This window comes from Staurois parvus, unplaced genomic scaffold, assembly GCF_062004578.1.
Source record: "Staurois parvus isolate SC_StPar_1 unplaced genomic scaffold, SC_StPar_1.0 ptg001150l, whole genome shotgun sequence".
In the NCBI taxonomy this organism is placed as follows: domain Eukaryota; kingdom Metazoa; phylum Chordata; class Amphibia; order Anura; family Ranidae; genus Staurois; species Staurois parvus.
Genome location: NW_028318946.1, coordinates 672,503 through 738,079, shown reverse-complemented (window position 1 = coordinate 738,079; position 65,577 = coordinate 672,503). Strand labels below are relative to the sequence as shown.

Genomic DNA, 65,577 nt, shown 5'->3' with positions numbered 1-65,577 from the left:
AGACTGATGACCAGGGGCGGACTGACAACTCATGGGGCCCCCAGGCAATAGGGGATCATGGGGCCCCTGTGTCCTTGCCCAAACTGAAAAAAAGCCTATGAAAAAGGTACCAGGGGCATCTCATGGGGCCCCCTACTGACCCCGGGCCCTGGGGCAGTGCCCGAGTTTCCAATTGGTCAGTCCGCCCCTGCAGATGACATCATCTCAGTCTAGGAAAAGCCTCATGGCTGGAGCTCAGTGATAAAAGGTGGAACTCTCCTGCAGGTCCTACTGTGGCTGAATATTGGGACGTCAGAAATGTATTTTTGTAGACTTTGGTCAGCTTTTAGTTGGAAGAATGGCCCTTTGTGCTACGTAATCAGAGTCTCCGGAACTTCCTCGTGTTGCAGCATCCGTTTCCAACTGCGTTGTGCAATGTGGTCGCCCCCAAAGGAAGCTGTGCGCAGTAGTCACCTGGCGAGTCTTCAAAAACAGAAGTTTCGAATGTAAAAAAAAAATTGGTTGTTTTTTGAGACAGTACAATGTTTCATACACTCACAGAGATAAAATAATCCACTTCAGCTCCGGGATATTTTTCCTCCTTCATGACCAGGACATTTTTTTCCTATTCAGCACTGCGCTGCTTTAATTAGTAATTGCGCGGTCATGCGCAATTATCAATCACTTTTCTTACACAAATAGAGCTTTCTTTTGGTGGTATTTGATCACCCTTGGGGTTTTTATTTTTTTGCGATTTAAAGGAAAAGACCAAACATTAAAGAAAAAAGGAAAATATTGTCTACTTTCTGCTATAAAATATATCCAGTAAAAAATTTAAAAAGTCGAATTTCTTCATAAATTTTGGCCACAATTTGTTCTGCTAAGTCTTTGTTAAAAAAAAAAAAAGTATATTGATTGGTTTGCGTGAAAGTTACAGCACTGACAAACTATGGAATATATACTGGATTTGTTTTTCAATACTAATGCCGGTGATCAGCGGCTTATAGTGGGAATGTGATAGTGCGGCGGGCAATCTGACACTAACTGACGCTGAGGGGAACTGACTAACTGCCACTGACATCATCAGTGACACTAATACAGTGATCAGTGATAATATTATACACTGTATAAGCCACTGTCACTGTAGTAATGACACTGGCTGGGAAGGGTTAACATCTAGGGCAATCAAAGGGTTAAATGTGTGCCTAACTATATGTAATGTGTGCTGCTTTTACAAAGACATCTCTTTGTTTTTCATCCCTGCTTTGCAGGGATGAGAAACAGAGAGATTGTTCCCTCTGTACAGAACCCTGTATTGAATTGTCTGAGACAAACATCCCTGAGACAAACATAGATCTATACTCAGACAAAAATATTAATGAAAGAAAAAACAAACCCCCCCCAAAAAACAAAAAAAACAAAACATGTATTTAAAAAAAATGGGCAGATTCGGTGGACCATTTAGTCTTTTTTTCTGCCGTCACTTCTCTATGTAATGCAAGACAAGGCATTTTTTTTACAGACCTGCATTCACACTGCTGTGCTGTGGTCTGGCTGTTTTTGCACTTTCTACTTTTTGTTTTTAGTAATAAAGTTGAAAATGTGAAAACACAGGATACTTTCTATTGTTGGTGCTATGTCTCCATCTCGTGGTTGTGAAAGAAAAGAAAGAGTAAAACATTTAATAAATCTTAAATAAGAAAATAATAATAATAGGTAAATCAAGAAAAAGGAAGAAAGGAAGAAAGGAAGGAAGAAAGAAAAGAAAGAAAGAAGAAAGAAAGAAAGAAAGAAAGAAAGAAAGAAAGAAAGAGAAAGAAAGAAAGAAAGAAAGAAAGAAAGAAGGAAGGAAGGAGGAAGGAAGGAAGGAAGAAGGAAGAAAGAAAGAAAGAAAGAAAGAAAGAAAGAAAGAAAGAAAGAAAGAAAGAAAGAAAGAAGAAAGAAAGAAAGAAAGAAAAGGAAAGAAAGAAAGAAAGAAAGAAAGAAAAGAAAGAAAAAGAAAGAAAAGAAAGAAAGAAAGGAGAGAAAGAAAGAGAGAAAAGAAAAGAAAGAGGTAAATGAAAAAAATTAAATAAAGACAAGAGAAAAAAGAAAAGAGAGAGAGAGAGAAGGAAGGAAAGAGAGAAAGAAGGAAGGAAGGAAGGAAGGAAGGAAGAAAGAAAGAAAGAAAGAAAGAAAGAAAGAAAGAAAGAAAGAAGAAGAGGGAGAGAAAGAAAGAAAGAAAGAAAGAAAGAAAGAAAGAAAGAAAGAAAGAAAGAAAGAAGAAAGAAAGAAAGGAGAGGGAGAAAGAAAGAAAGAGAGGGAGAAAGAGAGGGAGAAAGAAAGAAAGAGAGGGAGAAAGAAAGAAAGAGAGGGAGAAAGAAAGAAAGAGAGGGAGAAAGAAAGAAAGAAAGAAAGAAAGAAAGAAAGAAAGAAAGAAAGAAGAGGGAGAAAGAAAGAAAGAAAGAAAGAAAGAAAGAAAGAAAAAAGAAAGAAAGAAAGAAAGAAAGAAAGAAAGAAAGAAAGAAAAAGAAAGAAAGAAAGAAAGAAAGAAAAGAAGAGGAGAAAGAAAGAAAGAAAGAAAGAAAGAAAGAAAGAAAGAAAAAGAAAGAAAGAAAGAAAGAAAGAAAGAAAGAAAGAAAGAAAGGAGAAAGAAAAGAAAGAAAAGAAAGAAAGGAGGAGAAAGAAAGAAAGAAAGAAAGAGAGGGAGAAAGAAAGAAAGAAAGAAAGAAAGAGAGGGAGAAAGAAAGAAAGAAAGAAAGAAAGAAGAAAGAAAGAAAGAAAGAAAGAAAAGAGAAAGGGAGAAAGAAAGAAAGAGAGGGAGAAAGAAAGAAAGAAAGAAAGAAAGAAAGAAAGGGAGAAAGAAAGAAAGACAGAAAGGCAAGACGAGGCATATTTTTACAGACCTGGCTTCACACTGCTGTGCGGTGGTCTGGCAGTTTTTGCGCTTTTTTTTTGTTCTTAGTAATAAAGGTTAAAAATGTGAAAACACAGACTACTTTCTATTGCTGGTGCTATGTCTCCATCTTGTGGTCGTAAATAAAAATACAAGAAAGAAAAAAGGAAAAGAAAGGAGAGAGAGAGAGAAAGAAAGAAAGAGAGAGAGAAAGAGAGAGAGAGAGATCACCGGCAAAGATTAAAGCAGACAAGAGTAGTCAAAATCCAGTCAGTGGTTGAGGTAGGTAGCAGGCAAGAGTAGCAAGAATCCATGCAAGTCTCAAGGCAGGTGGCAACAATAGTCCAAGTTCAGACAGGGTTTGAGGCAGTGGCAGGTGAGAGTTGGCAGATTCCAGGCAGGAGTGGAGGCAGGCGAGAGTTGGCAGAGTCCAGGCAGGGGTAGAGGCAGGCGAAAGTTGGCAGAGTCCAGGCAGGGGTAGAGGCAGGCGAGAGTTAGCAGAGTCCAGGCAGGGGTAGAGGCAGGCAAGAGTTGGCAGAGTCCAGGCAGGGGTAGAGGCAGGCGAGAGTTGGCAGAGTCCAGTCAGGGGTAGAGGCAGGCGAGAGTTGGCAGAGTCCAGGCAGGGGTAGAGGCAGGCGAGAGTTGGAAGAGTCCAGGCAGGGGTAGAGGCAGGCGAGAGTTGGCAGATTCCAGGCAGGGATAGAGACAGGCGAGAGTTGGCAGAGTCCAGGCAGGGGTAGAGGCAGGCAAGAGTTGGCAGAGTCCAGGCAGGGGTAGAGGCAGGCGAGAGTTAGCAGAGTCCAGGCAGGGGTAGAGGCAGGCGAGAGTTGGCAGAGTCCAGGCAGGGGTAGAGGCAGGCAAGAGTTGGCAGAGTCCAGGCAAGAGTGGAGGCAGGAGAGTTGGCAGAGTCCAGACAGGGGTAGAGGTAGGCGAGAGTTGGCAGAGTCCAGACAGGGGTAGAGGCAGGTGAGAGTTGGCAGATTCCAGGCAGGGATAGAGGTAGGCGAGAGTTGGCAGAGTCCAGGCAGGGGTAGAGGCAGGCGAGAGTTGGCAGAGTCCAGGCAAGAATGGAGGCAGGCGAGAGTTGGCAGAGTCCAGGCAGGGGTAGAGGCAGGCGAGAGTTAGCAGAGTCAGGCAGGGGTAGAGGCAGGCGAGAGTTGGCAGAGTCCAGGCAAGAATGGAGGCAGGCGAGAGTTGGCAGAGTCCAGGCAGGGGTAGAGGCAGGCGAGAGTTGGAAGAGTCCAGGCAGGGGTAGAGGCAGGCGAGAGTTGGCAGATTCCAGGCAGGGATAGAGACAGGCGAGAGTTGGCAGAGTCCAGGCAGGGGTAGAGGCAGGCAAGAGTTGGCAGAGTCCAGGCAGGAGTAGAGGCAGGCGAGAGTTAGCAGAGTCCAGGCAGGGGTAGAGGCAGGCGAGAGTTGGCAGAGTCCAGACAGGGGTAGAGGCAGGTGAGAGTTGGCAGATTCCAGGCAGGGATAGAGGTAGGCGAGAGTTGGCAGAGTCCAGGCAGAATGGAGGCAGGCGAGAGTTGGCAGAGTCCAGGCAGGGGTAGAGGCAGGCGAGAGTTGGCAGAGTCCAGGCAAGAATGGAGGCAGGCGAGAGTTGGCAGAGTCCAGGCAGGGGTAGAGGCAGGCGAGAGTTAGCAGAGTCCAGGCAGGGGTAGAGGCAGGCGAGAGTTAGCAGAGTCCAGGCAGGGGTAGAGGCAGGCAAGAGTTGGCAGAGTCCAGGCAGGGGTAGAGGCAGGCGAGAGTTGGCAGAGTCCAGTCAGGGGTAGAGGCAGGCGAGAGTTGGCAGAGTCCAGGCAGGGGTAGAGGCAGGCGAGAGTTGGAAGAGTCCAGGCAGGGGTAGAGGCAGGCGAGAGTTGGCAGATTCCAGGCAGGGATAGAGACAGGCGAGAGTTGGCAGAGTCCAGGCAGGGGTAGAGGCAGGCAAGAGTTGGCAGAGTCCAGGCAGGGGTAGAGGCAGGCGAGAGTTAGCAGAGTCCAGGCAGGGGTAGAGGCAGGCGAGAGTTGGCAGAGTCCAGGCAGGGGTAGAGGCAGGCAAGAGTTGGCAGAGTCCAGGCAAGAGTGGAGGCAGGAGAGTTGGCAGAGTCCAGACAGGGGTAGAGGCAGGCGAGAGTTGGAAGAGTCCAGGCAGGGGTAGAGGCAGGCGAGAGTTGGCAGATTCCAGGCAGGGATAGAGACAGGCGAGAGTTGGCAGAGTCCAGGCAGGGGTAGAGGCAGGCAAGAGTTGGCAGAGTCCAGGCAGGAGTAGAGGCAGGCGAGAGTTAGCAGAGTCCAGGCAGGGGTAGAGGCAGGCGAGAGTTGGCAGAGTCCAGGCAGGGGTAGAGGCAGGCAAGAGTTGGCAGAGTCCAGGCAAGAGTGGAGGCAGGAGAGTTGGCAGAGTCCAGACAGGGGTAGAGGTAGGCGAGAGTTGGCAGAGTCCAGACAGGGGTAGAGGCAGGTGAGAGTTGGCAGATTCCAGGCAGGGATAGAGGTAGGCGAGAGTTGGCAGAGTCCAGGCAAGAATGGAGGCAGGCGAGAGTTGGCAGAGTCCAGGCAGGGGTAGAGGCAGGCGAGAGTTGGCAGAGTCCAGGCAAGAATGGAGGCAGGCGAGAGTTGGCAGAGTCCAGGCAGGGGTAGAGGCAGGCGAGAGTTAGCAGAGTCCAGGCAGGGGTAGAGGCAGGCGAGAGTTGGCAGAGTCCAGGCAAGAATGGAGGCAGGCGAGAGTTGGCAGAGTCCAGGCAGGGTAGAGGCAGGCGAGAGTTGGAAGAGTCCAGGCAGGGGTAGAGGCAGGCGAGAGTTGGCAGATTCCAGGCAGGGATAGAGACAGGCGAGAGTTGGCAGAGTCCAGGCAGGGGTAGAGGCAGGCAAGAGTTGGCAGAGTCCAGGCAGGAGTAGAGGCAGGCGAGAGTTAGCAGAGTCCAGCAGGGGTAGAGGCAGGCGAGAGTTGGCAGAGTCCAGGCAGGGGTAGAGGCAGGCAAGAGTTGGCAGAGTCCAGGCAAGAGTGGAGGCAGGAGAGTTGGCAGAGTCCAGACAGGGGTAGAGGTAGGCGAGAGTTGGCAGAGTCCAGACAGGGGTAGAGGCAGGTGAGAGTTGGCAGATTCCAGGCAGGGATAGAGGTAGGCGAGAGTTGGCAGAGTCCAGGCAAGAATGGAGGCAGGCGAGAGTTGGCAGAGTCCAGGCAGGGGTAGAGGCAGGCGAGAGTTGGCAGAGTCCAGGCAAGAATGGAGGCAGGCGAGAGTTGGCAGAGTCCAGGCAGGGGTAGAGGCAGGCGAGAGTTAGCAGAGTCCAGGCAGGGGTAGAGGCAGGCGAGAGTTGGCAGAGTCCAGGCAAGAATGGAGGCAGGCGAGAGTTGGCAGAGTCCAGGCAGGGGTAGAGACACTTGAGAGTTGGCAGAGTCCAGGCAGGGGTAGAGGCAGGTAAGAGTTGGCAGAGTCCAGGCAGTAGTGGAGGCAGGCGAGAGTTGGCAGAGTCCAGGCAGGGGTAGAGGCAGGTAAGAGTTGGCAGAGTCCAGGCAGTAGTGGAGGCAGGCGAGAGTTGGCAGAGTCCAGGCAGGGGTAGAGGCAGGCGAGAGTTGGCAGAGTCCAGGCAGGAGTGGAGGCAGGCGAGAGTTGGCAGAGTCCAGGCAGGAGTGGAGGCAGGCGAGAGTTGGCAGAGTCCAGGCAGGAGTGGAGGCAGGCGAGAGTTGGCAGAGTCCAGGCAGGAGTGGAGGCAGGCGAGAGTTGGCAGAGTCCAGGCAAGGAGTGGAGGCAGGCGAGAGTTGGCAGAGACCAGGCAGGGTAGAGGCAAGCGAGAGCAAAATAGGAACAAAGAAAGTCTGCAACGAGGACAGGAAATACAGACAAGTGGTTCAGGCCAATGCAGGAATCAACAGTCTAAGGGGCAGGGTGGCTGGAGGGAAGCCACAGAAGTGAGAATATTTGCAACAAAGGAGGTGTAAGGTGTTGGCAGGTGAATTGGGCTCCCCCCAAGGCAGGGAGTCTTCACCAGATCACCTCACAAGGAATGTTAGTTGATGACCCTAGCGGCCCCTGGGCTACTTTGTTTCAAGATGCCACTAGGTCACGACCTTCAGGTTGGCCCCACCAAGGGGATCACAGGATCAGGGTGGCTATGATATGAAGCCTGGTCTGTGGCACTAAAGCTGGTCAAGGTACAACCTGGGGTCAGGACAGGCAGCAGGTGAGGTGGGCTCACTCAACCCAAGGAGATCACTGGTTTACGGTGGCTACGATATGAAGACTGGTCAGCAGTACTAAAGCCAGGCAGCAATAGTCATAGTCCAAGCAGGGTCTGAGGCAGGCAGCAGGCAGCAATAGTCATAGTCCAAGCAGGGTCTGAGGCAGGCAGCAGGCAGCAATAGTCATAGTCCAAGCAGGGTCTGAGGCAAGTGGCAATAGTCATAGTCCAAGCAGGGTCTGAGGCAGGCAGCAATAGTCATAGTCCAAGCAGGGTCTGAGGCAGGCGGCAGGCAGCAATAGTCATAGTCCAAGCAGGGTCTGAGGCAGGCAGCAGGCAGCAATAGTCATAGTCCAAGCAGGGTCTGAGGCAGGCAGCAGGCAGCAATAGTCATAGTCCAAGCAGGGTCTGAGGCAGGTGGCAATAGTCATAGTCCAAGCAGGGTCTGAGGCAGGCAGCAATAGTCATAGTCCAAGCAGGGTCTGAGGCAGGCGGCAGGCAGCAATAGTCATAGTCCAAGCAGGGTCTGAGGCAGGCGGCAGGCAGCAATAGTCATAGTCCAAGCAGGGTCTGAGGCAGGCGGCAGGCAGCAATAGTCATAGTTCAAGCAGGGTCTGAGGCAGGCGAAAGTTGTCAGAGCCCAGGCAGGGGTCAAGGCAGGCAACAGCAAGCAGGTAGAGCAAAAGAGTAACAAGGCATGTTTATGTTCGGCAATGATGGCAGCAGTCAAGTGGTCCTGGTCAAGGCAGGAATCTACAGTCTATGGAACAAGGTGGCTGTTGAGAAGCCACGGCACTGGCCACCATAACAGAAGGAATTTAAATACGCTCCTTGCCCTGCGTGCATGTGCCAACGCATGCCTGTCCACACACACAACTGGCCATAGCAATAAGGCCACAATCAGGCGCATGTACGCAACGCACTGCACACGAACAGGCCAGACCAGGTCCTTAGGTGGGATGGACCCTAGGGTGGGCTGTGTTCTTGCATTGCCTCGTATAAGTTGGCATGTGTGTGAAGGCTCTCCAAGTCGATTTGGATGCAGCTCGAAGCAACTCAAAACCACAAGCAAGTCAAAAACAGCTCAAAGCAACTCATGCAAGTCATGGAAACACAATGGCTGACTCCGCTCAGCTTGCTACTGAAGTGGGTGTACAAAGCCTGTGCGCAAACTACCCGCCACTCCCACCCAACACCCCTCCCACACACCCCTCCCCCGCAGCGGCACAAATTTAGATAATCCACATGCTTTATGGCCATAAAAACATCTGTGTTCACGCTGCGTCAAACCAAAACCCCACCCGGAACTTTCAGTTTAAAGAGTTCTGATATCTTCTGAAGGAGCTAATTTTAGAAATAAAAAGTACGGCGCGCAGAGACAATTGAAGATGAAAATGGCAGTCTGCCGGGGGAAATTAGAGTGTAAGCTCCTCTGGTGCGGAGCCCTATGGGACTATGGCACCAGAACTCAGTGTCCTCTGTACAACACTCCAGTATAGGTCAGAGCTATATAAATGTATACAAATTCTAATGTGTGACTTTTGGGGGATATTAGAGTGTAAGCTCTTCTGGTGCTGAGACTGATGTGACTGGCTCTGTTTTCTCTGTACGGCGCTGCGGTATATGTCAGAGCTATATAAATGAATAATAAGAATAGTGTGACTGTGGGCAGTGGCGTCCCTAGGATTGGTGTCACCCGGTGCGATAACACTTGGTGACACTCCCTCCGACGATCCCCCCAGAATGGATCGGATCTGAGGATTGAGCATAATGGATCTGACTCCGATCCATTATGCTCCCCAATCCGTAGATCCGATCCATCCTGCGGGGATTGTCGGCATGCAACCTATACGGGGTGACACCGGACCCGCTCCACGAAAAGGTAAGTTGTAAAGCAAGCCGACGATCCCCGCAGGATGGATCGGATCTGCGGATCGGGAGGCATAATGAATCGGACTCCGATCCATTATGCTCCCCAATCCGTAGATCCGATCCATCCTGCTGGGATTGTCGGCATGCAACCTATACGGGGTGACACCGGACCCGCTCCACGAAAAGGTAAGTTGTAAAGCAAGCCGACGATCCCCGCAGGATGGATCGGATCTGCGGATCGGGGGGCATAATGGATCGGAGTCCGATCCATTATGCTCAATCCGCAGATCCGATCCATCCTGCGGGGATCGTCGGCTTGCTTTACAACTTACCTTTTCGTGGAGCGGGTCCGGTGTCACCCTGTGCGGTAGGAGTCACCCGGTGCAGCACGCACCCCCCCACACCTGCCTTGGGACACCATGGACTGTGGGGAAGGGGATATTAGAGTGCTCAATCCGCAGATCCGATCCATCCTGCGGGGATTGTCGGCTTGCTTTACAACTTACTTTTTCGTGGAGCGGGTCCGGTGTCACCCTTTGCGGTAGGAGTCACCCAGTGCAGCACGCACCCCCCACACCTGCCTCGGGACACCACGGACTGTGGGGAAGGGGCGGACTGACAACTCATGGGGCCTCCAGGCAATAGGGGATCATGGGGCCCCCTGTGTCCTTGCCCAAACTCAAAAAAGCCTATGAAAAAAGGTACCAGGGGCATCTCATGGGGCCCCCTACTGACCCCGGGCCCTCGGGCAGTGCCTGAGTTTCCAAAGGGTCAGTCCGCCCCTGTTAGAGTGTCAGCTCCTCTGGTAAATACACTGATGTGACTGGCTCCCTGATCTCTGTACAGCGCTGTAGTATAGGTCAGAGCTATATAAATGTATAATAATATTTGTGTGACTGTGGGGGAGGGGACATTAGAGTGTAAGCTCTTCTAATAAAGAGACTGATGTGACTGGCTCAGTGTTCTCTGTACGGCGCTGCGGTATATGTCAGAGATATATTAATGTATAATAATAATAGTGGGTGAACATTAGAGTGCAAGCTCCTCTGGACCAGACAGCTAATTAAATAACCAGAAATTTGACAAAAACTCTGAAAAAATGTTGATTTTTATGATCTAATAAATTACACATATAAAAGCATTAATGGAATATACAGTATATACAAATCTATAGGGAAAGGACGGCTCTCTGGACCGGGGGGGGGGGGTGCATCTTGCTTGAGTCGTAAGTGCACCTGTCAGTCTTGACGTCTGGGCGGCCATATTGGAAGGACACTTGGGAAGCCCCCCCCCCCGTGTTGATCCATACTGAGAGGTGCTGATTCATCTCTCTTCTTTCCTTTTGCAGTCCAGACATCTGTGGCTTTTGTTCCGGTTTAGTTTCTAGAAAACGATTAATAAAAAAATGAACAAAGTTTTGAAACAAAGTCACCGCGTTTCATGGACACCCCCCCCCCCCCAATATATTGATATGTAATGTTTAAAGTGGACTTGTCATCTGATATATCTTTTCCCTTTAAGTGCGCACATGCTCAGTGAGGTGTCAATGTCACACTTCCAGGTAATTATTCTTCACAGAGATCACAGCACTCCCCCTGACATCTGCTCTACTCTCCAGAAGGGCGGCGCCACCTTTGTTCAGGCATCATCCAGGGTCACTATTGACTTCCCGGACTGAGATGCTAACTTAGAGAAGACACAATCAGTGGTGGTCAACGTGAAAAAAATATTAAAAGGCCTCAGGTGTGTGGCCCCCCTGATAGTTCCAGAGGGGCCACACAATAGCAGTGCATTTTTTATGCGTTGAGTTGCATTGCGTCAAGTTAGGATTCAGTGGGCTTGCAAAGCACACTGAAGAAGTTGGAATACATTAACCCCCAGCATTGGTGTCAGCGTTGGCAATAATAACTCCCAGCATTGGTGTCAGCGATGGAAATAATAATCCCCAGCATTGGTGTCAGTGATGGCAATAATAACCCCCAGCATTGGTGTCAGTGATTGATATAATAACCCCCAGCATTGGTGTCAGTGATGGAAATAATAACTCTCAGTATTGGTGTCAGTGATGGAAATAATAACCCCCAGCATTGGTGTCAGCGATGGAAATAATAACTCTCAGTATTGGTGTCAGTGATGGAAATAATAACCCCCAGCATTGGTGTCAGCGATGGAAATAATAACTCTCAGTATTGGTGTCAGTGATGGAAATAATAACCCCCAGCATTGGTGTCAGCGATGGCAATAATAACCCCCAGCATTGGTGTCAGAGATGGAAACAATAACCCCCAGCATTGGTGTCAGTGATGGAAATAATAACCCCCAGCATTGGTGTCAGCAATGGCAATAATAACCCCCAGCATTGGTGTCGGTGATGGAAATAATAACCCCCAGCATTGGTGTCAGTGATGGAAATAATAATCCCCAGCATTGGTGTCAGTGATGGAAATAATAACCCCCGGCATTGGTGTCAGTGATGGAAATAATAACCCCTGGCATTGGTGTCAGTGATGGAAATAATAACCCCCGGCATTGGTGTCAGTGATGGCAATAATAACTCTCAGTATTGGTGTCAGTGATGGCAAAAATAACCCCACGTTAGTGTCACTGGATGCAATATTAACCTCCAACATTAGTGTATGTGAATGTGATAAAAACTCACAAACATTGGTGTCAGTGAATGTGATAAAAAAAACCCTAGCATTGGTGTCAGAGGCAGTAATAGTAACTTCCAGCAGTAGTGTCAGTGATGAAAATAATAACCACCAGCATTGGTGTCAGTGGGCACAATAATAACCCTCGAACATTGGGGTCAATGGATACAATAATAACCCCCAACATTGGTGTCAGTGGACGCAATAATACCCACAACTTTGGTGCCAATACATTAGAAATAACACCCAGAATTGGTGTCAGTGATGCAATTATAAACCCCAGCACTGGTATCAGTGCATGCAATAATAGCCTCCAATATTGGTGTCAGTAGATTAAGTAATAAACCTCAGCATTGGTGTCAGTGGATGCAATATTAACCTCCAGCATTGGTGTCAGTGTCAGTAATAGTAACCCTCAGCACTAGTGTCAGTGATGACAATAATAACCCCCAGTATTAGTGTCCGTGGATGCAATAAGGACTTCCAACATTAATGTCAGTGGCAGTTAGATTAACCGCCAGCATTGGTGCCAGTGGACAAAATAATAACCCCCAACATTGGTATCAATGGACAAAATAATAACCCCCAACATTGGTATCAATGGACAAAATAATAACCCCCAACATTGGTACCAGTGGACAAAATAATAACCCCCACTTTGGTGTCAATGGACAAAATAATAACCCCCAACATTGGTGCCAGTGGACAAAATAATAACCCCCAACATTGGTGCCAGTGGACAAAATAATAACCCCCAACATTGGTGCCAGTGAACAAAATAATAACCCCCAACATTGGTGTCAATGAACAAAATAATAACCCCCAACATTGGTGTCAATGAACAAAATAATAACCCCCAACATTGGTGTCAGTGAAAGTAGTAATAACCCCCAGCATTAGTCCCAGTGGATGTAACAACCCCCCCCCCCTTTTCCCTCATTGATGCCAGTGGTATTAACTTCCATCCCTCACGTTGGTGGTCAGTGGCAGAAAAGAGCATTCCAGCACCTGACACACCACCTCTACTCTGCTGCCCAATAGCTGCCATAGACCGATTACATCATCTTCAAGCAGGGCCGGACTGACCATTCGAGTACTCGGGCACTGCCCGAGGGCCTGGGGTCAGTAGGGGGCCCCATAAAATGCCCCTGGTACCTTTTATAGGCTTTTTTGAGTGTGTTTTGAGTGTGGGCAAGGACACACGGGCCCCATGATCCCCAATTGCCCGGGGGGCCCCATGAGTTGTCAGTCCGCCCCTGTCTCCAAGCCAAGACAAAGTCACTTGAAACTCAAGAACGGCTTTTTAGTGATTTTACCCACCTACCTTTGTATGTCTTAGCTCCTCCTCTTACATTTTCCAAGTAAAAATCCAGCAGGGATGGTGGGAACCCCTCATAATGGGCACGGCGGGCGTAGAGACCCGGTAACTCAGCACAGGGATGGCGGGAAACCCTCATAATGGGCACAGCGGGCGTACAGACCCGGGAACTCAGCACAGGGATGGCGGGAACCCCTCATAATGGGCACGGCGGGCGTACAGACCCGGGAACTCAGCACAAGGATGGCGGGAACCCCTCATAATGGGCACTGTGGGCGTACAGACCCGGGAACTCAGCACAGGGATGGCGGGAACCCCTCATAATGGGCACTGCGGGCATACAGACCCGGGAACTCAGCACAGGGACGGCGGGAACCCCTCATAATGGGCACAGCGGGCGTACAGACCCGGGAACTAAGCACAGGGATGGTGGGAACCCCTCATAATTGGCACGGCGGGTGAACAGACCCAGAAACTCTGCACAGGGATGGCGGGAACCCCTCATAATGGGCACAGCGGGTGTACAGACCCGGGAACTCAGCACAGGGATGGCGGGAACACCTCATAATGGGCACAGCCGGTGTACAGACAAGGGAACTCAACACAGGGATGGTGGGAACCCGTCATAATGTTGGGGGTTATTATTTTGTCCACTGGCACCAATGCTGGTGGTTAATCTAACTGCCACTGACATCAATGTTGGAAGTTCTTATTGCATGGCGGGCATACAGTCCTGGGAACACAGTACAGGGACAGCGGGAACCCCTCATAATGACGCGGCAGGCGTACAGACCCGGGAACTCAGCACAGGGATGGTAGGAACCCCTATAATGGGCACAGTGGGGGTACAGACCCAGGAACTCAGCACAGGGATGGTGGGAACCCCTCATAATGGGCGCAGCAGGGGTACAGACCCAGGAACTCAGCACAGGGATGGTGGGAACCCCTCATAATGGGCACACCACAGTGATCAATGGGAAGAGTAGATGTTGGGTCAACAAAGCCAAATCCGGTGCAAGTTTAATTAATGTGTTCAATCTCTAGCGGTCGGGAATGAAACAAAGGACAAATCAATCCTTCATTGTTATACAACCGTCCCCCACAGGAGAAGATTCCAGTGGAAAACATTACCGTCTCTCGACTTTCGTAATGAAATGGAACTTTTTTTGTTTTTCCTTCTCTTCCTCCACAACCGTTATAAACAGCAATCTCTGTAACACCTATAGGGCCCGATCTGTGACGCGGATCTCGCGGGTTTTCATCTGAAGGGTGGGGGGTGAGAGGTGGTTTCCTCCTGCCATTCTCAGACGCTTTGAACTCAGCTGAGTAATTGCCAAAAAAAAAGAAAAACATTCTCTGCGTTCAGGAAAGTAATAGGTTTCTTTTTTTTATGAGGTCAGCGTTGTGTGATCGTAAATGAACTTTCACGCCTGACAAAAATGAAGCGCTCAAAGGTGTTATCGCCGCAGCTCGGAAATTTTGCAATAACTTGAGAGAGTTCCCGGATGAGTAATGTTTAACATGAAAGCAAAAACAATCTAAAGATAAACCTATGCAGGCCATAGACGGGTCGAAAATCGCCCAATTTTTTGGGGGGATAAAAAAATCGGCCGATTTTTGCACTGTTAATGGGTTAATTGGTCAGCTGTTTTTCGGGGTTTTGGCACATTTTTTTTATCGGTAAAGTTGGAAAATATTTGGCCAATTTTGACGATCTGCCGATTTTCCCAGCAATGATGGGCAAATCGGCCGATCGTTTTACCGATAACAAATAAGCGCATGAGCCGTGACCTGCAAGAAGAAGAAAAGGGGAAGAAAAAGAAGAAGAAAAAGAAGAAGAAGAAAAAAAAAGAAGAAGAATAAGTAGAAGAAGAAAAAGAAGAAGAAAAGAAGAAGAAGAATTAGAAGAAAAAGAAGAATAAGAAAAGAAGAAAAAGAAGAGGAATAAGAAAAAGAAGAATTAGAAGAAAAAGAAGAAGAAGAATTAGAAGAAAAAGAAGAAGAAGAAAAGAAGAAAAAGAAGAGGAATAAGAAAAAGAAGAATTAGAAGAAAAAGAAGAATTAGAAGAAAAAGAAGAAGAAGAAGAAAAAGAAGAATTAGAAGAAGAAGAATTAGAAGAAAAAGAAGAAGAAGATTTAGAATTAGGGGAAGAAGAAGAAGAATTAAAAGAAGAATAAGAAAAGAAGAAAAAGAAGAGGAATAAGAAAAAGAAGAATAGAAGAAAAGGAGGAGAATTAGAAGAAAAAAAAAGAAGAAGAAGAAAAAGAAGAATTAGAAGAAGAAGAATTAGAAGAAAAAGAATAACAAAAAGAAGAAGAATTAGAAGAAAAAGAAGAAGAAGATTTAGAATTAGGGGAAGAAGAAGAAGAAGAAGAAAAAGAAGAAGAAGAAGAAAAAGAAGAGGAATAAGAAAAAGAAGAATTTGAAGAAAAAGAAGAAGAAGAATTGGAAGAAAAACAGAAGAAGAAGAAGAAGAAGAAAAAGAAGAATTAGAAGAAGAAGAATTAGAAGAAAAAGAAGAGGAATAACAAAAAGAAGAAAAAGAAGAAGAATAACAAAAAGAAGAAAAAGAAGAAGAATTAGAAGAAAAAGAAGAAGAATTAGAATTAGGAGAAGAAGAAGAATTAGAAGAAGAAAAATAAGAAGAAGAATTCCAGTCGCTATTATATTTTATATGAAAAGTCTTGAGGTTGCAACATTGTATCTATTTGTATCCAAATAAAACCATCTGTATCAGAAATGGATACAAATAGATACATTGTTTCAACCGCAATACTTTTTCATGTCAAATATAATAGCGGAGCTCTCTGCAGGGACAGAAGTAATTAAATGCCGGCCGTAGACGGGACGAAAATCAGCCGATTTTTTTTGCTGTTGGTGGTAGCGTTGGCCTATTGAACTTTGAATTTTTTAATTTTTTTTTAAACGACCGGTTTTTGATCCGTCTACGGCCTGCACTAGCAGACCCCATACAGCAGAAACACAGATAAAAAAAAGGTAATAAAACTGCCAAAAGGAGTTTGATTTCTGTCCAACCAGTCCTGAAATTTACACAGAGGACAGAGCAGATGGGTTCACCAGTGTGCTGCTGCTGTCCAACCAGCAGGTTGGAGGTGGGGCTTTGACCAAGCTATATTTGTTAACTGAAGAAGAGAAAAGTGAGGTTACTGAACTGGCTGTGGGATTTATTGGGATCACAAAGATGGCTGAGCAGAATTACAAATCATATTTCAGTTTTCTTCATGCCAGTTTATGGAATTACAATGTCCTCCTACCATAGTCGGGTCTATAAAGTCTTCTCATGGGTCTACTGTGCAGGGACCAGCCAGCTCATAAACCGTTGTGTAGTTATCTTCACTCTTAAAACAAAGGAAAAAAAAGGCATCAAGGTGATGACAGTAACAGGATGAAGACCCGAGGGGCATTCGATTCAGAAAAGTCCTGGAATTTATATATCACAGAGGACCATGGATGGAAAGGGGTTAATTATGCTTACCTATTCCCATATAGCTCTCCGAAAACTATGCCCGGAGTTCAGTGGTACCTCAAGCTCACTTCTTCAGGTCAATGATATCATCCCGGTAGTCACCACAGTAAATATCTATGGGGCTACCACTGAGATAGCTAATTCCCTTAACCACTTCAGTGACGAGTATTTTGTCACTTTTGGATTCGGTCTAATGTAAACAGACCATTATCAGCCTTTGAAAACAGATCAAACCGATCTTGGTTTTATCTGATGCTTTGAAGGGCAGAGAAGAGATCTGGGTTCTAATTGACCCCAGATCTCACAATAATTATTATTATTATACAGTATTTATATAGTGCCAAAGGGTTTGCTCAGCGCTGTACAGTAGCAAGGGGGACAGAACATGAGACGAGACAGTAACAAAACAGTACACGAGGGGTTCAAGGGCCCTGTTCTTTTGAGCTTACAATCTAGGAAGGAGGGGAAGGTGATACAGGAGGAGATGGCTGTGGGGGATGGAGTGGTGGGAGGAGTGGAGGAGGTTGTTAGGTGAGGTCAGGTGTTAGGTGAGGTTGGGGTAGGCTTCCCTGAAGAGGAGGGTTTTCAGGGTGCGCCTGAAGGTGAGGAGGGTGGGTGACAGTCTGATGGATTGGGGTAGGGAGTTCCAGAGGATGGGGGAAGTCCCAGAGAAGTCCTGAAATTGGGCATGGGAGGAGGAGACCAGGGAGCTAGAGAGTAGGAGGTCCTGTGAGGAGCGGAGGGCACGGGTAGGGTAGTATTTGGGTATCAGGTCAGTTATGTAGTTTGGGGCGGCGTTATGAATGGCTTTGTAGGTCAGAGTTAGCAGTTTGAATTTGATGCGTTGGGCAATCGGGAGCCAGTGAAGGGATTGGCAGAGGGGGGAGGCAGATGTGGAGTGGTTGGTGGGGTGGATGAGTCTAACCGCTGAGTTTAGGATTGACTGTAGTGGGGATAGTGTTCGTTTGGGTAGGCCAGTGAGAAGGGAATTGCAATAGTCCAGGCGTGAGATGATGAGGGAGTTTACGAGTTGTTTGGTGGTGTCTGGGGTGAGGAATGTGCGTATCTTGGAGATGTTGCGGAGGTGGAGCCTGCAAGATCTAGATAGCAGTTGGATGTGGGGTAGGAAGGAGAGGTGGGAGTCCAGGGTGACACCCAGGACTTTGGCGTGTGGGGTGTGAGGACCTGTCACTGTTCTGGCTATCTCCTTGTTAGGGGGGTTCGGGGTACATTGGTGATGTATAAGAGAAGTTGCACCTCCAGTAGGCATGAGGGATAAAAAAAAATTCTGTGATCGGTAAATATATCTCATTGGAAGTTTAAATTCTCAGTTGTAATTCCTACTCGTTATCTCTTCTGAAAGGCCAAGGGAATTTAAATTGTCTTGCTCTGCTAGATTAGTCAACAACAAGACTTATTTGCCCCCCGTGCCATATATATTGGGTACCTTTTTCCTCTTGACATTGTCATAAACTGTGGTGGCCTCTTGCTTTCTGGGAGCTTTAGGCACTTGTCTTCTCATACTTGACTGAAAATAGATTGATATGTCGTCAATGTATCTTCAACAACTTGGCAATGAGTGCACCCGCCCCACACAAAATCCTTCATACCTCTTTTTTCTGGACTACCGAATAAACCGTGTTTGGACCTTGCGTCGATACAGTTTCCGATGCTGGATTTGGTGGAGGAGGCATTTGTGGAGGACATCGCGGATGTATGCGGAGTTTACCTTCAAAAAGTAAGCACATTGGATGTATCTGATCTGACTGGTCAAAATGTAGCCTAGCCCTGGGAGTCTTACAATATTCTGATTGGATACAAGTCAGCCCTGTAAATGTTCTCATTTTCAAGTTGGTTACAGGGTGGCTTGTCCCAGGATTCCAGGTGAAGTCATACTGTAATTATTAGGTTATATTAGGAATTTTCTTTTACAGCTGCTCAAGTAAGTGCCAAACAAAAGATCCAAGAGTCCACAAATGATTTATTAGCTCAGTAAGTGACCGTGGAAAGGATGACAGTCAGTAAACGCATTTTGGGGTCCTAAAGATCTCCACCCTTCGTGGGCCTTCAAAACCCTAAGGAAGTGATCTTTAAAAACATGAAACATGTTGGTTGTCTGTTGTCCTTTTCATGGTCTTTTACTGAGCTGATAAATCATTTTTTACTTCATTTTTAATCAATTTTTGACTCATTTTTTGAGCATTTGCTTGGCGTTTTTGGTGGGGCAACTGTATATGGACTACTCAATTTGGGTGACCCCTATTTTTGTGGAGAGTTGCCAAACCCAAGTCATATGGCTACACAAAGTATTTTTTACTGATGGAAGATTCATATCCAGTGTCTCCCTTTCCATCTCATCTCAAATTTTTAGGTTGGTTGCAAACTCATCGAGACCAATTTACATTCTGATGGCTGTAAGTTTTTCAAGTCTTGGGAATATCAAAAGTCAGTAAGATTTCTGAGCTAACGAGGGAAACTATTATTTACTCCGAGCACAACATGGACTTACCTATTTTTTGGATGAGCATTTTTCTGACCAAGAATCCCACAATCATATCATACTGGATTCATATCCAGTGTCTCCCTCCCCATCTTGTCTCAAATTTTTAGGTTGGTGCAAACTCAACCAGACCTATTAACATTCTGGTGGCTGTAAGTTTTTCAAGCTTCAGGAATATCAAAATTCTTAAGTTTTCCGGACTAACCAGGGAAACTAATATTTACCCCAAGCACAACATGGACTTACCTATTTTTCGGTTGAGCATTTTTCTGATCAAGATTCCCACAATCACAAGGATGATCACAGCAGGCAACCCAATGATCAAATATTTAAGATCAAATGTATTCACACTTGCAGCTAAAAAAAACATGAAATTATAAAAAAAAGCATATTATGGATTTGACAGTTTGAAAAGTTGTAAGGATAGCCTAGAAAATATAACATGCAATACCATGCAGCAGATATTTTGTGGACATTTTACCTTCACACCTATATGAGATTGATGGACATCCCATTCCAAAACCATGGCCATTAATATGGAGTTGGCCTCCCTTTGTGGCTGGAAAATCCTTTGATTATCTGGTAAGGCATCCTACAAGATTCCAGCATATGATTGGGGAAATATAAGCCAAAATAACATTTGTGAAGTCAGGTATTGATATTGGATGAGAAGACCTGGCTCACAAATGGCATTCCAAATCATTGTTCTCATTGATCCAGGTCACGGTTTATCCTGTATCTGTTGGTCACATTCAACTGGACTTGTTCTATAATGTTGAGGATGTTTCGTAGCTTCTCCAAGATATGTCTTCCATTTCAATTCATTGGAACCAAAAAAGTGACTTGAAAAAGTTAGGAAACATCTTTTACTTTACAGAACTAGGCCAGCTGAGTGCAACTAACTACTACCACCTATATGAGATTGATGGACATCCCATTCCAAAACCGTGGCCATTAATATGGAATTGGCCTCCTTTTGTGGCTAGAACATCCTTCGATTTTCTGGTAAGGCATCCTTCAAGATTCCAGCATATGTTTGGGGAAATATAAGCCAAAATAGCATTTGTGAAGTCAGGTATTGATATTGGATGAGAAGACCTGGCTCACAAATGGCATTCCAAATCATTGATCCAGGTCACGGTTTATTCAGTATCTGTTGGTCACGTTCAACTGGACTTGTTCTATATTGAGGATTTATGTTGAGGACGTTTCGTAGCTTCTCCAAGCCACGTCTTCCATTCCAATTCACTGGAACCAAAAAAGTGTCTTGGAAAAGTTTGGAAAGATCTTCAACTTTACAGAACAAGTCCAGTTGAATGCAACTAACTACTACTAGCTACCTAAAAATAAATAAATAGAACTCCAAATCATTATAGTTTATTTTAACAAGAGGAACTTCCTCCTGCTCTCAGAAATGGAAGCTTGCACTCAGGGGCGGACTGCCCATTCGGGCACTCAGGCACTGCCTGAGGGCTCAGGGTCACTAGGGGGCCCCATGAGATGCCCCTGGTACCTTTCATAGGCTTTTTTGGGTGTGGTTTGAGTGTGGGCGAGGACACAGGAGCCCCATGATCCCCTATGGCCCAGGGGCCCCATGAGTTGTCAGTCCGCCGCTGCTTGTACTATGGAAGCTTGTAGGCAGGTTGCCTACGGTAGTCAGCTGGTGTGGCTGCCCCAACGGGAGGGATGGCGTTAAGTCTTTTTTGCCACCACACTCTGAGCTTTTTGGCAGGCTTTTTGGGTACAACCCGCTGATCCTGTGCATCATAAAAGTGACAGGGGTCCAGATCCAAGAGAGAGGGGAGGAAGAGGAGAGAAGGGCAGAGGGAGCCTTTCAGTGTCAGCCACTGTCGGGTGCTCAGGGTGCTGTCTGCCTGGGCCAAGCTGGTCACTGATGACACCAGCATCTGGATCCGGCCTTTATGGACTGTGCCAAGGATGGACTCTTATCTGATCATTTCAAATAAGGGCTTATGCAAACCATAGACGAGGAGAAAACCGGCCAAAAATTCGTCCAAAAGAATAGTCGGCCGATTTTCGGATCGTTAGTGGCTGAATTGGTTTTCTTGATTTTGACACATTTTTTTTATCAGTCATGTTGGGAAAAAAAAAAACGGCCGATTTTGCCCTTCGGCCGATTTTCATGGCATTGATGGCCAAATCGGCCGATCTTTTTACCAATTAAAAAAATGCGCATGAGCCATGACCAAAGAAAAAGAAGAAGAACATCTGTATCTATTTGTATCCAATTTGGATACAGCTGTTTCTATTCGGATACAAATAGATACAATGTTTGCAACCGCAACACTTATAAATGTCAAATCTAATACCGGTGTCCCTGCGCAGAGCTCCGCTGTTATATTTGACATTTAACCACTTGAGCTCCTGAGGATTTACCCCCCTTAATGACCACGCCTCTTTTTGCTACTCGGCGCTGCACTAATTCAACTGATAATTGCGCGGTCATGCAATGCTGCACCTAAAGGAAATTTACGTCCTTTTTTTCACACAAATAGAGCTTTCTTTCGGTGGTATTTGATCACCTGTGTACTTTTAATTTTTCACGCTATAAACAAAAAAAGGCCAAAAATTTTGAAGAAAAACTATTTTTTTTACTTTCAGCTATAAAAAATATATAGTAAACTCGAAGTTGGTTATAAATTTAGGCCAAAATGTATTCTGCTCCATGTTTTTGGGAAAAAAAATCCCAATAAGTGTATATTGATTGCTTTGTGTGAAGTTATAGCGTCTACAAACTATGGTATAAATACGGCAATTTACGCCATTTTTTTGCTATACAGCGCTGCGCTAGTTTAACGGACAATTGCGCGGTCATGCAATACGGTACATAAATGAAATTTACATCCTTTTTTCCCCACAAATTAAGCTTTCTTTCAGTGGTATTTGATCGCCAGTGCGGTTTTTATTTTTTGCGCTATAAAAAAAAAGGCTGACAATTTTGAGGGAAAAAAAACAATATTTTGGACTTTTTGCTATAAAACATGTCCAGTAAAAAAAATGCAAAAATCAAATTTAGTCATAAATTTCTGCCAAAATGTATTCTGCGACATGTCTTTGCTAAAAAAAACCCAATACGTGTAAATTAATTGGTTTACGTGAAAGTTATAGCGTTTATAAATGGTGGGAAAGATACTGGGATTTTTAATTTTTATTTATACTAATAATGGCGCCGATCAGCGACATATGATGGCGACCAGCGACTAATGGCGGGACTGCGGCGGACATTTTGACACTGGGGGGGAACTGACTTGGGGTCACTGACATCCCCAGTGATACCAATACAGTGATCAGTGAAAAAAACCCACTGAAACTGTACTAATGTCACTGGGGAGGAAGGGGTTAACATTTTTAGAATTTGCTGTGTAAGGGGAGTGTTTTACTAGGGGGCGGGGGTGTGTACTGGACGGGGGGAGGGAGGGGGGAGCTGATCCAGGGAGAGAAACTCTTCTCTCCCTCTGCAGCTTGTCGGCGAACTGTCACAGAGCAGGGCTGTGTGTAAACAATGCAGCCCTGCTCTGTGTCAGTGATCACCAACCATCGCGGGAAAACGGCCGGTAAAAACCATCCGTGACCCGGCGGCGGAGACCCGCTGCTGACACCCGCAGGACAGGTAGGGCTGGTGCCCGCCTCGCGCGCGCCCACCACCTGTTTTGAAGACAGCTGTTATAAAACGTGCTTTTGCCTACGAGCGCCGCCATGCCCCCGTTTATATGCGGTGGCGGGGCGGCAAGTGGTTAAAAGTATAGCGGTTGCAACATTGTAACTATTTGTATCCGAATAGAAACATCTGTATCCGAAATGGATACAAATAGATACAGTGTTGCAATTTTGCTATACTTTTAAATGTCAAATATAATAGCGGAGCTCTCTGCAGGGACACCGCTATTATATTTGCCGGCCGTAGACGGGATTAAAATCAGCCGATTTTTCCTTACCAATGGAGGTAACGTCGGTCGATTGAACGACCGATTTTTCATTTTTTTTAAAAAAATGGCCGGTTTTCTCCCCGTCTATGGCCTGCATTACTCTGCACATGTTCATTACCCCAAAACTTGCCATGACCTTCTAGATTTGCTTTTGAATGTTTGTAAAGTTCTGAAAAATCATTCTTCAGATCATTTGGTCTTGCCATAAATGAGTCAAGGAATTTTATTCGAAAGGCCCTTAAAATTTTGGCTACTTTAACATAAGCCGTCCTAAACTGGTTTCATTTGTCTCTAGAACATGCATATTACATATGATTTTTCCCAAAGGAATACCACATTCGCTAGAATTTTGTTTGCTCAGGAAAATGTTTCCATCCTCTTCTAATTTCCGCATCACTAAAACGAAAATGAATGACAGTTTAACCTCACTAACCATTAGAAATTCGAACAAACGTTCCAAAAACAAACGTTTTTCAAACAGATTTCTTTTCCTTGCCTTTGGCTATTTCATGGCTGTAATTCTCTGAAATGACTCCCGCTGTGTGTAAAGAGAAGCAATTTTCAGTCTTGAACACTTCACTACACACACTATCAGAAGGCTATCAGGGTGGTTAGAGCCTCATTAAAAGAACCCCCCCCCCCCACACACACACAGCCTGCTTTTTGTTTTGTTTTGGGGTTTTTTTTTTTTTTTCGTCTTATGAGAAGCGTAGGAGGCAGTAAAGAGGCGTTGGTGTGTTTATGTGTAAAAAGATTTTGCAAGATAGGTTAGAATTAAGGAGAAATTTTAAGTATCTTCATCGACCTCATTTTAATTCCAGGTACATGACAACCCTTTGCATGAGACTAAACCAGGGGTGGGCAAACTTTTTGACTTGAGGGCCGCAATGGGTTCATATATTGGACCCGGGGGCTGGACTAGCTGCTGGCGGGCCAGCCACTACCATGCCATCCATAGTAAGTATAGTAATATTCCCCCCATAGTAATTAATCCCCCATATAGTAATTCATCCCCCATAGTAATTCATCCCCCATATAGTAATTCATCCCCCATAGTAATTCATCCCCCATATAGTAATTCATCCCCCATAGTAATTCATCCCCCATATAGTAATTCATCCCCCATAGTAATTCACCCCCCATAGTAATTCATCCCCCATATAGTAATTCATCCCCCATAGTAATTCATCCCCCATATAGTAATTCATCCCCCATATAGTAATTCCTCCCCCCATATAGTAATTCATCCCCCATAGTAATTCATCCTCCATATAGTAATTCATCCCCCATATAGTAATTCATCCTCCATATAGTAATTCATCCCCCATAGTAATTCATCCTCCATATAGTAATTCATCCCCCATATAGTAATTCATCCCCCATAGTAATTCATCCTCCATATAGTAATTCATCCCCCATAGTAATTCATCCCCCATATAGTAATTCATTCCCCCCTATAGTAATTAATTCCCCCCTATAGTAATTCATCCCCCATATAGTAATTCAACCCCCCTATAGTAATTCATTCCCCATATTGTGTCAATTCACTTACCTTTGCTCCGCGCGTTCCTCTCGCCGTGTTCCCGCGCCGTTCCGGTCTTCAGGGCGGACTGTGAGAGGAGAGGAGTTCGTCACGCTGCCCCGCCTACATCCTGACAGCCAATGTTTGCCACGCTCCGCGGGCCGGATTAAAAGGTCCGCCGGGCCGTATACGGCCCGCGGGCCGTAGTTTGCCCATTGCTGGACTAAACACAACACTTTGGGGTCTATTTCTTATTATTTTCACCCAAGAGTCACATATTTTTTCTAATTGCTTTGTAGGTCAAAGAAGTGAATTTTGGGTAAAAGTTGAGTGAATGATGCTTGAAAACAAGACCCCCATTATATCCATGTGGACTATCGGTTGCACACAAGCTGAAGGATTACAAAAACATTAGGAAGTATGACATATCTCAAGCTTGTCTGTGCTCCCAATGTGTCATGGTCAGGGGCGGGCTGACCATTTGGAAACGTCCTCAACATAAATCCTCAATATAGAACAAGTCCAGTTGAACGTGACCAACAGATACTGAATAAACCGTGACCTGGACCAATGAGAACGATGCTTTGGAATGCCATTTCTGAGCCAGGTCTTCTCATCCAATATCAATACCTGACTTCACAAACAGAGGCGGACTGACCATTTGGAAACTCGGGCACTGCCCGAGGGCCCGGGGTCAGTAGGGGGCCCCATGAGATGCCCCTGGTACCTTTTTCATAGGCTTTTTTGAGTTTGGGCAAGGACACAGGGGCCCCATGATCCCCTATTGCTCGGGGGCCCCATGAGTTGTCAGTCTGCCCCTGGTCAAGGGTCAAACACGTTATTCCCAACGCACACGTTCCTTCAGTAGATGGGTGCTGCAGCGACCACTGGCTGGAAACCAAAGACATTCAAGGTGAAAGTATGTGCCCAGCACAACACGGATCTCCAGAATGGGTCCAAAGCTTTATTAGGTGATCAAATCATGACAACTAAAGCAACGTTTTAGAGCCATGCAGGACACCTTTGTCAGCCATGGCTGAACCAGTGCTTTGGAGACATGTAGGACCTAGGGGTGGACTGACCATTTGTAAACTCGGGCACTGCCCGAGGGCTCGGGGTCAGTAGGGGGCCCCATGAGATGCCCCTGGTACCTTTTTCATAGGCTTTTTTGAGTTTGGGGAAGGACACAGTGGCCCCATGATCCCCTATTGCCCGGGGACCCCATGAGTTGTCAGTCCGTCTCTGGTAGGACCCCTTCATCATGCATGTCTGAAGCAACGTTTCAAAGGCACGTAGGACCCCTTCATCTTGCATGCCTGAAGCAATGTTTCAGAGGCACGTAGGACCCCTTCATCAGGCATGGCTGAAGCAGCATTTTGGAGGCACTCAGAACCCCTTTATCAGGCATTCCTGAAGCAATGTTTTTGAGGCATGCAGGACCCATTCATCAGGCATGCCTGAAGCAACGTTTCAGAGTCACGTAGGACCCCTTCATCATGCATACTTGAGGAAATTTTTCAGAGGCACATAGGACCCCTTCATCTTGCATGCCTGAAGCAATGTTTCTGAGGCACACAGGACCCCTTCATCAAGCATGCCTGAAGCAAGGTTTCAGAGGCACACAGGACCCCTTCATCAGGCATGGCTGAAGCAGGGTTTTGGAGGCACGCAGAACCCCTTCATCAGGCATGCCTGAAGCAATGTTTTTGAGGCATGCAGGACCCATTCATCAGGCATGCCTGAAGGAACGTTTCAGAGGCACGTAGGACCCCTTCATCATGCATACCTGAGGAAACGTTTCAGAGGCACATAGGACCCCTTCATCTTGCATGCCTGAAGCAATGTTTCAGAGGCACGCAGGACCCCTTCATCTTGCATGCCTGAAGCAATGTTTCTGAGACACACAGGACCCCTTCATCAAGCATGCCTGAAGCAAGGTTTCAGAGGTACACAGGACCCCTTCATCAGGCATGGCTGAAGCAGGGTTTTGGAGGCACGCAGAACCCCTTCATCAGGCATGCCTGAAGCAATGATTTGAGGCATGCAGGATGCATTCATCAGCATGCCTGAAGCAACGTTTCAGAGGCATGTAGGACCCCTTCATCATGCATACCTGAAGCAATGTTTCAGAGGCACACAGGACCCCTTCATCATTCATGCCTGAAGCAATGCTTTGGAGGCACACAAAACCTTGGCTCAGGCATGCCTGTTGAAGGGGTCCTGAATTTTTACATTTTTAAAATAATATCAGTGTCAGTTAGGGTCAGTGTATTTTAGGAAGGATAGAAAAAAAAGCAAAATGCGCACTATTGTTTCTGGGCCATACTACGGGAACAAACAACAACATACACATATGTGGAATTGATACGATTGTCAGGAGCAGGAGAATTTATTTTGAGTTTTTCTTTGGTGGTAGGTTATGGTAGTAGCACGTAATATACAGCTACATTTTTATTTTTAAATTTTTTTCTATTTCGGGCTAGTTTCTCTTTGATAATAAAAAAATAATTAAATCAAGAGATATCCATTACCATCCACCACCAAATGAAATCCCAAATTGTCCTGAAAAAAAACAAGGTATAATCCACCTGAATGCACAAAGTCATTGTGATTGCATGCAGTATTGTATTTAGGTTTCATGCTGTACTAGGCAACACAAAAATCAGCTCCCCCACCCACTGAGAGACCCTGACACTGACAAACACCCCCCTCCCCCACGATAAAAGCCTGACATTGACCAACAACACCCCACCCCAGCCCCACCCGAGAGAGCCTTCCACTACCACCGCCCCATACACACTGGCAAATCCCCCCCCCCACCTCGGCGAGAGAGAAGACACTCACCTTCACAGATCTGGACATCCCCGGAACAAGAGTCAGGCTCTGCATACACCATCAAGCAGCCCGCAGCCTCTCTCAGACCCCACTTGGTTACCATGCTGCGTGTTTCCTTTCTTCCATTCTTTCTTTTGGGGGGCAGTGCTGCCCCCCTGAAAAAGCCTCTGCCCCCCTGAAAAATCCTGCTGCCCCCTGAAAAGTTGCCGCCCTAGGCAAATGCCTTGTTTGCCTTGTGGTAAATACGCCTGTCAAGGTCCTACCTTTTCCCAGAGGTTATGTTACTCCATGTGCTGGCATCCATCTTGGATTTCTGCTGAGTATGGTGGGAATCTTTTATGCCTTCAGGTCTCTGAGGTCCATCCCCCAGAGGGGTGTGGCTGAGTACATATAAGCCTGTGATCCGCACATGCTCTTTGCACTTGTGTCTTGTGTCTTGTGTCTTTGTCTTGCTACAGCTCTGTGTATACTCTTGTGACTCTTCTGGTATCTGACTTGGCTTGTGACTAAGACCATTCTCTGTGTTTTCCTTCGATCTGACCTTCCGTTGCTGAACCCGGCCCGTGACCTGTGATTCTCTGTCTACTGTTCTATACCATTTTGTCCCATTGTTGTCGACCCGGCCTGCCTGACTACGCTATTGTCATTCTTACCAGCTACACGCCATTGGCGGCGGCCATTACCGCAGCCGGGGTGTCTCGGGGGCCGCGACCTGGTTCCTGGCTGCGTCAAGTCCATCCCCACCATCAGGGGCCCTGGTGAAGGGAAGCCTGGGACTTAGACTCCGCGCCCTAAGGGACTTCGGTCTGTTGGTGGTGGGTGTCGTCAGACAGTGTGTTACCCTGCCACTAGGCCTACCTGTCCGTTCCACAGCCCTGCCCTGACAACGCCCCTGATTGTATGTACGGTTTTATTAACACATGTCAAAGTTGCAAAATTGTGCTTAGGCATTAAGACTTATTTTACCCTTAGGCAGGAACCCTTAAAAAATTTTATTTTTTTTAAATGCAAACATTGTATGTACCTAAATTGGAGCGGCTACCAGCTTCTTGCAGTCTACTGTAGAGCAGAGCTCAGATGGAGAGATGAAAAAACAGCACAAGGAGCCAGCCAGCTGAACTGCAGTGAGCATGTGATCACAAGGAGCAAAAATCAGGGTTCACCTTTTAATACTGATAGTAAAATGTGTAATATAGAATATATAGATATAGATATAGATATATAGATATATTTACATATATACCTGGTGTCATGCCGCATATCTTCATCAAATCAACCTCACTAGAAATCCTGCTGACAGGGTTCTCGGCCTGGCAGGTGTAGGTGCTGGTTGCATTGTACTTTGTGACCCAAACGATTAACGTGCTGTTGTAGTGTGAACCAGTCTGGTTCTTAATCCAGCCGAAGGTTACATTGTCCCCAGTCTGAGGGACACAGTCCATGGTGACTACGCAGCTGTCATTCTGGAGGCTGTAAGTTACGTTGACTGTCACATTAATGATCTTCTCTGTGAAGAGGGAAAGGTGATTGGGATTGATTTTTGTCACCATTCTCTTTTATTTATTCAATATAATCATACTAAGTAGACATGTACAGTGGGACAAAAAAGTATTTAGTCACCACCAATTGTGCAATTTCTCCCGCTTAAAAAGATGAGAGAGGCCTGTAATTGGCATCATAGGTAGACCTCAACTATGAGAGACAAAATGAGAAAACAAATCCAGACAATCACATTGGCTGATCTGGAAAGAATTTATTTGCAAATTATGGTGGAAAATAAGTATTTGGTCACCTACAAACAAGCAAGATTTCTGGCTCTCACAGACCTGTACCTTCTTCTTTAAGAGGCTCCTCTGTCCTGCACTCATTACCTGTATCAATGGCACCTGTTTGAACTTGTTATCAGTATAAAAGACACCTGTCCACAACCTCAAACAGTCACACTCCAAACTCCACTATGGTGAAGACCAAAGAGCTGTCGAAGGACACCAGAAACAAAATTGTAGACCTGCACCAGGCTGGGAAGACTGAATCTGCAATAGGCAAGCAGCTTGGTGTGAACAAATCAACTGTGGGAGCAATAATTAGAAAATGGAAGACATACAAGACCACTGATAATCTCCCTCGGTCTGGGGCTCCACGCAAGATCTCACCCTGTGGGGTCAAAATGATGACAAAAACGGTGAGCAAAAATCCCAGGACCACACGGGGGGACCTAGTGAATGACCTGCAGAGAGCTGGGACCAACGTAACAAAGGCTACCATCAGTAACACACTACGCCGCCAGGGACTCAGATCCTGCAGAGCCAGACGTGTCCCCTTGCTTAAGCCAGTACATGTCCGGGCCTGTCTGAAGTTTGCTAGAGAGCATTTGGATGATCCAGAAGAGGATTGGGAGAATGTCATATGGTCAGATGAAACCAAAATAGAACTGTTTGGTAGAAACACAACTCGCCGTGTTTGGAGGAGAGAGAATGCTGAGTTGCATCCAAAGAACACCATACCTACTGTGAAGCATGAGGGTGGCAACATCATGTTTTGGGGCTGTTTCTCCGCAAAGGGACCAGGACGACTGATCCATGTACAGGACAGAATGAATGGGGCCATGTATCATGAGATTTTGAGTGCAAACCTCCTTCCATCAGCAAGGGCATTGAAGATGAAACGTGTCTGGGTCTTCCAACATGACAATGATCCCAAAAATACCACCCGGGCAATGAAGGAGTGGCTTCGTAAGAAGCATTTCAAGGTCCTGGAGTGGCCTAGCCAGTCTCCAGATCTCAACCCCATAGAAAACCTTTGGAGGGAGTTGAAAGTCCGTGTTGCCCAGCGACAGCCCCAAAACATCACTGCTCTAGAGGAGATCTGCATGGAGGATGGGCCAACATACCAGCAACAGTGTGTGCCAACCTTGTGAAGACTTACAGGAAACGTTTGACCTCTGTCATTGCCAACAAAGGATATATAACAAAGTATTGAGATGAACTTTTGATATTGACCAAATACTTATTTTCCACCATAATTTGCAAATAAATTCTCTCCAAATCAGCCAATGTGATTGTCTGGATTTGTTTTCTCATTTTGTCTCTCATAGTTGAGGTCTCCCTATGATGCCAATTACAGGCCTCTCTCAACTTTTTAAGTGGGAGAACATGCACAATTGGTGGCTGACTAAATACTTTTTTGCCCCACTGTACATGTTTTCGTTTTGGGCACATTCGTTCATTGAAGAATTTTTGTTATATTTATTGTCGAACCGATTCATTTATTCGAAAAAAAAATTTCTATCTTCGGTATGCGTTTAGTATATTCGTTGGACTGAGTTGATTTGACAAAATTTGGCAGTTTTTCCAGACGATTGGTATACATTCGGTATATTATCGAATCGGAAGGATTCAATATTTTTTTAGACGCTAGTCCAACCCACCAAGAGAAATGCCATGAGTTGATTGGACAATATCGACTGGCATCATGTGCATCCGAATTAATGAATAGAACGAAATTTGGATTCATTTGTTTTCCAAATCTGAATTATCGAACAATTTTGAAAATGTAATTTATTACACCAAGTTTTTCGATACATAGGTCACTGCACTTCGAGCCTCTGTGTGATCACTGCCGCCGCACCACACTGCACCTACCCAACAAGTAAGTAAATAGAACTGATCAGAAATAAGAAAAGTTCAAGATAAGAGGAGACTCAAATAAGAAGTTCCAAAGGAATAAGTGAGAAGCTATAGGTAAAGAGGTACAAAGTTCCAGAGAAGAAAGGGAACCTGAGAGATGTTCCTAAGAAGTACATAAGAAGCTCTGATCAGAAAAAAAGGAAAGCTCTAGATAAGAGGACCAGCACATGAGATGTTTCAGAGGAATAAGTGTGAATTTGTGATGATAACCAAAAAGCTCCAGAAAAAAAAAGAAACCTGAGAGAAGTCCATAAGTAAGCAGTACCAGTTAGGAATAAGGTTAGCTCCAGAGAAGAGGAAAAGCACATGAGAAGCCCCCAAAAAGTTGTGATCAGGAACATGAGAGAAGTTCATAAGAAGTAAGTCGAAAGTAGAAGGCTCAAGTCCCAAGAGAATAATGGAAGACGTGACCAGAGATGAAAAGAGTTCCAAGATAATGAACTACAAAAGAAAAGTCCTAAAAGTTGTGATCAGGAACATGAGAGAAGATCATAAGAAGTAAGTCGAAAGTAGAAGGCTCAAGTCCCAAGAGAATAATGGGAAGTGCTGACCAGAGATGAAGAGAGTTCCAAGAAAATGAACTACACAAGAAAAGTCCTAAAGTTGTGATCAGGAACATGAGAGAAGATCATAAGAAGTAAGTTGAAAGTAGAAGGCTCAAGTCCCAAGAGAATAATGGGAAAACAAGACCAGAGATGAACAGAGTTCCAAGAAAATGAACTACACAAGAAAAGTCCTAAAGTTGTGATCAGAAACATGAGGGAAGTTCATAAGAAGTAAGTCGAAAGTAGAAGGCTCAAGTCCCAAGAGAATAATGGGAAGTGCTGACCAGAGATAAAGAGAGTTCCAAGAAAATGAACTACACAAGAAAGGTCCTAAAGTTGTCATCAGGAACATGAGAGAAGATCATAAGAAGTAAGTCGAAAGTAGAAGGCTCAAGTCCCAAGAGAATAATGGAAGATGTGACCAGAGATGAAAAGAGTGCCAAGATAATGAACTACACATAAAAAGTCCTAAAGTTGTGATCAGGAATATGAGAGAAGTTCATAAGAAGTAAGTCGAAAGTAGAAGGCTCAAGTCCCAAGAGAATAATGGGAAGTGCTGACCAGAGATGAAGAGAGTTCCAAGAAAATGAACTACACAAGAAAAGTCCTAAAGTTGTGATCAGGAACATGAGAGAAGTTCATAAGAAGTAAGTCGAAAGTAGAAGGCTCAAGTCCCAAGAGAATAATGGGAAGTGCTGACCAGAGATGAAGAGAGTTCCAAGAAAATGAACTACACAAGAAAAGTCCTAAAGTTGTGATCAGGAACATGAGAGAAGATCATAAGAAGCAAGTCGAAAGTAGAAGGCTAGGGTCCCAAGAGAATAATGGAAGATGTGACCAGAGATGAAAAGAGTTCCAAGATAATGAACTACACAAGAAAAGTCCTCAAGTTGTGTGAAGGGATGGTTAAAAAAAAAAAAAAAAAAGAGTGTTCCAAAGGAGAGGAACAGCATGTGAGAAGTCCTGAAGGAATGAGTTTGAAGTGATGGTCAAAAAGGAAGAGATTCAGAGCCGAGAAGCAGTTCTGAAGGAATAGATGAGAAGTTGGGATCAGAAGTGAAAAGCTCCAGAAAAGAGAAGGATTTTGAGAAAAGTCCCTAAGAAGTGAGTATGAAGTACTGATAAGCAGTGCCGGGACAAGGTCATTTAGAGCCCATGGCGGACATGCCAAACTGCACCTCCCTAAGATGTATGAGCATTGTGTCAGCAAAAATCCCCCCCCCCAAAAAAAAAAAAAAGAAATCGAGCACTATCTACATGCTGAACATAATTCTTCCTCCTCCCAGTACAAATCCACCCCCCTGCTGAAATTCCCCCTCCCAGCAAAAATCTTTGCCCCCCCATCTCCCCTCCCCCAATCACCCCTCCTAACACAAGTCCTCTACCCCTCAAATTACCACTCCAAGCAAAACCTTTCCCCCCACACCAACTCCCCCTCCCAGCACAAATTCCCCATTCCTAGCACAAATATTCCCCCTCCCCCGTAAATTGCTCCTCCGAGCACAAATACCACCAATCATCCCTAATAGCACAAATCCCCCCCCCCCCCCAGCCCAAAAGAAATTGAGCACTATCTGCATGCTGAACATAATTCTTCCTCCTCCTAGAACAAGTCCAGCCCCCTGCTAAAATTCCCTCTCCCAGTGAAAATCTTTGCCTCCCATCTCACCTCCCCCAATCACCCCTCCTAGCACAAATCATCTACCCCTCAAAGTACCACTCCAAGCAAATCCTCTCCCCCCACACCAATTCCCTTCCCCAGCACAAAGTCCCCCTTCCTAGCACAAATATCCCCCCAAATTACCCCTCCAAGCACAAATACCCCCAATCATCCCCAATAGCACAAATTCCCCTCTCCCCCCCAAAAAAAGATTGCCTTCCTAGCACCAATCCCCCCTTTACCATTTGACATCATCTAGCAAAGCCCCCCCCCAATCCTCATTATAGCAAAAAAACACTTACCCCACCCCCCTCCCAAAACAAATTCCCCCAAAAATAACCACTCCTATCACCCTCCCCCTCCCAAATTTCCTATGCTATAACAATTCCTACCCCCTGCCCTCCCCTAAATTCTCCCTTCCAGGACAAATCCCCTCCCCCCAATCTCCTTGCAGTGTCCCCCTCCCCACCTCACATGATACCACAGAGCCCAGGGCAGCCTCCCCTCCTGCCCACCGCTTGTCCCGGCTTTGCTGATAAGAACTAAGAATTACTCAATGGAAGAGGAGCAGCATATGAGAAGCCATGAGGGAATAAATGGAAGTGGTGATTAGAGAAGAGCAGAATCCAGAGAAAAGGAACTAAACAAGAGAAGCCCTAAATATGAGAAAGTGAAAGTTCAAAAAGCAAGAGAGTTTTATAGTAAGAAGCAGCATGTGAGAAGTCCTGAAGGAGTGAGATAGAAGCGATGGTCAAAAAGGAGAAGAGCTTTGGAGTTGAGGGGCACCAGGTGAGAAGTTCTAAAGGAATAAGTGAGAAGTGGGACAAAGTACAGGGGACTTCTAGAGATGTAGAGCAGCATACATGGAGTCCTAGAAATGTAAAGAAAAAATAATAATTGGAGAGATAAGAGAGAATATCAAAGATAAGAAGCAGCAAGAGAGAAGCCCTAAATGAATGTGTCATATGAAGAAATGAGAAGAAAAGAAGAGGAGGATCATAAAAGAGGTGCAAAAAATTTAACTGAGAAGTAATGATCAGAAATAAGGAGAATTCCAAAGAAATGGAGCAGCAATAGAGAAGCCCTGGAAGAATAAGAAGGATGAGGGATCAAAGAGGAAGAGAGCTCCAGAGAAAAGGTACAGCATGTGAGAAATCCTAAAGAAATAAGTGAATAGCTGTGACCAGAGAGGAAGAGAGCTTCAAAGAAGAAGATCAGCATGAAAGAAGTCCCAAAGATATAAGTAATCAGTAATGATCAGAAAATGGAATTCCAGAGAAAAAAGCAGTGCATGGGGAGTCCTGAAGTAATAAGTGAGATCTGGTGAACAGAAAGGAAGGAGGAGCATTAAAAAAGTGAGAATTTATTATTGTAGTAGAAGAGATCTCCAGAGAAGAGAATTCCTGAATGAACGGGGTGAAGTTTGTGATAGGAGAACAGATCTCCACAGAAGAGGAGCAGTACGTGAGAAGTCCTGAAAGAATGAGGTGAAGTTGTGATCGGAGAAGAAGAGACCTCCAGAGAAGAAGAGCACCACATGAGAAGTCCTGAAGGAATGGGGTGAAGTTGTGATCGGAGAAGAAGAGAGCTCCAGAGAAGAAGAGCACCACATGAGAAGTCCTGAAGGAATGGAGTGAAGTTGTGATCGGAGAAGAAGAGACCTCCAGAGAAGAAGAGCATCATATGAGAAGTCCTGAAGGAATGGGGTGAAGTTGTGATAGGAGAGGAAGAGATCTCTGGAGAAGAGGAGCAGCACTTGAGAAGTCCTGAAGGAATGGAGTGAAGCTGTGATCGGAGAAGAAGAGACCTCCAGAGAAGAAGAGCATCATATGAGAAGTCCTGAAGGAATGGGGTGAAGTTGTGATAGGAGAGGAAGAGAGCTCCAGAGAAGAGGAGCAGCACACTAGAAGTTTGGAAAGAACAAGGAAACATGGTTGTTTAGGAAGAAAAGTGCTTCAAAGAAGAAGAGCTGGCAAGTACACAAAACCTTCGTATTTCCTGCTATGAGTTTTAATCTCTTGGGAGTCTTTCTTTCAGTTCTCTATTTTTTATGTATACCATCTGTCTCACACACAATCTGCACCTAGGTCATGTCATGTTCTTACCCAATTATTTGATATATCTTACCGTAAACTTTGAGGTAATATTTACAAAATGTTTCTGTGCTGCCATTGGTGACCTTTATCTCATAGTTCCCCTGATCCTCCCTCTGGAGCTTCAGAATCTTGAAAGAGGAATTTCCCTCATTGTATCTGTATCTTCCATCGGATGATATTCTGGACACTTCAGGAGTCCGACTGTAAGTCAGTAGGTTTCTTCTTTGGTTTGGAGTGACCCACTGCAGCGTCAGGCTTTCAGATTCCAGATCCAGAGACACTTTTTCAAAATTAAAGGGTTGTCCAAGAGTCCCCTTTAATTCTATGACCAAGCTACCACATTGAGATACCAAACCTTTATGGAGAAGACATGTTTTGTTAAGCCTGTTCAGATTAGTGATACCAAAAGCAATGACAACACACAATGTTGAACTAAAAATACGTTTCTTTCTTTTCCTTTTTTTTTTTTCTACTGGAAATGATTTCTAAATTAAGGAAGGGAATAATCCACAGGGACCAATCTTTCATTGATCTGGCTTTAGTAAAGTCACATCCTATTGCTGGCTAAATAGGATGTCACTTTACTGAAGCTGTATCCTTGAGCGATTCATTCTGGTTGCTCCCCAGGGATAATTCCCTTCCTTTTTTAGAGAGCATCCCCCAAAAATATGAAGATTTTAGTTCACTTCTTTGCTTTTCTCTAAGTCACAAAAAATGTTTTTGATCTAAAATCTGTCAACAAAAAGAGTTGCTACACACTACGTAAAAGCTGAGATTGGCTGTGTGGTGGAAATAACTGCTCTGTAATCTGATTTCCAGGGCAAAACAGACTTACAGGAGGGAAAGATTTCAAGGAGAAGTCCCCTCAATGAACAAGAGAAGTGGCACTGCACAGCAATGGACACCTGACCATCACATCTCTATGAGTTTGCTGGACATCTCATTCCAAATGAAATGAAGTCCTGCCCTTTGTGTCTATAATGGTCTACACTCTTCTGGGAAGGGTTTCCACAAGATTTTGGAGTGTGTCGGGGGGAATTTGTGGCCATTCGGCAGAAATAATTTTTGTGAGGTCAATTTCTGATGTTAGATGAGAAGACTTGGCTCACCATAATCATTCCAATTCATCCCAAAGGTGTTCAGTAGGATTGAGATCACTTCTTTGCTTTTTCTTTAAGTCACAAAAAATGTTTTTGATCTAGAATCTGTCAACAAAAAGAGTTGCTACACATAACGTAAAAGCTGAGATTGGCTGTGCAGTGGAAACAACTGCTCTGTAATCTGATTTCCAGGGCAAAACAGACTTACGGGAGGGAAAGATTTCAAGGAGAAGTCCCCTCAATGAACAAGAGAAGTGGTCATGCACAGCAATGGACACCTGACCATCACACCTCTATGAGTTTGCTGGACATCCCATTCCAAATGAAATGAAGTCCAGCCCTTTGTGTCTATAACGGTCTACACTCTTCTGGGAAGGGTTTCCACAAGATTTTGGAGTGTGTCTGGGGGAATTTGTGGCCATTCAGCAGAAAGAACATTTGTGAGGTCAAGTTCTGATGTTAGATGAGAAGACTTGGCTCACCATCATTATTCCAATTCATCCCAAAAGGTGTTCAGTAGGATTGAGGTCAGGGCTCAGTGGAGGCCACTGGAGTTCTTATAAACCAAATGGGTCAAAGGTAGTCATTAACGGTCTACACTCTTCTTGGAAAGGGTTTCCACAAGATTTTGGAGTGTGTCTGGGGGAATGGGGGTGCCTATTCAGCAGAAAGAACATTTGTGAGGTCAAGTTCTAATGTTAGATGAGAAGACTTGGCTCACCATCATCATTCCAATTCATCAAAAAAAAAGGTGTTCAGTAGGATTGAGGTGAGGGCTCAGTGGAGGCCACTGGAGTTCTTATAAACCAAAGGGGTCAAAGGTAGTCAATGGGGTTGTGGTCAGGGTTCTGTGCAAGTCACTCAAGTTCTTCTACACCAACCTAGTCAAATGTGCTCAGTATGGTTGAGGTCAGGGCTCTTTTTAGGACACTTGAGTTCTTCCACCCCATACTCATCAAACCACGTCTTTATGGAGCTAGCATTGCGTACAAGGGGCACAGTCCTCCTGTAGTCCTGACCATAACGTTGGAAGTGCACAATTGTCTAAAATGTCTTTGTATGCTGTAGCATTAACAATACCCTTCACTGGAAAGACCTGAATTTAATAATTCCAGGGATGTCCACATCATCTGACCACATAGTACATAGCAGCCTTTCTCAACTTTTTTTTTTCCCAGAGGAACCCTTGAAATAATTTTCAAGTCTTGGGGAACCCCTTTTTATTTTTAATTTTTTTAAGTCCGCAGAAGTGCGAAAAACGAAAACCTGTAAGTGAACAAAAAACGTGCTAGTGCAAAACCAACACAAAAAAGTGCACTTAGGGGTGTGATTTGTCCACCCCCCGAAGGGGTAGGACCTCTACCCTGATCACGAAGCTCCTGACAAGGACTAAGGTTCCCATGTGGTCCACCTAGCCAAAAGGCCTGGCGAACCCCTTTCCTTGTGGCTAGCCTAAGCCAGCCACCAAGTACTTGGTAAGGGGGCTCTCCCGAAGAGAAACCCCCTAGGGACAGGGGAGGAAGGAACCAAAAGGCCACACATCCTCCCCCTAGACTTCAGGGTAGGCCCAAGGACCTACACCCTCCATCCTGTGAGAAATAAAACACACACAAAAGTGAAAAGTGACAAACGTGGGAGAAAATAAATTAAATAAATAAGTGGTCGTGCAGATTGTGCACTGACCAGGCCCTGAGGCCCGTAGCAAAAATTGCCCAGAAGTTAGCCAAAAGGCCCGGTCCTAAAGGCGCAGTTCAAGAAAAGTGTTTGAACACAGTGACCATGTGCCTTTTCACACGCTGGGGTCCCACACCCAAGTGTTACTAAGAGCACCCCTGAGGCGACCACTCAGGGGGCACTGGTTCGCGGACTTTCTGCCTTCCCGGCCCCTGGCCAGACAAGGTATATCCGTTCAAACCAGGAGGAACTGGGCCCCTCTGGTTTTCCTGGGGGAATTACTCCCGGGCCCCAACTGCCTGTGGGCACCTCGGTTTCTGTTCCAGCCTGTACTAACCATCAGGACCCCCATCCTTCCAGCAGGAGACTTATGCAACCAAACATCCCCGCTAGCAGGAATGATGGTGGAGCACCCCTACTGGACACTGATAAGAACAGATACTACACTTGATCTTAGCCAAAAGGCCGAGAAGTCTTGGGGAACCCCTAAAAAACTCAATTCATTGGGGGTCATTGGTGTCCATTGGGAAGAATGGTTTACCTCACAGTGGTGGTCAGAATGCCACCCTTAAAGTCAGTTATAGAGATCACTGTTATCTAGGCCCTGACATTGGCCCAGAACTACGTTGGCACCATCAAATGGAAAGTCAATGATCCACAACTTAGCAACATCTGGAGGAACCCTGGTTTAGGATGGTTGATAAACAATGTGACTTTCAACTACTAAAAAGTGCACAACAGAATCACCTCGTTCTTTTTTCCTTGGATGAAAATTGGTTTAAAATACGAATAAATACGCTTACCAAAACAGCCGCGGGCAATAAAGCAGATAATGTAGCAGAAGAAAAACATAATTCTGCGAGCTTGTTGTGTTGCCTTCCTGCGCAGTTTCAGAGAACTGACACGGTCTACTGTACAGACTTTTATGTCGTTCAGGTTGGTGGTGAACATTTCCTCCACATCTGCTGTCTCCAATATATATTTTGTTTAGATGTTATCACCCCGGAAATAAGTGGAGGGTTTTTTTTAAATGTAGCTTTAAAGATGTATTGTTCTGCTCCTGTTATAGAGAGGTATGTCCTACAGATTTCACTTTCGTGAGCAATGCTGCCCAAAAAAAAGTCGAACGAAAAATTGAGTCTTCCCAATGACACACAGCCATGACAGGCCAAGGTTAGCAGGGCCAAGGGTCGGAGGACTAAAGCTGAAGCCTGACGCCTGTCGCGCTCGACTGAAAAATTCTTTTAGGACATGTTTTAAAAATAGAATTCATCATTTGAGAATCCCGCATTCAAACCTTACCCATAGAAACTCAACAACCTATAATGCAATGCTTTCAATACACCAAATGGTATCTACTCAGACTCCTAACCAATGATCTGGTAAGAGGCCAGGACACCCTATGACTAAGAGCACTTGGTCGAAACGCGTCAGGGTCGGGCTGTAGCTGTTTTGATGCCTTATCGCCGGCACCACAAGGGGTCCCGGCGGCAGCTTGCAATCGGTCAGTAATCTATTTTATTTGCTCTCTTGCTGTATACATACCCATTGTGTGGAATAAACATCCTAAGGCAATATTGCACTACTGGCCTGTTGTTTCTTTCTGAGCTCCTGTGGGAGCCGGGTACATCCGCAGGGTGGTTACCATTTGGGAAGGCTAAGTGCAAACCGTGGGTGTCAAGGTCCAACCTTTTCCCAGAGGTTATGTTACTCCATGTGCTGGCATCCATCTTGGATTTCTGCTGAGCATGGTGGGAAGCTTTTATGCCTTCAGGTCTCTGAGGTCCATCCCCCAGAGGGGTGTGGCTGAGTACATATAAGCCTGTGATCCGCACATGCTCTTTGCACTTGTGTCTTGTGTCTTTGTCTTGCTACAGCTCTGTGTATACTCTTGTGACTCTTCTGGTTTCTGACTCGGCTTGTGACTAAGACCATTCTCTGTGTTTTCCTTCGATCTGACCTTCCGTTGCTGAACCCGGCCCGTGACCTGTGATTCTCTGTCTACTGTTCTGTACCGTTTTGTCCCGTTGTTGTCGACCCGGCTTGCCTGAGTACGCTATTGTCATTCTCACCAGCTACACGCCATTGGCGGCGGCCATTACCGCAGCCGGGGTGTCTCGGGGGCCGCGACCTGCTTCCTGGCTGCGTCAATTCCATCCCCACCATCAGGGGCCCTGGTGAAGGGCAGACTGGGACTTAGACTCCGCGCCCTGAGGGACTTCGGTCTGTTGGTGGTGGTTGTCGTCAGCCAGTGCATTACCCTGCCACTAGGCCTACCTGTCCGTTCCACAGCCCTGCCCTGACAGTGGGATAGCGAAGGAGGCATTGACCAGATCTGACCAGACCTTTTTGATGAGATGTCTGATGTCCTTATATCATACAAATGTGCAAAAAGGTTGCGTATCTGGTGAGTGCGCAATCTACACTTTAATTGTCTCACCTTATCCACAATCTGTGTCTTTTGGATACCAGAAGATCATTTGAGATCTCGTTCACGCCTGCACTCTGGACTTATGTTTTAGACGCAGTGTTTCTTTCACGTTTATATTGGCCACATATTCTAGTGGCACGTACATAGATGCACAGTGTCACTTTATATATTTGTGTGCACTTTCTTACATGTTTATATATGTATTTATCTATTGGTTTTAACAGCGCTGCACGTTTATGTTTTTTATCCGTTTTAGAGGTTTTATATGGTGCCTTTTGTGTACAGCTGCTGTAATCTGGGAATTGATAGACTGGAAGGCGCTCACTTACTTTATATGTTTTTAGTATTTCTTCAGGTGCTGGCAATGGAGGACTCCCAAGGCGCTTTTATGAACTTTTTGAATTTATATTTGTCATTTATTTATTTATTTCAGGTACTTATATAGTGCCGTCAATTTACGCAGCGCTTTACATATATATTGTACATTCACATCAGTCCCTAACCCTCAAGGGGCGTACAATCTAAGGTCCCTGACCCTCAAGGGGCGTACAATCTAAGGTCCCTGACCCTCAAGGGGCGTACAATCTAAGGTCCCTAACCCTCAAGGAACGTACAATCTAAGGTCCCTGACCCTCAAGGAACGTACAATCTAAGGTCCCTGACCCTCAAGGGGCGTACAATCTAAGGTCCCTGACCCTCAAGGGGCGTACAATCTAAGGTCCCTGACCCTCAAGGGGCGTACAATCTAAGGTCCCTGACCCTCAAGGGGCGTACAATCTAAGGTCCCTGACCCTCAAGGGGCGTACAATCTAAGGTCCCTGACCCTCAAGGGGCGTACAATCTAAGGTCCCTGACCCTCAAGGGGCGTACGATCTAAGGTCCCTGACCCTCAAGGGGTGTACAATCTAAGGTCCCTGACCCTCAAGGGGCGTACAATCTAAGGTCCCTGACCCTCAAGGGGCGTACAATCTAAGGTCCCTGACCCTCAAGGGGCGTACAATCTAAGGTCCCTGACCCTCAAGGGGCGTACAATCTAAGGTCCCTGACCCTCAAGGGGCGTACAATCTAAGGTCCCTGACCCTCAAGGGGCGTACAATCTAAGGTCCCTGACCCTCAAGGGGCGTACAATCTAAGGTCCCCGACCCTCAAGGGGCGTACAATCTAAGGTCCCTGACCCTCAAGGGGCGTACAATCTAAGGTCCCTGACCCTCAAGGGGCGTACAATCTAAGGTCCCTAACCCTCAAGGGGCGTACAATCTAAGGTCACTAACCCTCAAGGGGGGTACAATCTAAGGTTCCTAACCCTCAAGGGGTGTACAATCTAAGGTCCCTAACCCTCAAGGGGTGTACAATCTAAGGTCCCTAACCCTCAAGGGGTGTACAATCTAAGGTCCCTAACCCTCAAGGGGCGTACAATCTAAGGTCCCTAACCCTCAAGGGGCGTACAATCTAAGGTCCCTAACCCTCAAGGAACGTACAATCTAAGGTCCCTAACCCTCAAGGAACGTACAATCTAAGGTCCCTGACCCTCAAGGGGCGTACAATCTAAGGTCCCTAACCCTCAAGGAACGTACAATCTAAGGTCCCTAACCCTCAAGGAACGTACAATCTAAGGTCCCTGACCCTCAAGGGTCATACAATCTAAGGTCCCTAACTCACATTTATACATATACTAGGGACAATTTAGACAGGATCCAATTAACCTACAAGCATGTCTTTGGAGTGTGGGAGGAAACCGGAGTACCCGGGGGAAACCCACGCAGGCACAGGGAGAACACGCAAACTCCAGGCAGGTGGCATGAGAAACTTTTTATTTTATTTTTAATTTTTTTCTGTTAATCATTGGAATTTTTAATTTTATTTTATTTTTAATTTTTTTCTGTTAATCATTGGACTTTTTAATTTTATTTTATTTTTTACTTCATGTTTAGTTTTTTAATTACAGCGCCGTACCTTTTCTGCTTTATATGTTTTATGTATTGATACCTGCGATACTGTGCTGGCTGCTTTTTTGTTGTTACTTTAAGTGATATTTGAATATATATATAACGCGGAAGTGTTAAATTGTTAAATGATCCTCCAATTGACATTCGACATCCCTCTTATTATTATTATTATTACATCGAATTTATATAGCGCCAAAGGGTTTGCTCAGCGCTGTACAATAGAGGGGGGGGGGACAATACATGGAACAGCACAGCAACAACAAACAGCACACGAGGGGTTAGAGGGTCCTACTCTTTCGAGCTGACAATCTTAAACTAAATTGCATTTAATAATCTAAAAATTGAGGTCTTCCCCTCTTCTCTTTGCCTGCTACCTACTAATCTGACTACCATTCCTTCAAATATTTCTTAAAAAGTGTTTGTTAAAGCTGTAGTATCCCATATGGAAGAAAAATATATTTGAAATATATTTTAAAAGTATTCTTCCCAAATATATTGCCATATATTTGAAATAGTGACTAAAAAAGTACACATAAACAGCGCTGTTTATGTGTACTTTTTTAGTCACTGTTTATAGATTTGTTTTGTTATTTAAAACAGCAGCTTGGTTTAAATATTTAATTACTGGTTAATAATTTTTATTTTATTTTTGCATATCAATATTTTCACCATTTCTTGAGCTAAGGGATATAGGCTGGTTTCATCCTATATATTTTTAATATATATGTGAAATACTACAATTTTGGCCATATTCAATATATATATATACACACACACATATATATATTATTATTATTATACAGTATTTATGTAGTGCCAAAGGGTTTGCTCAGCGCTGTACAGTAGCGAGGGGGACAGAACATGAGACAAGACAGTAACAATACAATACACGAGGGGTTCGAGGGCCCTGCTCTTTCGGGCTTACAATCTAGGAGGGAGGGGAAGGTGATACAGGAGGAAATGGCTGTGGGGGATGGAGTGGAGGAGGTTAGTTGTTAGGTGAGGTTGGGGTGCACACACTGTATGTTGAAATGCATATGTATTACAAAAGTATATGAAAAATATTTTTAGAAATACATATTTTTTAAATATATTCTTCAGATTTTTTTTATGACATAAAAAAAGTCATTTTAACATATATTTTTACATATATATGTAAATGCATTCCAAAAAATGTAGATTTGTATTTTTAAAGACATACAGTATATTTGAAATGTATTTTTAAAAATAGCTTTCATATATTTTTGTAATAAAAATGCATTTCAACATGCAGTGTGTATATATATATATGTATGTATGTGTGTGTGTAAAACTTATGTGAACCCCTTGGGATTACGTGGAGTTTTGCATGAATTGTGCTCTGAACGTCATCTAAGTCACAACAATAGAAGAACACAGTCTGCCGAACATAATACTACACAAACATTAGATGTTGCCATGGTTTCATTGCACATAACATGTAAACATTCACAGTGCAGGGAGGAAAAAGTATGTGAACCTTTGGACTTAATAACTGGTTGACCCTCCTTTGGCAGTGGAGTGGAGTGGCCCAGTCAGAGTCCTGACCTCAACCCGATTGAAATGCTGTGGCATGACCTTAAGAGAGCGATTCACACCAGACATCCCAAGAATATTGCTACAGTGAAACAGTTTTGTGAAGAGGAGTGGTCCAAAATGACTCCAGATCGTTGTGCAGGTCTGATCTGCAACTAAAGGAAACGTTTGGTTGAGGTTATTGCTGCCAAAGGAGGGTCAACCAGTTATTAAGTCCAAAGGTTCACATACTTTTTTCTGTTGCCATGGTTTAATTGCACATAACATGTAAACATTCACAGTGCAGGGAGAAAAAAGTATGTGACCCCCTTGGGATTACGTGGAGTTTTGCATGAATTGGGCATAAAATGTGCTCTGAACGTCATCTAAGTCACAACAATAGAAGAATACAGTCTGCTGAACATAATACTACACAAACATTAGATGTTGCCATGGTTTAATTGCACATAACATGTAAACATTCACAGCACAGGGAGGAAAAAGTATGTGAACCTTTGGAGGAAGATAAGTGCCCTCAACTTACTACTTGAAGTTGCTGGAGTATCCCACCGTCACCCCAAACCAGGGACGGAATGACCATTCTGGCACTCGGGCACTGCAGGGCAGGGGGCCCCATGAGATGCCCCTGGTACCTTTCATAGGCTGTTTTGGGTGTGGTTTGAGTGTGGGCGAGGAAACAGGGGCCCCATGATCCCCAATTGCCCCAGGGGGCCCCATGAGTTGCCAGTCCGCCCCTGCCCAGCACCCATCCAAGTTCAAGTTTTGCAATAAACCACGCCAGAACAACGCACAGTTCTTCTAGTCTCCAGCAGATGTGCACGTGACAAGGTGACAACAAAGGAGCACAGTAAGGAAACAAGGACAGGATGTTGTCACCCTGTAACAGGAAGTACCTCTACAAGGACATTGAAGGCAGGATCACCAAGGATTATTTTAATCAAGGCTGCAGGTTTAAAAAAAGTGAAAAATAATTTTTTAAATGACTTACCAGCTTATATGGGATTTTAGGAATTGGGTCTACATCCCCATCTCCCACGACCTCCTGCTCTCTAGCTCCTTTGCCTCCTCCTCAAGACTTCTCCAGAGCCTTCCTCATCCTTTGGAACTCTCTACCCCAATCTATTCAACTATTGCCTATTCTGCTCAGTTGTAGGAGATCTCTGAAAACCTATGTCTTCGGGGAAGACTATCCTGCCTTCAGCTGATCACCAAATCTTCTGATTGTCCCATCAGTTCGTCCCCCACAATTATTACCTTTTGTACCACCAGCCCCTCCCTAGTAGACTGTAAGCTCCTGGGATCAGGGCCCTCCTAACCCTCTTGTATTGTTGCTGTAGCTTCTCCCTTTGTATTGTAAAGTGCTGAGCAAACTGTTGGCGCCATAAATCCTGTATAATAATAATACATCGACTTCTTCCTTTTTGGTTTCTCTCCTTTGAGATGCTAGATCTGGTTACAGGTCCTTCTTTGCTTCCACCTCAGAGAATTCGATTTGGCCCCTGTCCATGCAGGAAGCGGTGCCTTCCTGCTCTTTATTAAAAAATAACAACAGGTCACGTTTGTCTTGCAGAGGCATCGGCGTTGTCATCCGAGTGGATCTGTGCTAAAGAATTCAAAATCGAGGAATGGTGATACTTCTTTTCTTGTTTATGCCTGCATGGGGTAAGTGATATTTTTATTGTAGATTTCGGACCTCGGAGGGAACCTCCTGGTCCTACTGGTCTCTCATTCCCACTCCACCGGTTCTCCTCTCGGGCGATAGTGTAGGTTTGCATATGAGGCTACAATCACACTGGTCATGTAGCCCATGTGCGTCAAATCACGTAGATGGCCTTAGCTGGATGCTGTACCAAGTAGAACCCACTCTAAGTCCAACCACCATGTTTTTTAGATGGTCTGGACACTTCACCTGTGCTTCCTAGACGTCTTAAGATGCCAATGATGGAAACAGTACAGGAACAGGTTCGTCCAATGCCCAGGGCAAGGATGTGGAACTTTGCCTCCCCTGCTGCTAATGCATGACATGGGTTCTACTTGGTACAGCGTTCAGCTAAGTCCAACCACCATGTTTTTTAGATGGTCTGGATGCTTCACCTGTGCTTCCTGGACGTCTTAAGATGCCAATGATGGAAACAGTACCGGGACAGGTTTATCCAGCACCCAGGTCAAAGATGTGGAACTTTGCCTCCACTGCTGCTAGTGCATGACATGGGTTCTACTTGGTACAGCGTCCAGCTAAGTCCAACCGCCATGTTTTTTAGCCTGTCTGGATGCTTCACCTGTGCTTCCTGGATGCCTTAAGATGCCAATAATGGAAACAATATCGGGACAGGCTTGTCCAGTGCCCAGGGCAAGGATTTGGAACTTTGCCTCCCCTGCTGCTAATGCATGACATGGGTTCTACTTGGTGAAGCATCAAACCATGGCCAAGGGCAAGGATGTGAAACTTTGCCTCCCCTGCTGCTAGTGCATGACATGGGTTCTACTTGGTACAGCGTCCAGCTAAGTCCAACAGCCATGTTTTTTAGATGGTCTGGACACTTCACCTGTGCTTCCTGGACATCTTAAGATGCCAATGATGGAAAAAGTACCAGGACAGGTTTGTCCAGCGCCCAGGGCAAGGATGTGGAAATTTGCCTCCCCTGCTGCTAATGCATGACATGGGTTCTACTTGGTGAAGCATCAAACCATGGTCCAGGGCAAGGATGTGGAACTGTGCCTCCCTTGCTGCTAATGTATGACTTGGGTTCTACTTGGTACAGCATCCAGCTAAGTCCAACCACCATGTTTTTTAGCCTGTTTGGACACTTCACCTTTGCTTCCTGGACGCCTTAAAGTGCCAACGATGGAAACAGTACCGGGACAGGTTTGTCCAGCGCCCAGGGCAAGGATGTGGAACGTTGCCTCCCTTGCTGCTAATGCATGACTTGGGTTCTACTTGGTACAGCATCCAGCTAAGTCCAACCGCCATGTTTTTTAGCCTGTCTGGACGCTTCACCTGTGCTTCCTGGACGCCTTAAGATGCCAAAGATGGAAACAGTACTAGGGCAGGTTCGTCCAGCACCCAGGACAAGGATGTGGAACTGTGCCTCCCCTGCTGCTAATGCATGACATGGGTTCTGCTTGGTACAGCATCCAGCTAAGTCCAACCACCATGTTTTTTAGCCTGTTTGGATGCTTCACCTGTGCTTCCTGGACGCCTTAAAGTGCCAACAATGGAAACAGTACTTGGGGTAAGGCGTCCAGGAAGCATAGGTGAAGCATCCAGACAGGCTAAAAAACATGGCGGTTGGACTTAGCTGGACGCTGTACCAAGTAGAACCCATGTCATGCACTAGCAGCTGCAAATGGTTAGCATGGAATGCGCATTGCATGTGTAGCCAATTTCTTGCTTACTAGAAGCTAGAAAGAAGTTGCACATGCATGGTGTGAAGCATCAAACCGTGGCCCACTGGTTGCCAACCGACTACCAGGAGTGAGGGGGCACCACCTACCACTGAGCCCAGGGCAGCAGTCCCTCCTGCCCAGCCCTGGAAGGAAACGTCTTTCCCCTTTTTAATGTCTTCGCTTACCCCCCTTAGATGCCACCATTATAGAGCATGTGTAGATGCGCTGAAGGGTTCTGCCCAGCATTCGGGTTCTAGGCAGAGCCCTTCAGAACATCTGAGCATGTGCAGGAGATTTGGAGACTACCATAATAGGCATTTGCACTACTGTGCTGTGGAAAACCACGAGTCAGCAGATGTGCCACGGGACTCAACAGGACAGGATGGTAGATCTAAAGGAGGTTGTACAATCATATGTTCTTGCGTATGGTCAGCCTTGGAGTCATGGACAATGCCGGCCAAACATGTGACCTCTTCAGATAATTTCAAACACTTTATGATCCTCCAAGATTTGCAAGTACATTAAAAAAAAAACTGCCTAACAATCTTCCACCGACCAACAGAATTTGATCTATTATAAAGTCAAAACCGGGCTTGTATCTATCAAATGTGCTTTTTTTTTTTATTTGATCAATTATTTTTTTTAAGAGAAAAAAATTTGATGTGCATTTTTTTTTTTTTTGTAGGAAAATTGCAATCAAATCAAATTAAAATGTAATCAAAATGGAGAAAAAAATTGTCACAATCAACGATCTGTTTTTTCCACCGCATTCCAACAGGGTAATTATGACTTCTTGAGGTCTGTTAAAAGCGCCATTTAATGTTTTTGATTGTTTTGCAACTGTGACCAAAAAAAAAGTGGAGTCAAAGTTGGAATGCTCGAATTGCCACGTGTATGGATGGCTTAACTATTTTTTTTTTTTATTTAAATTTTTATTTGATTATTATACAAAAAAAGATAAAAAAACATCGACTTAACTATGACATGCAAGGGCCTGACTGGATATAGATTGGATGGACTAGAAAACAAAAAATTAAATTGCAATGCGTTAATCTTCTAAGAAATGTCCTAATTTCAGATCTATTATTTCCGCAATCATTTTTATTATTGCCTATGAAACAGAAATAGAAAAATTAATTTTTTTAGAATCAAAAAAAAAATTTCCTTTGAGTTCATTTTTATCCAATAATTTTTAAACTTTTTTTTTAACTCTTTTTTTTTACTCGTTTTAGTGATGCTGTAACACAGAAGTTACCGAAGCAAAAAAAAACAAAAAAAAAACCATAAAAAAAAAACTGTAGATGTGTGTCTAAAGGAAAAAAGCATTAAATAAACAGAAACATGCTAAATGACATTAATATTTAAATACTTAATTAACTAAATAATTTGTTTAATCAATTATGTATCATTAAATAATTGTCTCTATTTAAATTTTAAAATGTTAATTTTAAAACAACTAATTGTTCAAAATCACACATGAGTTTAAAACTTAAAAAAAAAAATTCTTATGCCACAAAAAAAAATCTGAAGGAGCAAAACAAATGAAAAAAAAAGTATGTTATTTTTTTTTACAAATTTTGAGCGACATCTAACGAGAGTAAAATAAATTGAGCTAGTTACGGAATAAAAGGGGTTAAAATATTAAGGATTTTTTTTTTAAGTTGTACTTTTTTTACATGCTCTAGTGACTCTTGTAGTACAGAATGAAACTTTTTTTTTTTTTTTTTTTACTTGCATTTTAGTGACTCCTGTGTTGCAGAATCACTAAAGCAAGTAAAAAAAAAAAAAAGAAAAGAATTAAAAAAAAGTAAGTTTTGTTTAACAAAGAGCAAAAATGAATATTTTTATCCTATGCTTTGGTAACTTCCGTGTCACAAAATCAATAAAACAAGTAAAAACAAAAAAAAAGAAAGAGCTTTAAAAAAACATAATTTTGTTTAACTAAAAGCAAAAACTATTTTTTTTTTATAATTTTTTTCTTTTTTTTGCTTCGGTAACTTCTGTGTTACAGCATCACTAAAACAAGTTAAAAAAAAAGAAAAAGAAAGAGCTTTAAAAAAAATGTATTTTTGTTAACTAAAAGCAAAAATTATTATTTTTTTCTTTTTTTTTGCTTTGGTAACTTCTGTGTTACAGCATCACTAAAACAAGTAAAAAAAAAAAAAGAAAAAAAGAAAGAGCTTTAAAAAAAATTAATTTTGTTTAACTAAAAGCAAAAACTATTTTTGTTATCCTTTTTTTTTGCTTCGGTAACTTCTGTGTTACAGCATCACTAAAACAAGTAAAAAAAAAAAAGAAAAAAAGAAAGAGCTTTAAAAAAAATTAATTTTGTTTAACTAAAAGCAAAAACTATTTTTTTATAATTTTTTTTTTTTTTGCTTTGGTAACTTCTGTGTTACAGCATCACTAAAACAAGTTAAAAAAAAAGAAAAAGAAAGAGCTTTAAAAAAAATGTATTTTTGTTAACTAAAAGCAAAAATTATTTTTTCTTTTTTTTGCTTTGGTAACTTCTGTGTTACAGCATCACTAAAACAAGTAAAAGAAAAGAAAAGAAAAAAAGAAAGAAAGAGCTTTAAAAAATTTTTTATTTTGTTTAACTAAAAGCAAAAACTATTTTTTTTTTTTTTTTTTTGCTTCGGTAACTTCTGTGTTACAGCATCACTAAAACAAGTAAAAAAAAAAAGAAAAAAAGACAGAGCTTTAAAAAAAATGTATTTTTGTTAACTAAAAGCAAAAACTATTTTTTTTTTTTTTTTTTTTTGGTTCGGTAACTTCTGTGTGACAGCATCACTAAAACAAGTAAAAAAAAAAGAAAGAAAAAAAGAAAGAGCTTTAAAAAAAAATTAATTTTGTTTAACTAAAAGCAAAAACTATTTTTTTTATCCTTTTTTTTTTGCTTCGGTAACTTCTGTGTTACAGCATCACTAAAACAAGTAAAAAAAAAAAAAGAAAAAAAGAAAGAGCTTTAAAAAAAATTAATTTTGTTTAACTAAAAGCAAAAACTATTTTTTTATAATTTTTTTTTTTTTTTGCTTTGGTAACTTCTGTGTTACAGCATCACTAAAACAAGTTAAAAAAAAAAAGAAAAAGAAAGAGCTTTAAAAAAAATGTATTTTTGTTAACTAAAAGCAAAAATTATTTTTTCTTTTTTTTTGCTTTGGTAACTTCTGTGTTACAGCATCACTAAAACAAGTAAAAAAAAAGAAAAGAAAAAAAGAAAGAAAGAGCTTAAAAAAAATTAATTTTGTTTAACTAAAAGCAAAAACTATTTTTTTTTTCTTTTTTTTTTGCTTCGGTAACTTCTGTGTTACAGCATCACTAAAAAAAAAAAAAAAGTTTATTTTTATCGTACGTCTTAGTATGCTGCCCTGTTGGTATCAGAAAAACAAAAAATTGTACCAAATACTGCAGTTTTTCCTTTCCTGGCACCAAACAATAGGCAGGTGCAGAGGCGGACTGACAATTCATGGGGCCCCCCGGGCAATAGGGGATCATGGGGCCCCTGTGTCCTTGCCCAAACTCAAAAAAGCCTATGAAAAAGGTACCAGGGGCATCTCATGGGGCCCCCTACTGACCCTGGGCCCTCAGGCAGTGCCGGAGTTTCCAAATGGTCAGTTCGCCCTTCGGCAGGTGCAGTCAAGTTTCTCCATGGTAGGTGGTGCTCTTTCAGAGCAGCAGCGCAGCTGGAGAGAGAAGTCAAGAGAAACTGTGTTTCTCTAGGATTCCTGTGGTTCCCTGGAGCAGCACTTCGGTTACGCTGCATCCAGGTGACCCTGGCAGCCATCTTGGGTCTTTTTAAGTCTTTTCCCCATGGGTTTTTTGGCCAAATTGCTAATGTGAGAAGCACATTGTCAGGGACAGCACTAACAACAGGGAGAGGTTCCAGAGGAGTAGAGAAAGTTCAGGGCCTACGTCTTCAACACAAGAGAGCTCCCCTTTGGGGTTGGACCGGCCAGGGTTGCATTCCGCCTTCCTGGACAGGTGCTGTCTCCAGTTTGGGCCTACTCTCTGCTCTATTGACTGCAAGTTCCTGGTTGGGTGGGCTTCCCTGCTGGGCAAGTTCTTCAATACATCATTCTTTTGCCCTTTGGACTCCCTTGACCTCCATTGCAGGAGATACCATCGCTCTTGTTTCCAGTGGCAGCCAGTCACGTGACCAAATGCCTAGGCATTTGGCAACGCAATCCCTACTGAAGTCCAAGACCAGAGTTCGGCTTATTTCATTTATCGTCTCCTTCAGTCGATACCATGCGACCAAATTCGAACACATTGGCCTGGAGCGTTGTCCGGCATGACGTCCCGGAGGACTGTCTGGTTGATGTGAGAATCTTGTGGCATCTTATAGAGCCAGGGGAGGGCGGGGGGTGACAGAAGGTCTCATTTTATGTGCATGCATTCAAATGAAGGATCTCCAACGCGGTGATGATGATCTCATCGGTTCTGCAGGGAACAATGTACTGTTTCCATTCATTGTTGGACATCAAAGGACCAGCAAATAGTTTTTTCCGGCCACGGCTTCCTACTAAGTAATTCGATTTACTGTAATAATTTGTAACACAATGCGACTCACGGCGGCGCATCTAAATATGAATTTTTTATTATTTTTTTGTTTTTAGTTTTGGATATGGAGCCGGGAAAGGTTGGAACTCCTGTCAGATGTTCTCCCATTTTTGTGTCGATTTACCTCCTTCATTTCTTCTGGTGTCCTCAGGACTGAAAGCGATGGGAAACCCAAAATGTTGAGTTTCTCCTCACCTTGGAGATATTTCTTCTTGTTTTCCTGTTGGGTCTCTTGATGGCAAATTAATTAATTCAATAAATAAATGAGCTGGTGGGATTTTAAGGATTCCCTACTCTATCCAGGGTCAACCAAGACCTCAAGGTGCTGAAACATCCCCCATTGTAGGTGGGAGCATAGGCGAGATGAGAGGGGGGCTGTCATGGTGTGAGGTCAGGTTCAGAGACCAGTAGCTATAGCAGCAGACCAACCAACAGGATAGGTTAACAAGCAGGTCACCCTGAGAAATGACTCACCTGAGGTGCGGGGTCTAAGCACTAACCGGTATTCACCAGAGCTCCTAATGGTGGAGATGGATTTTGCTGCATGTTAGCACCAGGTCGCAGTTCTCAGGATCACCCCACCAAGAAGTGAGCAAGCCAGGATCCAGTAGCAGATATGGCAGGTAGGGATCTAGCAGAAGCGTAGTCAGTCAACAAGCCAAGGGTCGGTAACAAGCAGTAGTAGATGGGGATGAGGCAGAATCATAGTCAAGAAACAAGCCAAAGGTCGGTAGCGAAGGTACGGATGGCAGCAGGAAAGACAAAGCGAGATACTGGCTGGAGAAGGCACAATAATCTGGCAACCAGGAAGTGCAGAGACATGGCTTAAATCAGGAAGTTCATGGGAGGAGCAAGAAGTTCAAGGTTCATCAGAAAGCAAGGCATGAGGCAGAATTGTCCAATAGATCTGGCAGAGCATTGTCCAGCATCCCAGGTAGCTCAGTGAGAAGAGTTACTGTCTGACACAATAGAGGTCCCAGGTTCAAGTCCAGGCCCTGACAGGGGCCTTGGGGTTTACATCTACTTTAACATCGTAATCTGCATGCTCAGTGTCACAGAATGTACTGAATCTTTTCTCTGCGTTCTTTAGCACCAGGTGTCTTCTCCAACGAGGTCCTTCAAGAACTTTCGGCACCTAAAGGGGGTTCCGCTTTGTTTCAAGTCAAGCTTTCAGCAAATACTTACCTGAACAGCATATTCTGGGCCTCCATCAGGAAAGGAAAGAAGCAAATGTTGGCCATTGCCAAGCCGGACAGCTTTCGAGTCATTGATTCCACTTTCAAAAACCGGTTGACATGCCAAGAGTCGGGACTGATGTTAAACCTGAGTGACCTGAGAGAAGAAGACAGTGGAATATACGAAGCTGAGATATATGGCAGCGGAAACACAACACATTTGTGGTTCCATTTGCAAGTGAATAGCAAAAGCCAAGACAAGGGTAAGGCATTACAGGAATTTGACTAAGGCACTGTTTTTGGGGGGAACCAAATTCATGTACAATGGTCATATAGAGAATATAAAGTACGGGAGGAGTCATGCAGAGTACATATCACATCATACAACACAGTTTACAGACAGGAGATGTGTGGAATTCCTGGAATGTTGGGCACCAGGAAGCTGGAGAGCGAAATGAAGCATGTGTAGGGTGGGTTCCATGTGGGCCAAGTTCTGCAAAACATCTGTATACTTAAATTCAGGGCTAGTTTCCTCAAACTCCTTCCGCTGGTCCCTGGGTGGAGCTCAAACTCCAGGACCACTCAATGCCCTCCTGACCGGTCACAGTGGGCACAACCATAGTGACCCATGTCTTCACCCTACAGAAACACCTGGAGCCTCAAGCATGACAAATATGGACTAGTCCACACTATGGATGAGCTTGGGCTCGGTTCACATCAGAAACCTGGAAGGAAGCTGTCAGTACCAGGCCAAGGAGCTGCGGGGATTTCCCATCCTGCAACTGCACATACGCAAGGGGAGCTTATGACATCATTGACCCAATATGGCCGTATGGCATATTAGGTCAATGAAACTGACCTGATATGGCCACACATTGGATCAAGGACATCCAAGCATCCATGGGATTCCTCACCCACCTGGCACTGACAGCTTTCTTTTGGGTTTGGCCAAACATGGGTTCAGACCACACCCAAGATGAACCCAAGCTCAACCCTAGTTTACATCACCATTTGGAGCCCACGTCATAACTACCACCCCGTTCTCCATCTCTTGCAAGTTCTTTCATTGGCTACATGTTCTCAATAACATGGATATCCAGACCAGAAGGCAGATAATAATATTGTACTATAGAGAGATTCTATCCAACGTGGTCTTACTCCATAATAATGCAAACAGTGGTGCAGCACATCTTTTTTTTTTTTCTGTAGAATTCTTCATGGTGCAAGTATAGTTACCAGGAGAAGAGCCACATCAAGCATTCAACAAAGAGTCCAGTGTCTCTGGCATTTCACAAGAGCAACCCTTCCTAATTCCCATCTTCTTTGGGAAGGAGCATCTTGCTTCCTCAGCCATCACGTAGAGATGTTAAGCTCACATGATGGAGCCGCTCTCTTCAACCCAAGAGAAAATGGAACTTCCTTAATCATGCAAAGCCTACTCCATCCCAACAACCAACTACTAGGCCCTTCCCACTGGGGCCTTAAATACCACCCAGAAAATCAGAATGATGGGTATACCAGGGTCTCTAGGAACATACGGAGGGAGCGTCCCTTATTCCCTTGCTTTGTGTTGCAAGAGCAGTAGATGCTCCTCAGCAGGTTCCGTAACCACTCCTGAATGGTGGAATTGGAGGTCCATATGTTCTCTTGCCATGGTATTTTCCAGGTTCTATGACTGATTAGACATTTAAAAAAAAACAATCCACCTACCTAGCTCCCTAAAGTTCCTAGACCCTAGTTTGGTCTGAAGCCATGTTTGGCCAAACCCAAAAAGAAGTTGTCAGTGCCAGGCCAATCAGCTGTGGGTGGGTGGAATCGTTCCCAGCTGCATGTAAACAAGAGACGTGGATGCTTGGACATTATTGATCTAATATGGGTAAATGGCCATATCGGGTCAGTCATTGACCTAATATGCCATGCGGCCATATTGGATCAATGATATTGGGTCTCTGGCATATCACAAGAGCGTCCCTTTCTACTTCCCATCTTCTTTGGAAGGAGCTCCCTGCTTCCTTGTCCCTTGTACGCAGATGACTCCAACCCAATAGAAAATGGAAACTCCTTACTCATGCAAAGCCTACTCCACTCCAACAACCAACAGCCAACCACTAAGCCCTTCCCACTGGAGCCTTAAATACTACATGGAAAATCGGAATGATGGGTATCAAGATCCCTAGGAACATACTGAGGGAGCCTCCCTTACTCCCTTGCTTTGAGCTGCAAGAGCAGTAGATGCTCTTCAGCAGGTTCCAAAACCAATCCTGATTGGTGGAATTGGAGGCCCATATGTTCTCCGTCCATCGTATTTTATAGGTTCTATGAATGATTAAGAGACAAGATCAGTCTTTTAAAAAAAAAAAAATTCAGCCCCCTCCGTAGCTCCCTAAACACATTAAAATGAGCCATTTTCAACCGTAGGTGCTTACTTATGTCTTCAAGATGTTCGTATGTAGAAGGTGGTACAACCAAATGCCCAGATGACAAGAGGGCCTTAGGGTTTATATCTCCTTTGAAGTTATGGTGCTGGTGGTCGGTCAGTTCTCACCATGGCAACTCATGTCACTGATCCAAAGTGAACCAGGTCCTGTACTTGCGGCACATCAAGGTGCTGAACCATCCCTCACTGTAGGTGGGGCATTAGAGCATAGGCACTGGCACAACCAAGTGCCCACATGAGAAGGGGGCCCAGGGTTTACATCTCCTTTAAATTTATGGTTCTGGAGGTTGGCGAGCACCCACCATAGCAACTCAAGTCGCTGATCCAGAGTGAACCAGGTCCTGTGCTTGTGGCACCTCTGAACCATCCTCCAATGTAGGTAGGGCATTAGAGCATAGGCAGTGGCACAACCAAGTGCCCATATGAGAAGAAGTCCTTAGGGTTTACCTCTCCTTTAAAGTATGGTGCTTGAGGTCCTGCAGCTCCCACCACAGCAACTCATGTTGCTGATCAAGGGTGAACTAGGTCCTGTGCTTGTGGCACCTCACGGTTCTGAACCATTCCCCACTGTAGGTGGGACATTAGAGCATAGGCAGTGGTACAACCAAGTGCCCACATGAGAAGGAAGCCCAGAGTTTACATCTCCTTTAAAGTTATGGTGCTGGAGGTTGGTCAGCTCCCACCATGGCAACTGAAGTTGCTGATCCAGGGTGAACCAGGTCCTGTGCTTGTGGCCCCTCACGGTTCTGAACCATCCTCCAATGTAGGTGGGACATTAGAGCATAGGCTCAGATGAGAAGAAGTCCTTAGGGTTTACCTCTCCTTTAAAGTATGGTGCTTGAGGTCCTTCAGCTCCTACCATGGCAATTCATGTTGCTGATCCAGGGTGAACCAGGTCCTGTGCTTGTGGCCCCTCACAGTTCTGAACCATCCCCCACTGTAGGTGGGACATTAGAGCATAGGCAGTGGCACAACTAAGTGCCCACATGAGGAGGCCTAGGGTTTACATCTACTTTAAAGTTATGGTTCTGGAGGTTGGCCAACGCCCACCATGGCAACTGAAGTCGCTGATCCAGGGTGAACCAGGTCCTGTGCTTATGGCCCCTAACGGTTCTGAACCATCCTCCAATGTAGGTGGGGCATTAGAGCATAGGCAGTGGCACAACTAAGTGCCCAGATGAGAAGAAGTCCTTGGGGTTCACATCTACTTTAAAGTTATGGTTCTGGAGGTTGGCCAACGCCCACCATGGCAACTCATGTCGCTAATCCAGGGTGAACCAGGTCCGGTGCTTGTGCCACCTCAAGGTTCTGAACCATCCTCCAATGTAGGTGGGACATTAGAGCATAGGCAGTGGCACAACCAAGTGCCCAGATGAGAAGAAGTTCTTAGGGTTTACCTCTCCTTTAAAGTATGGTGCTTGAGGTCCTTCAGCTCCCACCATGGCAACTCATGTTGCTGACCCAGGGTGAACCAGGTCCTGTGCTTGTGGCTCCTCACGGTTCTGAACCAGCCCCCACTGTAGGTGGGACATTAGAGCATAGGCAGTGGCACAACCAAGTGCCCACATGAGAAGGAAGCCCAAAGTTTACATCTCCTTTAAAGTTATGGTGCTGGAGGTCGGTCAGCTCCCACCATGGCAACTCAAGTTGCTGATCCAGGGTGAACCAGGTTCTGTGCTTGTGGCTCCTCATTTTCTGAACCATCTTCTAATGTAGGTGGTTCATTAGATCATAGGCAGTGGCACAACCAAGTGCCCACATGAGAAGAAGTCCTTAGGGTTCACATCTCCTTTAAAGTTATGGTGCTGGAGGTTGGTCAGCTCCCACCGTGGCAACTGAAGTCGCTGATCCAGGGTGAACCAGGTCCTGTGCTTGTGGCCCCTCATGGTTCTGAACCATCCCCCAATGTAGGTGGGACATTAGAGCATAGGCCCAGATGAGAAGAAGTCCTTAGGGTTTACATCTCCTTTTAAGTTATGGTGCTGGAGGTCGGTCAGCTCCCACCATGGCAACTGAAGTCGCTGATCCAGGGTGAACTAGGTCCTGTGCTTGTGGCCCCTCACGGTTCTGAACCATCCCCCACTGTAGGTGGGACATTAGAGCATAGGCAGTGGCACAACCAAGTGCCCGCATGAGAAGGAAGCCCAGGGTTTACATCTCCTTTAAAGTTATGGTGCTGGACGTCAGTCAGCTCCCACCATGGCAACTGAAGTCGCTGATCCAGGGTGAACCAGGTCCTGTGTTTGTGGCCCCTCACGTTTCTGAACCATCCTCCAATGTAGGTGGGACATTAGAGCATAGGCCCAGATGAGAAGAATTCCTTAGGGTTTACCTCTCCTTTAAAGTATGGTGCTTGAGGTCCTTCAGCTCCAACCATAGCAACTCATGTTGCTGATCAAGGGTGAACCAGGTCCTGTGCTTGTGGCCCCTCACGGTTCTGAACCATCCCCCACTGTAGGTGGGACATTAGAGCATAGGCAGTGGCACAACCAAGTGCCCACATGAGAAGGAAGCCCAGAGTTTACATCTCCTTTAAAGTTATGGTGCTGGACGTCAGTCAGCTCCCACCATGGCAACTGAAGTCGCTGATCCAGGGTGAACCAGGTCCCGTGCTTGTGGCCCCTCACGGTTCTGAACCATCCCCCACTGTAGGTAGGGCATTAGAGCATAGGCAGTGGCACAACCAAGATGAGAAGAAGACCTCAGGGTTTATATCTACTTCAACATCCTAACCTTCGACTTTGGTGTCCCAGAATGTACTGAATCCTTTCTCCATGTTCTACAGCGTCAGGTGCCCTCTCCAACGTGGTCCTTCAAGAACTTTCGGCCCCTCGAGGCGGCTCCGTCTTGTTCCAAGTCCAACTCTCATCCCATACAGTCCTGAACATCATATTCTGGCTCTCCACCAGGGAGGGGAAGAAGCAAACGTTGGCGGTGGCCAAGCTGGACAGCTTTAAAGTCATCGATTTTGCGTTCCACAACCGGCTGAGGTGCCAAGAGCCGGGACTGTCGTTGAACCTGAGCGACCTGAGAGAAGAAGACCGAGGGGTCTACCAAGCTCAGATATTCAGCAGCGGGAACGCCACGCATTTGTTGTTCCGTCTGCAAGTCAGTGGTGAGAGCCAACACAACGGTGAAGCCCGACAGGCATTTGGCTAAGGCACTGTTATTTTTGGGGGGCTGCATTTTCCCGTACATGGAGCATGTATGTAATATACAGGACAGTATACAGAGGGGAGTCATGCAGAGTATATAACACACAGCACAGTTTACAGAGAATGTAGGGTGCAGAGTAGAGCTTTGCTGAGTATTTAATATACATCACATTGTACAGAGAGGAGCTGTGTGGAGTATATAATGTACAGCACAGTAGAGTTTTGCTGAGTATATAACATACAGCACGTTGTACAGAGAGGAGCTGTGTGGAGTATATAATGTACAGCACAGTGTACAAAAAGGAACCATTTGGAGTATATAACAAATGACACAGTGCATAGAGATGTTCAATGTATATAACATACAGCACAGTTCACAGAGAGGAGCCTTGTGGAGTTTATAATATACAGTGCAGTAAACAGAGCAGCACAGTGTACAGGGATGAGCCATGAGGAGTATATAACATACAGCACAGTGTACAGGGATGAGCCATGAGGAGTATATAACATACAGCACAGTGTACAGAGATGAGCCATGAGGAGTATATAACATACAGCACAGTGTACAGAGATGAGCCATGAGGAGTATATAACATACAGCACAGTGTACAGAGATGAGCCATGAGGAGTATATAACATACAGCACAGTGTACAGAGATGAGCCATGAAGAGTATATAACATACAGCACAGTGTACAGGGATGAGCCATGAGGAGTATATAACATACAGCACAGTGTACAGAGAGGAGCCACGAGGAGTATATAACATACAGCACAGTGTACAGAGATGAGCCACGAGGAGTATATAACATACAGCACAGTGTACAGAGAGGAGCCACAAGGAGTATATAACATACAGCACAGTGTACAGAGAGGAGCCACGAGGAGTATATAACATACAGCACAGTGTACAGAGATGAGCAATGAGGAGTATATAACATACAGCACAGTGTACAGAGAGGAGCTGTGCTTTGTATACAATACAGTATGCAGATTGAAGCTGTGTGGATTATAACCTATAGCACAGTAAACAGAGATGAGCCTTGTGGAACATAGAACACATTGTACATAAAGGATATGTGTAGAGTATATAACATGCAGCACAGTGTACAGAGCGGAGTTTTGTGACGTATATAGAATAGAGTGTTTAAAGAGAGGAGCTGTGCTGGGTATATAACATACAGCACAGTGAACAGAGATGAGCCATGTGGAGTATGTAACATACAATGCAGTGTACAGAAAACAGTGGTGTAGAGTATCTAACATACATCACAGTGTACATAGAGAAAACGTGTAGATAAAAAACTTTGTTTACATTGTACTGAGAGGAGGCGTGCAGAGCATATCATGTACAGCACAGTGTGCAGAGAGGAGTTTTGTGTAATGTACAACATACAGCGCAGTGTACAGAGAGGAGCCATCTGAGGAATACAACATAGAGCACAGTGTGTAGAGAGGAGCCATCTGAGGAATACAACATAGAGCACAGTGTGTAGAGAGGAGCCGTAAGGAGTATATAGCATACAACACAGTGTACAAAGAGGGGCTGTGGGAGTATATATCATACAACACAGTGTACAAAGAGGGGCTGTGCAGAGTATATAGCATACAACACAGTGTACAAAGAGGGGCTGCGGGAGTATATAACATACAGCACAGTGTACAGAGATGAGCCATGAAGAGTATATAACATACAGCACAGTGTACAGAGAGGAGCTGTGCTTAGTATACAATACAGTATGCAGATTGAAGCTGTGTGGATTATAAAGTACAGCACAGTAAACAGAAATGAGCCTTGTGGAACATAGAACACATTGTACATAAAGGATATGTGTAGAGTATATAACATGCAGCACAGTGTACAGAGCGGAGTTTTGTGAAGTATATAGAATAGAGTGTGTAAAGAGAGGAACTGTGCTGGGTATATAACATACAGCACAGTGAACAGAGATGAGCCATGTGGAGTATGTAACATACAATGCAGTGTACAGAAAACAGCGGTGTAGAGTATCTAACATACAGCACAGTGTACATAGAGAAAACATGCAGATAAAAAAACTTTGTTTACATTGTACTGAGAGGAGGTGTGCAGAGCATATAGTGTACAGCACAGTGTGCAGAGAGGAGTTTTGTGTAATGTACAACATACAGCGCAGTGTACAGAGGGGAGCCATCTGAGGAATACAACATAGAGCACAGTGTGTAGAGAGGAGCCGTAAGGAGCATATAGCATACAACACAGTGTACAAAGAAGGGCTGTGGGAGTATATAGCATACAACACAGTGTACAAAGAGGGGCTGTGGGAATATATAGCATACAACACAGTGTACAAAGAGGGGCTGTGCAGAGTATATAGCATACAACACAGTGTACAAAGAGGGGCTGTGCGAGTATGTAACATACAACACAGTGTACAAAGGGGGGCTGTGCGAGTATATAGCATACAACACAGTGTACAGAGGGGGGCTGTGGGAGTATATAGCATACAACACAGTGTACAAAGAGGGGCTGTGTGAGTATATAACATACAACACAGTGTACAAAGGGGGGCTGTGCGAGTATATAGCATACAACACAGTGTACAAAGAGGGGCTGTGCGAGTATATAGCATACAACACAGTGTACAAAGAGGGGCTGTGGGAGTATATATCATACAACACAGTGTACAAAGAGGGGCTGTGGGAGTATATAGCATACAACACAGTGTACAAAGAGGGGCTGTGGGAGTATATATCATACAACACAGTGTACAAAGAGGGGCTGTGGGAGTATATAGCATACAACACAGTGTACAAAGAGGGGCTGTGCGAGTATATAACATACAACACAGTGTACAGAGGGGGGCTGTGGGAGTATATAGCATACAACACAGTGTACAAAGAGGGGCTGTGTGAGTATATAGCATACAACACAGTGTACAAAGAGGGGCTGTGCAGAGTATATAACATACAACACAGTGTACAAAGGGGGGCTGTGCGAGTATATAGCATACAACACAGTGTACAAAGAGGGGCTGTGCGAGTATATAACATACAACACAGTGTACAAAGAGGGGCTGTGCAGAGTATATAGCATACAACACAGTGTACAAAGAGGGGCTGTGCGAGTATGTAACATACAACACAGTGTACAAAGGGGGGCTGTGCGAGTATATAGCATACAACACAGTGTACAGAGGGGGGCTGTGCGAGTATATAGCATACAACACAGTGTACAAAGAGGGGCTGTGCGAGTATATAACATACAACACAGTGTACAAAGGGGGGCTGTGCGAGTATATAGCATACAACACAGTGTACAAAGAGGGGCTGTGCGAGTATATAGCATACAACACAGTGTACAAAGAGGGGCTGTGGGAGTATATATCATACAACACAGTGTACAAAGAGGGGCTGTGGGAGTATATAGCATACAACACAGTGTACAAAGAGGGGCTGTGGGAGTATATATCATACAACACAGTGTACAAAGAGGGGCTGTGGGAGTATATAGCATACAACACAGTGTACAAAGAGGGGCTGTGCGAGTATATAACATACAACACAGTGTACAGAGGGGGGCTGTGGGAGTATATAGCATACAACACAGTGTACAAAGAGGGGCTGTGTGAGTATATAGCATACAACACAGTGTACAAAGAGGGGCTGTGCAGAGTATATAACATACAACACAGTGTACAAAGGGGGGCTGTGCGAGTATATAGCATACAACACAGTGTACAAAGAGGGGCTGTGCGAGTATATAACATACAACACAGTGTACAGAGGGGGGCTGTGGGAGTATATAGCATACAACACAGTGTACAAAGGGGGGCTGTGCGAGTATATAGCATACAACACAGTGTACAAAGGGGGGCTGTGCGAGTATATAGCATACAACACAGTGTACAAAGAGGGGCTGTGCGAGTATATAACATACAACACAGTGTACAAAGGGGGGCTGTGCGAGTATATAGCATACAACACAGTGTACAAAGAGGGGCTGTGCAGAGTATATAGCATACAACACAGTGTACAAAGAGGGGCTGTGCAGAGTATATAGCATACAACACAGTGTACAAAGGGGGGCTGTGTGAGTAAATAATTTTACGTAAATTTTTTTTTCCAGCTGGAAATTATTTGGGAGGAGCTCAGGGGACATGGAGCAACGTCTGTCTCCCAACGTTCGGAATTCTCATCAGCTACATCATCAGGGAAACCTAAAAGCTGTGACGGCAACGACATCAACCGCTGTCCTAGCCAGTCCTGGAATTGCTTCCGAACTTTGAGTCAATTTCGCACCTTGAGCGGCAAAATTTTCTTTAAACAAATTCTGTTTTTCTCTGAGTTTTTGGGGAGGGTGTATTTGTCGGGGCAGTCTGGTTTATTTCTAATTATTTAAAAAAAAAAAAAAGGGTGCAAGAAAAAAAAGTAAAATAAAAAAAAATAATTTGGCACTTCAGAAATAATGAATAAATACACAAAGAAAGAACTAAACTTAGCTGCAGAAAAATATTAAAAAAGGAAAAAAGGTAACATAATAAAAAAAATTTGACAGTAGAGAAATAATGAATAAATGCACACAAAAAAAGAAAAAAAATACTAAACAAGAAAAAATTATAATACAAAAAAAGACTGTAGAAAAATAATGCATAAATACACACACACAAAATAATAAACAAGAAAAAAAGTAAAATACAAAAAAAGACTGTAGAAAAATAATGCATAAATACACACACACACACAAAATAATAAACAAGAAAAAAAGTAAAATACAAAAAAAAAACTGTAGAAAAATAATACATAAATACACACACACACACATAAACAAAAATAAACAAGAAAAAAGTAAAATAAAAAAATATATTATTTGATGGTAAAGAAATAATGAATAAATACAGAAAAGAAAAAAAATACTAAAAGAGAAAAAAGTAAAATAAAAAAAAAATGACAGTGGAGAAATAATGAATAAATACACAAAAAAGGAAAATACTAAAAAAGTTAAATATAAAAAAATAAATTTAACAGGAGTGAATTAATGAATAAATGCACACAAGAAAGAAAATAATAATAAAGAAAATTTAAATAAAATAAATGACAGTAGAGAAATGATGAATAAATACACAAAAAAAAATGCTTAATACACTTTGGGGTCTGTTTTGTTTTTTTTTTCCTTTAAATTGTCGAGCAAATGTCTCAGCATTCGTATATATATATAAAACATGAGTACGAAAATACAAAAAGCAAAAGAAAATGTATAAAACAAGAGTAAAGAAAAATACAAATAGTAAAACAATGTATAAAACATGAATTGAAAGAATTTATTTTTTTTTAAAGTATAAAACCTAATTGCAAAAATAGAAACAGAAATAAAAATGTATGAAACATGAGTAAAAAAAATACAAATAGTAAAAAAATGTATAAAACATGAGTAAAAAAAATACAAATAGTAAAAAATTTATAAAACATGAATAAAAATTGAAGTATAGAAAATAAAACATGAGTAAAAAAAATTCAAATAATAAAAAAAAATGATAAAACATGAGTAAAAAAAGAAAAATAGTGAAAAAAATGATAAAACATAAAAAAAATACAAATAGTAAAATAAAATGTATAAAGCGTGAGTTTAAAGACTTAGAATAAAAAAGAACAAAAAATGTGCTGCATGCATTTTATTTGCTTGATTTTTGTAATATTTTGTATGCCGTAGACTATTACACGGGGGGGTTTTTACTGCTAAAAATATTGATAGCTTGTTAGGGGTGTATTTATGAAAATTATTCACCCTGTGAAATTTTGTGTACATTTGTTCTGCACGAACAGGGGGTCAGGCAATTTTCTCTGCAGCTCAAATATTGTTCACTCGCCAAAGCAGCCTGAATCAGGAAACAACTGCGTTATGGCCACTAGATGGAGCTAATCATCAGACACCAGTTCCTATGTTCATCGGCACCATCTAGTGGCCTTAATGTGGTATTGTCACTTAGGAATGAATAACATTCGACCTGGAGAGAAGATAGCTGAGTAACATTCCACTTCACCCCCGATGGCTCAGGACAAATGTACAAACAAACACATAACTTTTTTTTTTTTTATAAATACGTCTCCAAGTTTCTATGAGAACAGAAAACTTTATTTGATGTGACGATGAAATAACAGAAGACGAAAAGAAGTGTTCAATAGTTAAAGCTCAGCCCCGTCCCCAGCATTGTATTCTGTATCAGATATGGGAGGGGCTGTCTACATTTTCCTGTTTCAGTGGTGACCCATTTCCTGTGTGGATGTCACAGAACTATCCCTTCCAGTGACACCAATGATGGGGCACTATTCTTCCCACTGACACCAATGATGGGACACTATTCCTCCCACTGACACCAATGATGGGGCACTATTCCTCCCACTGACACCAATGATGGGGCACTATTCCTCCCACTGACACCAATGATGGGGCACTATTCCTCCCACTGATACCAATGATGGGGCACTATTCCTCCCACTGACACCAATGATGGGGCAATATTCCTCCCACTGACACCAATGATGGGGCACGATTCCTCCCACTGACATCAATGATGGGGCACTATTCCTCCCACTGACACCAATGATGGGGCACTATTCCTCCCACTGACACCAATGATGGGGCGCTATTCCTCCCAATGATACCAATGATGGGGCACTATTCCTCTCACTGATACCAATAATGGGGCACTATTCCTCCCACTGATACCAATGATGGGGCACTATTCCTCCCACTGATACCAATGATGGGGCACTATTCCTCCCACTGATACCAATGATGGAGCACTATTCCTCCCACTGACACCAATGATGGGGCACTATTCCTCCCACTGACACCAATGATGGGGCAATATTCCTCCCACTGACACCAATGATGGGGCACGATTCCTCCCACTGACATCAATGATGGGGCACTATTCCTCCCACTGATACCAATGATGGGGCACTATTCCTCCCACTGACACCAATGATGGGGCACTATTGCTCCCACTGACACCAATGATGGGGCACTATTCCTCCTACTGATACC

At 44.3% G+C, this 65,577-nt stretch overlaps 2 protein-coding genes and 1 pseudogene across 2 annotated transcripts; 1 reads left to right on the top strand and 2 right to left on the bottom strand.

Moving 5' to 3' along the window:
- Positions 1-9,974: 9,974 nt before the first annotated feature.
- LOC149439164 (CD48 antigen-like) lies at positions 9,975-38,857 on the bottom strand. Its single transcript, XM_089659337.1, has 8 exons — positions 38,710-38,857; positions 35,164-35,487; positions 28,389-28,652; positions 19,088-19,198; positions 17,952-18,070; positions 17,789-17,869; positions 16,130-16,213; positions 9,975-10,267 (listed from the first exon to the last, which is right to left on the bottom strand). The coding sequence occupies exons 1-7, from the start codon at positions 38,855-38,857 to the stop codon at positions 16,154-16,156; spliced, it is 1,107 nt and encodes a 368-aa protein (XP_089515463.1). The 3' UTR covers positions 9,975-10,267; positions 16,130-16,153.
- Positions 38,269-38,383, bottom strand: LOC149439165 (U2 spliceosomal RNA; annotated as a pseudogene).
- Positions 38,858-45,400: 6,543 nt separating the features above from the next.
- LOC149439163 (uncharacterized) lies at positions 45,401-65,122 on the top strand. The gene is made up of 4 exons (XM_089659383.1): positions 45,401-45,499; positions 52,875-53,222; positions 58,182-58,511; positions 62,659-65,122. Exons 1-4 carry the CDS (start codon positions 45,463-45,465, stop codon positions 62,751-62,753), a joined length of 810 nt encoding a protein of 269 aa, XP_089515509.1. The 5' UTR covers positions 45,401-45,462; the 3' UTR covers positions 62,754-65,122.
- The last annotated feature ends 455 nt before the right edge of the window (positions 65,123-65,577 follow it).

Coding starts and splice junctions, on each gene's coding strand:
- LOC149439164 (XM_089659337.1), bottom strand. CDS start 38,857: ATGTTCACCACCAACCTGAACGACATAAAAGTCTGTACAGTAGACCGT. Junction 28,653..35,163: donor ATATTACCTCAAAGTTTACG/GTAAGATATATC, acceptor CCCTCTTCACAG/AGAAGATCATTAATGTGACA. Junction 19,199..28,388: donor GATATGCGGCATGACACCAG/GTATATATGTAA, acceptor TGTTTTTTTTAG/CTGCAAGTGTGAATACATTT.
- LOC149439163 (XM_089659383.1), top strand. CDS start 45,463: ATGGTGATACTTCTTTTCTTGTTTATGCCTGCATGGG. Junction 45,500..52,874: donor CTTGTTTATGCCTGCATGGG/GTAAGTGATATT, acceptor TGCGTTCTTTAG/CACCAGGTGTCTTCTCCAAC. Junction 58,512..62,658: donor GTTCCGTCTGCAAGTCAGTG/GTGAGAGCCAAC, acceptor TTTTTTTTCCAG/CTGGAAATTATTTGGGAGGA.